Source organism: Protopterus annectens, chromosome 3.part0 (assembly GCF_019279795.1).
Source record: "Protopterus annectens isolate FY-2018-M chromosome 3.part0, PAN1.0, whole genome shotgun sequence".
Classification (NCBI taxonomy): domain Eukaryota; kingdom Metazoa; phylum Chordata; order Ceratodontiformes; family Protopteridae; genus Protopterus; species Protopterus annectens.
Window position 1 is genome coordinate 1,108,079,372 of NC_056731.1, and position 72,089 is coordinate 1,108,151,460.

At 40.1% G+C, this 72,089-nt stretch overlaps 2 non-coding genes across 2 annotated transcripts; both read right to left on the reverse strand.

Annotated features, from left to right (window-relative positions):
* Positions 1-16,805: 16,805 nt before the first annotated feature.
* On the reverse strand, positions 16,806-16,969 carry LOC122797374. Its single transcript, XR_006364096.1, has one exon. It is a non-coding gene; the product is annotated as a U1 spliceosomal RNA (small nuclear RNA).
* A 40,761-nt stretch (positions 16,970-57,730) lies between these two features.
* On the reverse strand, positions 57,731-57,895 carry LOC122797395. Its single transcript, XR_006364116.1, has one exon. It is a non-coding gene; the product is annotated as a U1 spliceosomal RNA (small nuclear RNA).
* Between the last annotated feature and the right edge of the window lie 14,194 nt (positions 57,896-72,089).

The window sequence follows — 72,089 nt, forward strand, 5'->3', positions numbered from 1 at the left end:
AATTTTTCCCGCCCAAACTTTTAAAAAGACAGTACATCTATCAAATTCCTATTCTTCTTAAAAAATATACTCCAAATTTTTTTTTTACATTGTAACACAATACTTCTTAATCATTCATTAAGCAACATACTAAATCTACTTGAATTATTAAAAATAATTTCCATTAAGTCATTTTTGAAGATTAGACATAACCAAATTGTTTGACATATCTGATTTTCAGGATTTATTTAAAAAAATCATGCAGAATATAATTTTAGTAATTTCAAGTAGATTTAGTATGTTGCTTACTGAATGATTAAGAAGTATTGTGTTACAATGTAAAAAAAAAAAATTTTGGAGTATATTTTTTAAGAAGAATAGGCATTTGATAGATGTACTGTCTTTCTAAAAGTTTGGGCGGGAAAAATTGTGGGTGAGTGCTTGTGTAGTTACAAACAGTATCTGTTACTATTTAACCTGTTTGGAGACCATGTTTAAACAACTCTGAAGATGCCTTTGGATTATCTGGCGAAAGCGCTTAGTTGTTTGAATTGCAAGTACTTTGGATTGCAATAAACGGTTAACTGCACTGGTTTCAGTAATTGTTTTTAATTTGTTTTCTAGCTTGGAACAAACTTAAAGAACAGAGTCTCTTTTGTGGTTACGTAGAGGTGTGGTTGGGGTGGATATGAGCCAGTCAACTAAATAAGGAAACACCTGGGATCCTTGTTGTCTCAGGTGAGCCACAACCACTGCCATGCATTTGGTGAACACTCTGGGGGCGATAGTAAGACCAAAGGTGTGTTCTAGACCGGTAATGGCTGATTCCCAGCCGGAAGCGCAGATATCCTCTGGAGCGTCTGTCCATTTTTATATGGTAGTACACATCCAGAAGATCTACAGAGCACATCCAATCACTGTGTTCCAGAAAAGGAAATATGGACTGCAATATGACCATTTGGAACATGCAATGCTGAACTGATTTGTTCAGTCTACTGAGATCCAGGATTGGTCTCCAGTCCTCTGTTTTCTTTGGAACCAAAAAGAACCTTGAGTAAGTTCTGAATCCTTTCTGATCTCAGGGGACCTCTTGGATGTCTCTTTTTCCAGCAGTTTTTGAACTTGAATGACTGCTCGATCCCTTTGACTGGGTGGAATATCTGGGATTTTCTTGTTGGGAGGGTTGTTGAGAAAAAGGAATTTGGTAACCCCTGGATATTATCCTCTGCATCCACAAAGCAGAGGTTATCTTTTGCCAGGCTCTTCAGTGCAAGGATAGTCAACCCCCAACTGCTTCCAGAGGTGGACAATCGGACCTCCTTTCAGGAGTGCTGAAAGGGCTTCCTGAAGAAAGACTCCCAGGACCTTTAGTTCTGTAAACCTCCTCTGCTGTGAGGGTGATGTCTTTCATTATTGTTTCCTCCTCTGCCTCTGGGGAAAAACTCTTCGTGTGGTGTCTAGGTAGGACCTTTGAGACTTTTTGAACCACATTTTTCTGCTGCCTGTCTGACCTTCAGTTTCTGAGAAGCTGAAAAACATATGCTCATGGCAGAAAGGGTCTTGCCTACCTTCTCACACCTGGATAGTGCATCTTTGACTTTGGGACCAAAAAGGGATGTGCCATCAAATGGAGCATTGATGAACGAAGACTTGAAAGGTTCTGCAAAATTGCAAAGTCACATCCAGGCATTCCTCCTCACAGAAATGTCAGAACCTGCCGCTCTGCTTGTTCCTTCGGCTGCATGCACAATGAGCCTCATGGAAGAGTTGGCTACAGAATGTAAAATGGCTAACTCAGACTCTACCTTCTCTTTATCTCCCTCAGCAACTGCTCCTTCAAGGGTATCTGAAAGCTCCTTGATCAGATCCCTTTGTAACCTGATGAAATGTGAAAGATAATTCAGCAACTGCAAGGCAAAGGTTGCTGAAGAGAACACGTTTCCCACACGTATCCATCATCCTAGAATCCTTATTAGAAGGATGAATAGTTGAATTCTTCTCGGAGAGTTCCTTCTTGGTCGCCGCTGTCACAACCATGGCATCCACTGCGACCCCTTTTGTTCAAAAGGCCTTACCAGAAGCGGCTATAATTTTATTTGGTCTCCTGGGAACAATCTTGATGGAATCCAGGGTCTTCCATGCCCTCTGAGAGATCAAACCTATGAGCTCATCCATGGGCAGAGTCACCCAGGACGTAGATGTGCAGAACCTAAGGCAGCCAGGTATACAGACTCCTCAGGTGAAGGATTGCTGGACTGCCATCCACCCCTCTGTTTCAGAATCTCTAGAATCTCCCCAAAGAAAACATCCTCAGGGGATGACCCTGGGAATCCTTCTCCCTCATCGAGATCAGTGTCTTCCATGTCTGACTCCTCCATGAAGTCTAAATGCTTCCTCTTGTCAAGCCTCTTCCTAGGGACCTTCTCAGTGCGGTAGTCTGGAGAGGTATCAGAAGAGTCTTGGTCACCTGGATGGGTATCCTGGTGCCTGAGGTCCTGCTGTCCCTGTGGAACATGATGATAAGAGGAGGAACATGGTGTATCTTGCTGGGACTGTGGATCTGAGGGGCAGGTGACTTTTTAGATGCAGTAGCCCTCTCCAAAGCCCCAGAAGCGGACTACTCCTGAATGGATGAGGACTCCAGCTCTGACAAGCCATGCTTTCGAGACAGGGTCCCCTCCAGCCCAGAAGACAGCTTAACAGGGGTTGAAGATGGAGCAAAGCTCACCTTTGCCAAAGCCCTGAGGCTCATCGACTGCTCCAAAGACCTGGGAGTTGAGTGCACTCGAGGTTCGTGAGGCTCACTATGGCTGCAGGAACTCTCCAGCTCAGAAAAGGCCCATGATCTCCAAGCAAAAGTCTGATCCATGGAAGAGGACATCTTCAGATCAGAGCTGAAAGGCACCGGGCATACCAGATCTGACAGCTCCGATGCTTGCCCTGCAGTCAGAGGAGGAGAAAGAGGGGGGAGTGGACAGTTTAGCCAGACCTGGTACCATAAGGTCGAGGAGACTTAGTGATGCCCTGTGCTCCCAAAATCTTCTGCACCATCCGTTCCACATCTTCTTCAGTAAGGCTCCTGGTAGAATGGGAAGAAGAGGCAAATAGGGATCTTGGTCTTGATAAGAAAGGAGACGGCATCCTCGATGGAACCGGATCAAAGTTTAGGAGTACTGTATCCTTGGCAAGGTCAAGACAGGTTTAAATGGACTAGTTGTTGGATATGACCCAAACAGATCTGATCTATCCTTACTAGATAGGATCCGAGCCAAAGAAGTTGGATCCAATGGTATAGTCATCATCACCAAAGGCTTCGACTGGATCACATACTCCACACACTTGGGAGATTTTTGACACTTTTGGTTTTGGCTACAAAGTATCTGTCAGTGCCAATGAAGGTCTCTTTTTTTCCTTTGTCAGATGATTTGGAAAAAATAGATGAAGTTGGGCTCAAATGAGCTGATTTCATCTTTGCGGATTCATAGGTTCATACTAGGCTATCTGCCCAGGGGCATTTATAAGCCTAGCCCATAGTTATGTGGCTTTCGCCACCCCTTTAGTTTGAATAAAAACTATGCCTATTATTTTGCTGTGCCTCTGTCAAGCAGTGACACTGAAGTAATCCCTGGGGTATATCTGCGATCTCCCATCCATTGGTCAAGATTCCTCTTGAACAAGGCCATCGAGGTGCTCTGCCTCACATGTACCGGGATTTTGTTCCACAGCATAGGGAGTCTCTGGGTGATGAATCTGTCCCTCCAGCATGTTCTATTTATAACCGTGTCGAGCTTTAAGTCTCCCGCCCTTGTGGTTTTGAGGGATCTAGATTTTTTGAGGTGAAGCATATTCATCAAATCTGGGTTTGACATGGCCTTATATGTCAGGCACAGGTCACCTCTGAGCAAGCGGTATGAGACTGAATAGAGCTGGAGTTCTTTCAGTCGGGCAGCATAAGACCTATTTTTGAGACCCTTTATCCTTTTGGTGAGGAACTTTTGGGGCCTTTCAAGCTGCAGCAGGTGTCGGGTCAGATACATTCCGAACGGGGCATTGTACTCAATCATAGGTCTAATGAGTGATGAGTACAGGGGGACGATGACCTCCCTTGATCTAGATGTGAATCCCTTCATGATCAGGTGGGCAATATAGAAGGTTTTCCTAACTACTTTAGCAACATGAGTGTCAAACGAAAGGCTACTGTCAACCTGGGTCCCCAGATCTCTGATGACTTCTGTGCTCAGTGGATTGCCACCTATATGGTAGCTAGGGGTAACCTTGTTTTTCCCGAAAGGTATGACTATGCATTTCTTGGCGTTTAACTTTAGGCCATGGCTCTGGCACCAGTTATCCGTTTCTGTGAGGCCCTTCTGAAGGATATCTGTGTCAGATGTGTTTTCGACTATGGCGCCCAGTTTGCAGTCATCTGCAAACTTTGTCAGCCATAACCCTCCTGTGTTTGCTTGTACTTCAGAAAAGTAGATGCTGAACAAAAGTGGACCCAGGACTGAGCCCTGTGGGACACCACTAGTGACAGGCTTTGAGTCTGACATGGCTCCAGCAACTCTGACCCTGTGGGTTCTGTCACTTAGCCAGTTTGCAACCCATCTTGTGATGTATGGGTTTACATTCAAGCTGATGAGTTTTTCGATGATACCTGAGTGGGGTATTGTGTCGAAGGCCTTTGCCAGGTCGAGGTAGGCTGTATGGACTGCCTTTCCCTCATCAATGGCCTTGGTGACTGTCTCGAAAAGTCAACCAAGTTTAAGAGGCAGGATCTGCCTTTGACAAAGCCAAACTGGGTTGGATCCAAAGTCTGCAAGTTCCCTATGTCTTTATTTATGAGTTCCATTATGATCCTCTCCATGACTTTGCAGATAAGGCTTGTCAAGCTAATGGGGCGGTAATTTCCAGGGTCGGTGGAGGCACCGCCCTTATGAAGTGGGACCACAGTTGCCGTGCGCCACTCCTTGGGTACGTATCCTGAGGTGAGGCTAAGATTAAACAGCTGTCCTAATTGTGGGTTTAATTCCTCGTTGAGTTCGTGAAGCACACAGCCGGGGACACCATCCGGTCCCATGGATGCTGTGTTTTTTGCCTTAGTGAGAGCAGTTCTCACCTGGGTGTTGGAGATGTTTGGGGGGCTACAATCCTCTGGTATAGATATCTCTCCTTTTGGGGGGGGGAGAAGTTTGCACTGAACCTGTCAGCCAGTATGTTGGCAATGTGTAAAGGTTCAGTAATTTTCACATCATTTTGAACTAATTCTGAGCATATCTGGGAGTTTCCTCCTAGGTTTCTAACATAGCTAAAGAAGGCCTTATGATTGTCTTTTGAGTCCTTGGCGATTTTTCTCTCAAAATTTGCCTTGGATGATTTTATGAGAGCTCTTAGTTTTTTTACTTATGATGATCAAAGGTGTCTTACCTTTCAAGGATTTTGCTCTATCTTGTAGTAGCTTCCTCCTTTTGTTGTAGGGCTTGTTTATGGCTGGGGTCCACCAGACTGGACGCTTGCCTTTGGTACAGAGAGTCTTAGTTTTGTTTGGGATAGCCTGATCCATGCAGTCCTGTAGGTGCTGGTAGAAGGCATTTGTAAGTGATTCAGCGGTTTGAGTAATGTTTACCACTATTCAGGGGCCTTAAAGGAGACCACACTAGTTTTTAGAAGTGTGAAGTCGGTTTTTGAGAAGTTTTTCACTGTGGTCTTTTTTGTTTCAGGTGGGGGCGGGATGAGGACCTCCAGCGAGATTAGTTTATGATCTGATCTCACCAGTGAGGGGTATACTTCCGGTGTTGAACATTTTGATCCCATGTTTGTGATGATGAGATAAAGTATGTTTTCTCCTCTTGTGGGGATGGTGACTAGTTGTTCCATGGCATTTGAGTTTATGAACTCCAGGAATCTTTGGGTTAGAGTGTTTGGGCTTGAGTAGTGTTCCCAGTCTATATTAGGGTAGTTGAAGTCACCTAGTATGATGGTGTTTGGAGATACATTTATCCCCTCCAATGTTTTCAGGAAGGCCATATGAGGTTCCTGAGTTTGAGAGGGTGGCCTGTAACATGCTACAAATTGCAGAGCAGTCTTGCCTATGGTTAATTGCACCTGGATGGTCTCCGATGCATCGTGCGTTGCCACCAACCTTGAGGTGTGGGTGTCCTTTATGAATATGGACACCCCCTCCTTTCTTGGTGTTGTCCGGATTTTGGGGCGGAACGCATGATATGAGGTGAAACCTGTTAGTGCTGGGGTGCTCTCAGGAGCCTTGAACCAGGTTTCTGTCACAGCACAGACATCGATGTTCTCCATATTGAGAAGGGCCTCGAGTGCGTGCATCTTGAGATTGAGACTTCTGGCATTGAGCAGCATTACCCTTAGTTTTTTTCTTTTTGGTGTTCTAGGGTGGTAGGTTTAGAATTTGTCCCTTGCCTAAAAAGGCACTATTGGGGTGGCAAGAGCCTTTGCCAATATCCGGAAGCCCAGGGGTGACAGGTGCAAGCCATCCCTTGCGAAGCAGCGTGGCTTGTCCAGCATGTCATCCCAGGCAGACAGACAATGGATCCCCTTTGAATGACACCAGAATTTAAGCCAATTATTAAAGCTGATCATCTTATCACTGTATTGTGGCATCACTCTAGGTGAAGGTAGGATACTGCTCAAGGTCAGGGTCATACCTGCCTGGGCTACATAATCAGAGAGCTCCTCGATGTCCCTTTTCATGTAGTCCAAGGAGGTACGTCTCAGGTCGTTGACACCAGCATGGACAATGACCGAGTCGTACTTGTACCTGCTGTTGAGAGACCTGAGTGCTTGCGTTAAGTGGCGGATTCTAGCGCCCGACAGGCAGCTTACTGTGACCTTCTCCTTACTCAGTCTGGTGAGCGGGACGTCAGTGTGTCTGACTATGGAGTCACCAATGACAAGTGTGTCTGGCATTGTGTTTGGCCTTAAGGGCTGTGACTGTTTGACACTCTGACTGTGTGGTCTATGTGTTGCATGTGTTGGGTCCTGAGGTGGTAGTTGTTTGGGTGTCTGCTTTGGTGGCCTCTGCTGTTTTGGTAGATTTTTGATCAGAGCCTCCGAGTATGTCTTTGTGTGATTATGTGTATGATTTGAAGTTGTGATGGTACTATGTGTGACTGGGTATGTATTGTGTGTGGTTTCCTTCTCCTCCTGTCTGGTCTTGCCAGTCCTATGTTGAGAGAGCTCAGCCTCCAGTTTGGCCGTATAGTTGCATCTCTCGCATGTATTTGTGTTTTGTGGGAGAAGGAGATGATTGTCTGTGGACATGAGGCAATTGTAACATTGCCTCAATATTCCCAGGTTCACCAGTTGAGCAGGAGAGGACACTAGCAACTGATCCCTCGACATACTAGAAGTAGTATATAAAAAGACTTTCAAAGGACTCCGGGGGAAGTGGGTTTTAGGCTGGTGGGGTACTATCTATAATAAGAGTGCTTTATCAAGGTGCAAGTACTGTAGGAGTAAGTGCTAGGCTTACAGATAGAGAATAGTCTACTTGGGAATCAAGTAGAGATGAACCTTTCAGTTATAGGATACGCTGGTTAGATCAGCAGTACAGCTCAAGGAAGGTAGTTTTAAGGGAAAATTTGAAGAGTGTAATTTAGGTGGCCCGAATAGTTTAACCTTATTTAACCGCCGCTGCTCTTGTGTGCAACAGTGGCGACTCCGCGCTAAATCGCGCAAACGCGCGTTTAGCGTGTTTTATATCAGGGGGCTGAAAAAAGCTAGGAACTGGCCCAAAACGACCAATAGACTACAAGTTACTGGCTGAAACCTCACAAAACTGGACCAACAGGCAGCTCAATGCTTCCCACTCCCACTGGTAAGCAAGGGAACTTCCTACTTCCAAATTAGGCAAAGAATCAGTAACAGGAACTGCAAATAAAGTCCAGGGATCAGCAACTCTGAATTCTCATTTTGTTACTTTTAAAATCTGTAATTGTTGCAAATTGTTTCTGTAGGCTGTGATAGCCGATTTATAGCATTTATAAGTGTCTACTGTATCTGTTTCTGCTTGTTTCTGAAAAAAAAAAAAAAAAATATCTCTTGTTTTTCCCGCCTTACTGAGCTAGAGTAGTCCAGTTTCAGAGTTGCTGATCCCTGGACTTTGTTTGCAGTTCCTGTTACTGATTCTTTGCCTAATTTGGAAGTAGGAAGTTCCCTTGCTTACCAGTGGGAGTGGGAAGTATTGAGCTGTCTGTTGGTCCAGTTTTGTGAGGTTTCAGCCAGTAACTTGTAGTCTATTGGTCGTTTTGGGCCAGTTCCTAGCTTTTTTCAGCCCCCTGATATAAAACACGCTAAACGCGCGTTTCCAGCTTGTACCTACTCAGCACAGATCCTCGTGGTGGCCAGCAGAGTAATCCAGGCTTCAGAGAGCTAAAAAAGCGACTTTACCTGATTTAAGTATATTTTTTGTGGCTTTCCACTTCTAATTACCTAGTGACTGTATTTCGCCTGCTTGCTGATACATTGTATTTGTTTTTCTGCATTTATTCTGTTATTGCACTTGAATTCTCATTTTGTTACTTTTAAAATCTGTAATTGTTGCAAATTGTTTCTGTAGGCTGTGATAGCCGATTTATAGCATTTATAAGTGTCTACTGTATCTGTTTCTGCTTGTTTCTGAAAAAAAAAAAATCTCTCTTGTTTTTCCCACCTTACTGAGCTAGAGTAGTCCAGTTTCAGAGTTGCTGAGCCAGATTTGCCTTTAGATCCAGAAACAGCCTCCCAAAGGCTGACGGCAACATGCCCTTCTTTCTTTCCACTAAACTCAATAATTAAAGGAGTGGCAGATCCCGCAATCCTCTTGTAAGTGAACGGGGTCAAGACAATAGACACACAGTGAGTAAGAGTCACTACCAGGGATCTTGTGTCCGCACTTTGTACATTTTCTGAAACGCGCAGGTTTCTCTGTCATATTGCAAGGGAAAGGAGCAAGCAAAGAATCCACTCACACAGACAAACGCATACTTAGAGAACAACAGAGAAAGAGAGATTTTTTTTTAATTAGATAAAAGCAAATGGAAGAGCTACTAACAACAGCAGTGAAAGATATACCTTTAAAGATAATGGGGAGGGAAGTAACCTATAAAAAAAGGGATGAGAAAGAAGAAGCAAAAGTAACCCAATTAAAAATGGTTACTGTATGTTACTTTAAAAGACTATAAGAGAGGGATAGTAAAAGGGTAACTACACTAAAATCATAGAGAAAAGGAGACAATAGAATGAAAATTTTCTTAATTGTATGACCAGAGACCAATAGCTAGCTGATTGGATCATGTCTACGCAAAGCGACAAATGAGATCTGAGGTAACTGGGAGAGATGCATTGTGGGTAAGGGAGGTATCTAAGAGCTTTTTGGTTACCATAAGCTTGCTAATGGCTGAGTCAGATCTGATGGATCGGATCCAGACCCATATGTGAGGATGATATGAAAAACTGACAATATCAGATACAATGTTACAGTAAATAAACAATTTAGAAACAAGTACCTTCAACAGTAAACATTTGCTGAATTCATTATAGCATCCTTGTTATCAAAACAGTATGGAAAGAAACATCAGGGTTTATAAAATGTATCAGCTTATTACCAATACATAAATCTTAAGAAACCTTCACCTCTGTGGGTATAGAACTGGTTTTGTAGCCCCTGTTTGTAGCCATCCTTCAGTGTGGTCAATTCATTCATAGAGAAAGAGAGGGAGGGTAGGGGTGGGCATGCTCAAAAATGAGCTGTGGAAAATAAACTTTTTCTGCAAATGTTAATTTCATGTGACCTTCTAGAAGTTATACAAGAAGCTGAAGCTTGTTTTTTTTTTCTTAAATTGCACTATTACTATCATTATTTTTCCCCAATTTTTCTCTGTGTTTTTCCAAGTCAAGGACTTTTGTTGATTACTGAATACTTTTTCTCAATATTGTAAAATCTCTTATTTTGTGTTTTTCTTTGGTTCATAACATGCATTCATTCAGTTTTGATTTAGCTTTGTGACTATATATTAGAGTGTCTGAAGTATCCTATATAGTATGCAGTTTTAATCTTTTTGGAATAAAACAGCATAGTGTTTAGTCTTGAACCTAAATACTTAAATCTGTTGACTTTATGACACTTTTGTCCTAGTGAGCTTTGATCTGTCAACATCAAAATGTAGAAGTGCTTCCTATTGTACTGCCCATGTAGCTCATGTTACAGCCTTCCTTGAGAAACACTTGTATTTTGAATTTCAAAGCTATTCAAGTACGTACATGTGTGTGTGTGTTTCCAACACTTACTATATTAAGCTATCTTTCTGCACCTTGTAAGAAACCATCCTTGATTAATACACTCACTTCTGTTAAAACAATTTGTAGTACTGTCTGTAGAAATTTTGGTATTTTGCTGTTTTATTAGGATATGCAACAATAACAGTAACAGTCGTTTCTGACATACTTTGATGTACCTTTTTGAAAGCTATCTTATGAAGTCTTGGCTTCTAATTTATTTCATTTGTTATGCATTTTCCATGAAGAAGTGAGTTTTTTTTTTTTTTTAGGGAGATGCTTTCTGACCTGGGCCACAAGAGTAAGCGTATATACAATTTTTATGGCCAAATCAGTGCAGTCAATTAACCAGCACGCATCTGAGAGAGAGGCAGGAACCTTGAGTAACCAAAACAAACTGACAGCACAGGAAGAATATAAAAATGCCACAACTTCTACTGGAGGTCACTGAACTTTAGACTACAGAGTTGTGAGGCAGAGATTACAGGTGAATCACTATGCTCCTTCATGGAAAATGTGAGATATAAAGAATTTAATAAGGGCACTCATCGTAATAAAGACATGTTTTAATATTTTTGGGAGTTGATTGATATTAATGTACAATATAGCTGTCTCCCAAGTAAGGGTTGATTTTTCATATCCCATCTTCTCCAATCTTACTCTCAAGGAACACCATAAGTTGTGTATCTTAGTACAGTTCCACATGACATGTAAAATATCTGCTGCTTGATCCGGACAATGAGGACATATAGGTGAAAAGTTAGGATTGAATTTATTTAAGTCAGATAAGGTATAATATAGATTGTTATTTACCATAATTTGTGTATATAACAGCTTCTTGAAAGGGATTAATTTGATTGTATTTTCAATGGCTAGTTTCTTATTTTCTTCACTCAGTGATTGATTTTTCATTTGCCAATAGTTTGAAAATAATAAAGAATTCTGATGTTTTGCACTCATTACAATTTTATAAGTCCTAGAAATTGTTTTCCTTACAATCGCAAGATTTTCAAGTATTAATTTAAATTCTTTATTACAAAGAATTGGAATGTCATGTCACCAATTACATGGGAAAATTTTGGCAATCTTGCTATCAAATATATCTCATCTCACAAATTCATTTATTCAAAAACAAAAAACAAACACTATTACCAAAAATATTGGGGTTACTTGCTAGATATAATTCTTGACAAATAAAATTTGCCTACAAATTGTCATGAAAAGCTAACCTTTAAATAAGAAATGAATGTAATATAACCAGTCTTTCATGCATCTTCTCCCTTTTCTTAGTATATGTGTAACTAGATATTTTCCCTAAACATAAAAATAAATGGTTAAATTTCTATTTTTACTTTATATATAGACTATCCCCATTCTAACTATCCCTTATGAGACCAAAATGAACATAAGAATTCTCATACTTTACATGACGATGTAGTGACTTCTTGTGTATGTATATATTTACCTTACAGGTAGCTTACATCCTTCTAAGTTGGGAACTGCTGATTGAGGGCTCAGTGTCTGTTATTCTAAAAGTGTATTAATTCTGGTTTAAGCACTTGGGCTTTCAGGCCAGTTATTTTACATTAAGAATGTTTGTGGTCTGCACTCTTGTGGGAGAAGAGGCTGGACTCTGCCCTTCTGAGCTGGGAATTTCTGGTTAAAGGGTTATAGTGCCTGAATATTTGAACTGTATCTTACTGAAATTGGTATACCTTGTTTGCTGTAGCATAGACTAGGTCCAGGCCTGCTGAATCTAGCTTTGTTTATATGCTTGTTGTTTGTATGCTTGTTATTTCCCTGGAACGCTAATTCCACCTAATACGCGGCTTCTCAGCGCTTCTGTGGATCACTAGTGATATCTGCATTGCTTACTGTACTTATTTCCTTGTTTCACTTGAAAGAAAGTTACTGTTTGTCGTTTTTGTATTTAAGTTACCTGTAACACATAGCACTTAAGTTACCTGGCACTTATCATCTCTGTGTCACTGCTGGACAGAGGCACAACAAACTAATGGGCACAGTATTTTTTCATATAAGGGGTGGCGTAAGCCACAAAAATTTGGGCTAGGCTTATAAATGCCTTAGAGCAGATAGCCTAGTATAAACCTATGAACCTATGAACCTATAAAGCAATTATATAAGTCAGCACTAAAAATTAAAAGCACTACACCCTCACTCCCCACTGGCCCTGGTTTTCAATTATTAAGGAATTCCCAATATTATTCTAGCATGTCCAAAGGTCAGTTGTCAATCTCCTCTCCAGTCCAGCTGGTGAATCTGGGAATCTTGAGGCAATGTTACAACTGCCTCATGTACACAGACAACCCTCTCCTCCTCCCAACAAATTCCAACACATGTGAGAGATGCAACCATATAGCCAAACTGGAGGCTAAGCTCTCTCAACTCAGTAGTGGCATAACCAGTCAGGAGGAGACGGAAACCACACTCACTACAATTCCAGTCTCACAAAGACCTACCACGACAGCAAACCAAACACATAATCACACAAAAACATACTCGGAGGCGCTAAATAAAAATCTGCCGAAGCAGCAGAGACCTCCAAAGCAGACACCCAAGCAGCCGCTACCCCAAAACAAAACACGTGCAACACATATCTCACAAAGCCAGTGGGCCAAACAGTCACAGCCCTTAAGACTAAACAACACACCTGCTACACTTGTAATAGGTGACTCTATCATCAGGCACACTGATGTCCCGCTCACCAGGCTGAACAAGGAGAGGGTCACGGTGAGCAGCCTGTCGGGCGCTAGGATCCGCCACATAACACAAGCACTCAGGTCACTCCAAGGCAAGTACAAATATGACTCGGTCATTGTCCATGCTGGTGTGAATGACCTGAGACGTACCTCCCTGGACTACATGAAAAGAGACATAGAGGAGCTCTCTGAGCATGTAGCCCAGGCCGGTATGACCCTGACCTTGAGTAGCATCTTACCCTTACCAAGAATGATGCCACAATATGAAGACAAGATGATCAATTTCAACAATTGGCTTAAGTACTGGTGTCATTCACAGGGGATCCAATGCCTGTCAGCTTGGGATGATATGCTCGACAAGCCACGATGCTTCGCTAGGGAGGGCTTGCACCTGTCACCCCTGGGCTTTCGGATATTGGCAAAGGCTCTTGCTACCCCTATAGTGCCTTTTTTAGGCAAGGCTCAAAAGAAAAACCCACCTCCATAGGTATCACAAGGGATAAGAAACTAAGAGTAATGCTTCTCAACGCCAGAAGTCTAAACCTCAAGATGCACGCACACGAAACTCTCCTTAGCATGGAGAACATCGATATCTGTGCAGTAACAGAAACCTGGTTCAGGGTTCCCGAGAGCACCCCAGCACTACCAGGTTATACCTCATACCATGCTTTTCGGTCCCAAAACTTGGACCGAACCACAAAAGGAGGGGGAGTATCGATATTCATCAAAGATACCCACACCTCCAGGTTGGTGGCAAAGCACGAAGCATCAGAGACTATCCATGTGCAACTAACAGTGGGTAAAACTGCCTTCCAGTTTATAGCCTGCTACAGACCACCCTCCCAAACCCAGGAACCCCACTCGGCCTTCCTGAGAACACTGGAAAATATGAAGGTCTCTCAAAACACCATTATATTGGGCGACTTCAACTACCCAAACATAGACTGGGAGCATTACTCTAGCTCCAACACCCTAGCCCAAAGGTTCCTAGAATTTATAAACTCAAATGCTATGGAACAACTTGTTACCACTCCCACAAGAGGGAAAACATACTGGTCCTGATCATCACCAACATGGGGACTCTATGCTCCAGACCAGAAGTGTATCCTCACTGGTAAGATCAGACCATAAACTAATCTCACTGGATATTCACATCCCGACCCCACCCCCTGCCCGGAAAACCACAGTGAAAAACTTCTCTAAAGCAAATTTCACACTCCTCAAAACTGAGGTGGAATCCTTCAAAGCCCCCGGGCCTGTGGAAAATACGGCCCAGACAGCAGAATCCTTTATAAACGCATTCTATGAACACCTTCAGGAATGCATGGATCATGCGATCCCAAATAAAACCAAGACCCAATCCTCCAAAGGCAGATGTCCTGTCTGGTGGACCCCAGCCATAAACAAACTATACAATAGAAGGAGGAAGCTACTAAATGACAGAGCAAAATCCCAAAAAGGGAAGGCATCACTGATCAGTATTAGCAAAAAAACTACGGGCACACATAAAATTGTCTAAGGCCAGCTTCGAGAGAAAAATTGCACAGGACACTAAGGATAATCACAAGGCTTTCTTTAGTTATGTTAGGAACCTGGGTGGTAATTCCCAGATATGCTCAGAATTAGTCCAAAATGACAAAAAATACACCGAACCCACAGACATTGCCAACATCCTAGCTGACAGGTTCAGTGCAAACTTCTCCCCACCAAAAGGGCAAATATCTATCCCAGCAGAGTGCTGCCCCTGACATCTCAGATGCTCAGGTAAGAGCCGCCCTCTCCAAAGCAAAAAACACAGCATCAATGGGACCAGATGGTGTCCCGGGCTGCGTCCTACATGAACTCCAAGAAGAGCTAAACCCAAACATAAAACTACTGTTCAATCTCAGCCTTACTACAGGATATGTGCCCAAAGAGTGGCGTACAGCAACAGTGGTCCCTCTCCATAAAGGTGGTGCCTCAACGGATCCTGGAAACTATCGCCCCATAAGCCTGACTAGCTTGGTCTGCAAAGCTATGGAAAGGATCATTATAGACCTCATAAATAAAGATATTGGGGACCTACAAACACTGGAACCTACCTAGTTCGGCTTTGTTAAGGGCAGATCCTGCCTCTTAAACCTGGTTGATTTCTTTGAAACAGTCACCAAGGCCATTGACGAGGGGAAGGTGGTCCACACAGCCTACCTGGACCTCGCAAAAGCCTTCGATACAATACCCCACTCGGGCATTATAGATAAGCTCACCAGCTTAAATATAAACCCCTATGTCACTAGATGGATTGCAAACTGGCTCAAGGACAGAACCCACATGGTTAGAATTGCTGGAGCCATGTCAGACTCCAAACCAGTTACAAGTGGTGTCCCACAAGGCTCAGTCCTGGGACCTCTCTTGTTCGGTATATATTTCTCGGAGGTACAGGCCAACACGGAAGGACTGTGGCTGACCAAGTTCACAGATGACTGCAAACTGGGCGCCATAATCGACTCTCCAGCCGACACAAGCATCCTCCAAAAGGGCCTCATAGAAACAGACAACTGGTGCCAGAGCCACGGCCTCAAGCTAAATGCCAAAAAGTGTATAGTCATCCCCTTTGGCAAAAACAAAGTGCCCACAAATTACCACATAGGTGGTAATCCATTAAGTACAGAAGAAGTAATAAGGGACCTGGGGACCCACGCTGATAGCAATCTCTCATTTGACAACCACGTGGCCAAAGTGGTTAGAAAAACATTTTATATAGCCCACCTAATCATGAAGGGATTCACATCTAGATCAGGGGAGGTCATCGTGCTTCTTTACTCATCCCTCATCAGGCCCATAATTGAGTACAATGCCCCTTTTGGGATGTACCTTACCAGACACCTGCAGCAACTGGAAAGACCCCAAAAGTACCTCACCAAGAGGATCAAAAGGCTCAAACAGATGCCATATGCTGCCCGGTTAAAGAAACTCCAGCTCTACTCAGTGGCATACCGCCTGTTCAGAGGTGATCTGTGCCTGACGTATAAAGCCATGTCCAACCTGGAATTAATGGACATGCTGCACCTCAGAAAATCCAAATCCCATCGAGCTACGCGCTCGAGAGACTTGAACCTCAGCACTGAAATAAATAGGACATGCTGGAGGGACAGATTCATAACCCAGAGGCTCCTTTCACTCTGGAATAAAATCCTAGTCCAGGTTAGGCAGAGTCCCTCATTGACTCTCTTCAAGAGGAATCTTGATGAGTGGATGGGAGATCGTAGGTTTACCCCGGGTATCACTCCTGTGTCACTGTTAGACAGAGGCACAGTATACTAACCTCAAAAAAGGGCATAGCAAAATAAATTTAAAATGGGTGGCGAAAGCCAAACACATTCTGGCTAGGCTTATAAATGCCCTAGGGCAGATGAACCTATATATATATATATATATATATATATATATATATATATATATAAAATAAAGAGATTTTGGCAAAAAAAAAGAAAATGTGAGGTATAAAAAAAAAAAAAATGAAATAAACTTCATATGGAAAACAAACTGAGGCTAGGCAAACTGCTTGTTTGATACTTACCAGAGCTTTCAACTGGTTAACTTGTCTGAGTACTAAACAGCTTCTGTAAAGTTTTTTTTTTTTTTTCTTTTTTCATCAGAAATAATGTTCTCTTTGTGTATTACCACTGAATAATGGCACTGATAAGCTTCTTTGTAATTATCACTAAAAAAATGCCATGTCCTCTTTTCTTAAAAAAAATGACTATCAACATTAAAAGCACAAAACCTATGTAATTACATACTTATTCAACTGTCTTTTAGAAGCATCTTTCTTACCAGTTAAATAAGGGAACAGCGCAAACGCAGTCCCCCACTACCATAAATTATGCAGTTGAGTTTCCTGCATTTGAGGAAATCACAGGGGTCAACCCCTCCAAAGTGCAATGGAGAAACCTCACCCTGGGAGAACCACCTTCTTGATCGTGGTCTCTCCCCTGCCAGGTAAGTATGAGCAGTTTTTTATAACATGGCAGATCTACATCTCTACCCTACATTACAAACACAGTGCTTTTTCTAATTTCATTTTTTCACAAATATTACATGATCACAGCACACATTTGTATGGCAACAAGCAGAGTTCAGAAGTCTAGTATTATCCAGTAAATAAATATATTCTGGTACACTACCATTTCCCATGGAGTAGTTTTTCTAACAGAAAAATGAACCTATGGTAGGCTGTCCTTTGTCTTGTCTTGCAGGCAAAGAGAGAGAGAGAGAGAGCTACCAGCAGACAGGCAAGCTAATAGGCATCACAGCCTATCAGGTTTTCAGTAAGAATGATTTGCATACCACATTTCAGTCCTCAGCCCTTTTGTTTGCTTTCTCAGTGAAGTGTTTTATTGGAAAGAAGAAAGGAGATCCACTGGCTAAAGCAAGGCCTTAGAGCAAGACAATATAATCAGTCAGTCATGTGTGTTCTGCTTACACATGAACTGCTTCATATGATCCACAAAGTCATTTCCAAAGTGAGGAAATGGAGACACACCCACATTGACTACACCATGTTTTTTTACCAAGATTTACTTCTTTTCCTAGCAAGATTGGTCTTTTATAGCAAAACAGTCACAGCTACACTCACTAAATACTACTACACATTAGTTAAAAACTTCTAATTTCTCAGAAAATGTATATTAATCCGGGTACTTTTTGTCCTCTCAACTTTCACTGTGAATACTGCCAGTATGACAATGTGCTTCAGATTGAAACCAATATTTAAAATGTGACCCTGATCTCCGGCATTTAAACATGGCATTTTTTTTTTACCTCAATTTGAAAGCAGTGCACCTAATCCTTGTGAACATTGCTCTAATTATCCAGCTTTGGTTGTAAAGGATATCAGCCCACTACTCTCAGGGGTTTCTTTCCAGGGAAACCCTTGAAGCATTTCCCAGTAAACTCAGTTCTGTGCCTTTTGAAAGTCTAAATAACGTAAGAGAAATCCAGGGAACTGCAATGCTTTAAAGTCTGCTTAGGAGGATTACTACATTCAAAGTTGCTATATCATGCACTAGTTCCCTTTCAGTAAAGGTACAGTGATCTTGAAATTCCTATAAAAAAAAATATTTCTATTCAATAAAAAGGAACAGGAAAATACTCCTAGTAAAGTGCACACTGTATGGCATATAGTGTGGTAACACAGATATAATATTATGATAAAATATTGTCTGCCACGGGATAATCACATATAGGAAGAAAAGTAGGAGTATATGGTTCACTGCAACGATAACAGAGAGTAATGTGCATGAGTGACAGATAAATTGTTCACTGAACTTAATGGGCTTCTCAGTAAGCCAACATTTCTACATGCCTGTGGACTAAGTTCTGAAGACAGTAATTTGTGGAAAAATAGAATGTCTAAAGTACTGAATTCCAAATATAGGTGGAGCTGTTATGCAGATTTCAGAAGTGTGGGGGAGAGACTGTAACCATGCTCATAAACAGTTTGGTTTAATGTAAGCCATACTCCAAAATCCTGGTTGCAGCCTTTTGTTTTCAAAAACAAGTTTAATTCCATGATGGGTCAGTAGCCCTGTACTGCTATCCCCTGTCTTTGATGGGGACAATGCAGGTGTGACAGCCACGCCACTCAAAAATGTGGAGTTACTGGGCAGTACAGACTTGTGGACATTTAGCTCCCTTCTGGCAATACAAGGTCAAACAAGTGGAACTGCTGTACCGGAGAATTTTGGCTGGACTTAGTGACACCTCTGAGTACTTGGGTAAATCTGGACTATGCTCAGAATAGGTAATGAAATTCTCTAACACAGAATGTCGTAGTATCTCAATACTTGCTACTGCCATAGCAGGATTCCAATCAATTCAATACATAGAAATATTTCACTGCGGTGGTGGTGCTGCGGTAGCGCTGTCGCCTCACAGTTAGACGTTGCCCAGTCTATCCTCAGTTAGAGCATCTTCTGTGTGGCGACATGCGTGAATGGGCGTTCCTTCGTGGAAGGTTGTGCGTTAGGCCCGGCAAGCCAGCACGTAAAACTCTACTGCCAATCATTAGCGGACCGGAGTTCCGCTGTGGCGACCCCTAACCGGGAAAAGCCGAAAGACACAAACAATTCTGATTGTCCATCACTATAACATTATCAGAAGGTGCTTCCAGAAGACATAGAATCAGAACTTAATGGGACAGCTGCTTATCACAGCATAAATATATTTTTTCCACATTTGATAAAATAGGTTCACTTATGTACACTGAAACCTAGATATTTTAGAACCAGAGTCTCCACTTTACATGATTAGAGCATAACGTCAGCAAAATGTGGTAAAAAATCCTTCTACTTCATCTTCAGGGATCAGTGCACTGTTTAATGACCAAACTGCAAGTTCATAGGTAGGTACTAGGCTATTAGCCCTAGCCAAAAAGTTACCCTGGCTTTCGCCACCCAAGTAAATTATTTTCCTGTGCCCCTGTCAAGCAGAGCCACAGAAGTGATCCCTTGGGTGAATTTCCTATTTCCCATCCAATCATCAAGATTTTTCTTGAAGAGTGCAATGAGGAACTCTGTTTGACATAAATCGGTAGTCTGTTCCAGAGTATGGGAAGTCTCTGGGACAGGAATCTATCCCTCCAGCATGTTCTGCTTATTGTGGTGACAAGGTTTAGGTCCCTAGGGCGTGTAGCTCGGAGGGATTGGGATTTCTTTAAGTGGAGCATGTCTAACAGCTCTGGGTTTGACATAGCTTTGTATGTTAGGCAGAGATCACCTCTGAGTAGGCGATATGCAAAGGAGTAAAGCTGGAGTTTTTTGAGACGGTCTGCGTAGGGCAACTGTTTGAGGCCAGTAATCCTCTTTGTGAGGTATTTCTGTGGCCTTTCCAGGTTGTTGTAGATGTCTTGTGAGGTACATACCAAAAGGGGCATTGTACATTATAATGGGTCTAATGAGTGATGAGTAGAGGGGAACAATGACCTCTTTTTTTCTGGATGAGAAACCTTTAGTGATAGGTGAGCCACGTAGAAGGATTTCCTGACCACTGTGGCGATGTGATTATCAAAGGAGAGACTACTGTCCACCTGTGTCCCAAAGTCTCTTATCACACTTTCGGCGTTAAGTAAACTACCACTTATGTGGTAGTTCATGGGTACAGAGTTTTTACCAAAGGGGATGACAATACACTTTTTGGCATTGAGCTTCAGGCTATGGCTTTGACACCAGGCATCTGTTTCAGTGAGGCCCGTTTGTAGTATGTCCACATCGTTAGGAGTTTCGATTATGGCTCCTAGTTTGCAGTCATCTGCAAACTTTGTTAGCCAAAGACCTTCTGTGTTAGCCTGTACTTCAGAGAAGTAGATACCAAACAGGAGAGGACCCAGGACTGAACCCTGTGGTACTCCACTTGTCATTGGTCTGAAGTCGGATTTGGAGTCTGCTACTTTCACAGAGTGGGTTCTGTCCATGAGCGAGTTGGCAACCCATCTTGTGACATAGGGATTTATACCTAGTTTATTGAGCTTATCTATAATTCCAGAGTGGGGGGTGGTGTTGAAAGCCTTGGCGAGATCTAGATAAGCTGTGTGAACCACCTTACCCTCATCTATGGCTTTGGTGACTGCTTCAAAGAAGTCAGTCAGATTTAGGAGTCATGATCTGCCTTTTACAAACCCGAACTGGGTAGGGTCCAGAGTTTGGAGATTGCTAATGTCTTTGTTTATGAGTTCCATGATGATACGTTCCATGGCCTTGCAGACCAGGCTCATCAGGCTAATGGGGCAGTAGTTCCCAGGGTCCGTCGTGGCTCCCCCTTTGTGGAGTGGGATAACTGTTGCGGTGTGCCATTCAGTGGGCAAAAAGCCTGAGGTGAGACTATGATTGAACATGGTACTTAGGCAGGGTGCCAGTTCATTCTGTAGTTCGAGTAGAATGCAGCCTGGGATATTGTCAGGTCCCATGGATGCTGTGTTCTTGGCTTTGGAGAGTGTGTTTTTTACCTGTGCAGCCGTGATTACAGGAATTTTGCATTCTTCCAATATAGAGATGGGCCCTCTAGGGGGTGAGAGGGGGGTAAAGTTAGCACTGACCCTATCTGCCAAGATGTTGGCAATATCAGTTGGTTCTGTATATTTAGTGCCATTGTGCTGTAACTCAGAGAAGATCTGAGTGTTGCCATTGAGATTCTTGACATAGCTATAGAATGTTTTGTGGTTGTCTTTGGAGTCAGTGGCAATTTTGTTTTCGTAACTAGCTTTGGAGGATTTTATGAGGAATCTCAGCTTCTTACTGAGGTTGACCAGGGAGTTCCTCCAGTCATGGGATTTTACTCTTTTCTGCAACAGTTTCTTTCTTCTGTTGTAGAGTTTGTTTATGGCAGAGGACCACCAGATTGGCTTCCTTTTTTTGGAGTATAGCATCTTGGTTCTATTAGGGATAGCATGATCCATGCACTCATTAAGTGCTTATAAAGTGCATTTGTGTAGGATTCAGCAGTCGTACTTCTATTGTCCGTCTGCATGGGTGTCATGAAGTTTGCCACTTCTGTCTTAACTGTGAAGTTGGCTTTGGAGAAGGTTTTTACAGTGGTTTCCCTAATTGGCGGTGGGGGCGGGATGTGGATAACATTATCAGAAGGTGCTTCCAGAAGACATAGAATCAGAACTTAATGGGACAGCTGCTTATCACAGCATAAATATATTTTTTCCACATTTGATAAAATAGGTTCACTTATGTAAACTGAAACCTAGATATTTTAGAACCAGAGTCTCCACTTTACATGATTAGAGCATAACGTCAGCAAAATGTGGTAAAAAATCCTTCTACTTCGTCTTCAGGGATCAGTGCACTGTTTAATGACCAAATTGCAAATTCATAGGTAGGCTTTTGCTTGTGGTCGGATCTGACCAATGAGGTATTGACCTCTTGTGTGGAGCACCGGTTGCTCATGTTGGTAATAACCAGGTCTAGGATATTGCTGCCCCTGGTAGGGGTGTGGATAAGTTGATCCAAGGCATTGGAATTTATGAATTCCAGAAAACGTTGAGCAAAAGAGTTGGTACATCAGTAGTTTTCCCAGTTAATGGTGGGGTAGTTGAAATCACCCATTATTAGGGTGTTGGGTTGTACCCTAATACTTTGCAGTGCATCAAGAAATGAGGAGTGGGAATTCTGGGGCATGGTGGGGGGTCTGTGGCAAGCTACAATTTGAATTGCGGTCTTGCCCAGAGTTAGTTGCATTTGGATAATCTTGGATGCATTATGCTGTGCAACTAGCCTGGAGGTGTGGATATCCTTAATTAATATGGACATGCCTCCACCTTTTGTGCTTCGTTCTGGGTTAGGTGGCCGAAAGGTGTGGTATGAATTATAGCCTAGTAATGCAGGGGTGCTCTCTGGAGCTTTGAACCAGGTCTCTGTCACTGCACAAATGTCAATGTTCTCCATTTTAAGGAGTGTCTCGAGTGAATGCATTTTGAGGTTTAGACTTCTAGCATTGAGTAGCATTACCCTCAGATTTTGCTTGCTTGTACTGGTTACGGTGGTGAATTTGTCATTTGAACTTTGCCTAAAAAAGGCACTACAGGGGTGGCAAGAGCCTTAGCCAGTATCCAGAATCCCAAGGGCGAAAGGTGCAGGCCATCTCTGGCAAAGCATCGTGGTCTGTCGATCATGTCGTCCCAGGCAGACAAATACTGGATCCCCTTAGAATGACACCAGGAGCTTAGCCAATTGTTGAAGTCAATCATTTTGTCCTTGTACTGTGGTATCATTCTGGGTGATGTCAGGATGCTGCTCAGGGCTAGGGTCATACCTGCCTGGTCTACAAGATCGGAGAGCTCCTCCATGTCTCTTTTCATGTAGTCCAGGGAGGTACGTCTCAGGTCAGTCACACCAACATGGACAATGACAGTGTCATATTTGTACTTGTTGTGTAGTGACCTGAGTGTGTGCATTATGTGGCGGATCCTGGCACCTGACAGTAACTTTCTCCTTGTTTAGCCTGGTGAGTGGAACATCAGTGTCTGACTAGAGAGTCACCCGAGTGACATGTCTTCACAAGATCTCACCTTTGTATAGTAGTAAGTGAAATATATTATAATGATACATGGTGGGCTATAGTCTTTGGATCTGCTACACCACCCACAAATAATCAAAATCTAAAATCAAGTGATCACAAGGGGTATAATCATGCAAGTTATGTCACTGGTAGAAACAGATTAAAAAATAAAAATGCACACAAACTTGAAAAATTAAACTTCCCAAGTGCAGTTTGGCTTCAGCAGCATGCACAAAATAAGCACCACTGCCCTGGTTATGGGCCTACACCATCTACACCCAAGAAAAAGCTTCACAGTGAACACCAAATGAATTGAGTCGTTAGTCTTGCTCCCCAGACTCCCTTCTTACCACTCCTTCTGGGATTCAGTGCCTTCCTCTGTTCACTTGGCTATAGTAACTGCGTTTTCAAACAACCCTTAAGTTCACACACATACAAATTAATTTCTAGGGAAGTCTGGTAATTTTTTTCCAACTATAGCCTTTTGTTCTGCCCCAAGGTAGTACACTACCACCACTCCAGATAACCTGACTGTGAAACTCCTATTTACTGTTTTATTCTTGTTAATACGCCCAGTTATAATAAACACTAATAGTAGCAGGTAGCAGAGCAATCTAACCAATACAAACTCAAAGGCCTACACATTATAAATTCCAAGGAAGCTCTTCTCCCATGACTGTTATTCATTCAGCTACTTAGCTTATATATTTCCCATAAAAGGAACTATAAGTACAATTAACAGGAGTTCACTTTTACCTGACATTGAGTTTATATACTTGCTCTCGGTTAGCTATTGTCTGAAAACATTTGTGTATACTTCTCTGCCTAGCCTAAAACAGCCACAGGTCTTGTGATCAGAGTAGACCAATTACATCTATTTCCCATGCCAGACATATTTTTCACATCTTAAGTACAATTTCAATATTTCTGTGCAGAATGTAGTTAGAATCTTCATATACCTATTTACACACTGCATAGGAGGTCACAAGTTCTGATATTCTCCCTGAAAAGACACACAATGCATATTCAATTACAAATTTGAAGTTTATCTGCTACAGGTTTTCATAAAGCTTAAATGCAGCTCAACCATGTGATAAAGTCTGCCTAGAAAACAGTGGTAGATATATTCTCAGATTTCACTGTGCATTTGTTTCAGTACTATACTGGAAAGCAAGAACAACTTTGCCAATCTTACTGACATCTATAATTATGTATGTAGACTGACGAAATCAATTTAAAAATTACACTTCTCAAAGATGGCTAAACTACAAGAAAACATTGAAATGATAGACAATCTTCTGACTCCTTGCACAAGTGTAACCATAACCTTCAAGATCTATTCTACAATATTTGTAATACTTCTCTGTTAAAATCCAATTTACACTTATTTATGTTTTCTGTTTCAAAGTATGCAATTTTGTACATTTTCTGACTTATTTGTTGAGTACTAAGAAATCTAACCATATTCTTACTATTCAACTTTTAATTTCTTTTACCCAGGCTGAACTTGAAAGCAATCCAAAAAGACCAATGTTCTACATTGGTATCTTTTACATAAATCATTTACTTATTTGTTTATTTTAAAGTAATAAACTGGTTTGTTTATACTTTAGTGACTTGTTTGCAGATGACATTGTGATCTGTAGTGAGAGTAGGGAACAGGTGGAGTAGACCCTGGAGAGGTGGAGATATGCTCTAGAGAGAAGAGGAATGAAGGTCAGCAGGACTAAGACAGAATATGTGTGTGTGAATGAGAGGGAGGATAGAGGAATGGAGAGGATGCAGGGAGTAGAGGTGGCAAAGGTGGATGAGTTTAAATATTTGGGATCAACAGTTCAGAGTAATGGTGAGTGTGGAAGAGAGGTGAAGAGGAGCGTACAGACAGGATGGATTGGGTGGAGAAGAGTGTCAGGGGTGATTTGTGACAGACGAGTACCAGTAAGAGTGAAAGGGAAAGTCTACAAGAGGGTAGTGAGACCAGCTAAGTTACATGGGTTGGAGACAGTGGCATTGACAAAAAGGCAGGAGTCAGAGCTGAATGTGGCAGAGTTAAAGATGTTAAGATTTGCACTGGGTGTGACGAGGGTGGACAGGATTAGGAATAAGTATATTAGAGGGTCAGCCCAGGTTGGAAGGTTTGGAGACAAAGCCAGAGAGGCACGATTACGTTGGTTTGGACATGTGCTGAGGAGGGATGCAGAGTATATTGGGAAAAAGATGCTAAGGATGAAGCTGCCAGGTAAAAGGAAAAGAGGAAGGCCTAAGATAAGGTTTATGGATGTGGTGAGAGAGGACATGCAGGTGGTTGGTGTGACAGAGCAAGCTACAGAGAACAGGAAGAAATGGAAACAGATGATCCACTGTGGCGACCCCTAATGGGAGCAGCCAAAAGAAGAAGAAGAAGATATTTTAGTGACTTGTATGCCTGCTTAAAGAGAGAGACCATTTCAATGGAGATCTGGGGAAAGAACTTCATTCTAAATAAAGAATAATAATATGGACGTAAACAGTACAGAACATAATGCAGGTAGCAAAATCAGAAGACAGCATTTAAGGACAGAAAACCTTTTTTTTTAAATCAGTTTGTTGTCTCTTACACTTTTTTCATTCCATGAACAGGGAAAGAGGATTAAAAGGGATTTGGCTGCAGTTAAAGAGAATTGACAAAATTGTGCAAAAATGATCTTTTACCATGGCAGAGTGATTTAACCCATAACTGTAGAAGGAGCATTCATTCTTCATTACTTCACCCCTTTGGATCTTTGACAGATAGTAGCAGCTGACAGTTTTAAAAGCCCATCTTCTAATCCTCCTTACTTGTTTTACTTATTTATTTAGTACACTCTGTGAACATAGTAATGTTACTTTAACAATCTACAACATTAAACTGTGATTCAGACTTTGATGCCCCACCACTGGACCAGTAATCAAGGAGCCTCAAATCCACACCACTGGCGCCAGTGGGGGATCTATGCTGGGAGGATGACAAGTACACACACAATATTTCCAAATGCAGCTCTCTGCATCAAGTGCAATTTCCCTTAAGAGCACAGAGAGACCACAGTCTCACTCTTTCTCCAGATCCCCAATAAGACTCCCCAATGGCACTGCTATAGAGCTGAGATCTCAGCTGAGTGACCAAGCCAAGACCTCCAGCACCCTCTCTGTTCCACCAGTGTTTCTTGTCCACAAGTAAGTGACGCACACACCTGGGAAAGGCTGGCACAGGTTCACTAGCTATGCCCCCTTCTGCCCAGACTACAAGGTAGTTTTTACTACCACCAGTCACTCTTGCCAGCTATCCTAAAGCCCTTAATAAAGGGTATCCAATCTTACCGTGTAATATTAATATTAACAAAAATGGTAGTTTAACCAAGAGCAAGGCTATTAGGAGTGGCCACACAGTGTCACCAAGTAAATATGCAAGTACTCTCAAAACTTAAATATCTCTGCACAGACCAGCCACAATGAAAGTTTACATATATTTAATAATAAATACTAACAGAAAAAGACAATACTAAATATATATTCACAGTGACATCAGAGTTCAAAACCACAGGAAATATTTAAAACAACATTGCAGGACAGTCTCAAATAAATAAGGAAAACTATCTAAACTAAGCTTCATTATATTCCTGACTGAATCTAAGAGAATTACTATAATCTAAGAACTTACTAATAAAGCAAGGCAGATGTGGTGAATGGATCTTCTAGTTGTTGTCAGGTCCATGACAAAATGCCCAGCCTCACTAAGTGACTTCTCATATTAATATATCAAATATTACTGCTGGGATAACTTGCAGAATGACGTCATTTATTGTCATCTGACTGCTAGTTCCCAGGCCAAACAACTATTGATAGATGCTAAATTCTGCCAGCTTCACCTGTAAAAATATACAAACAAGGGCTTCTCCTCAGATCTCTGGCAGATGCTTGAAGTCATAAAACAAGTGCATTCCTTCATACTTTCAACACTAGTAATTACTTCACCCTAAAGACACTACAGAAATTTTCCTAGTACAGACATTCTCTCTTGCTGTATTGAAAACTGAAAGATACCATCTTTTATGGCTTAGCCATAAAGTAATTTAATTTCAGTTATTTTTCTGAACTTAACCTACCGTATTACAGTTTCCACTGTTAAATATATACATTTAAACAGATACAATAGTACATGTACATTTCTGTTCTCTTCCAACAGAGCACACTGTGGCTACATTTCAAACAGCACTCTGCAAATACCCTTTTCAACACATGTGTATGTAGAAGCAGTTTGATATACATGTCATACAGTTCTAATACATTTGTAACACAAGCATCTTGTATAAATCATTCCAATATTCATCAATGACATACAATTATTTACAAAATTCCAGCTAGCTGGGCTAGCAGTATCTCCTTTCATCACACAGACCACAGCATGCAATTTACTATCATACCCATAACATCACTAAAACAAAATAATGTTACAGTAAATAAGAAATTATTAAGAAACAGATGTACCTTCAACAGTAAACATTTGCCGAGAAAAATTCATTATGCTGCGATCCCTGTTATCAACAATATGGAGAGACTTCCAAGTTGGCTGCGCATTAACTAACAGGTTAACTCTAGCTCTCCCAATGTGTAAACAGAAAGTCAGCAAAGAAGACCAGTAGACTTTAGTGTTTGTGTGTAAATTTTAGTAACTGGTTACTGCCTGCATGCCAAGAAAAAATAAATAAAAAGCAGATGGAAATAATCAGCTACAAAAAGTGAGGATGAAACACTGACTGGGGAAAGTTCTGTATCTGCTCAGCAAAAAGCAATGCAACCTCCAGACACGATTTCCAGTAACCTACATGAAGATAAACAACAAATGTACACAGACCTGGTTAAAATAAATGAAACACTGATGGAGTATATCACCACAAACAACAAAAGGCTGGAAAAATGGAAGAAGCTTTAAACAGATGGGGTGATAAAGCTGCAAAAAACAGAGGCTGACATTAAGAAAAAGCTGGCTGAATATGTGACTGCTCAGGAAGAGATGTTTAAAAAAAATAATAGAATCAGAGGACAGAGCATATAAGAAAAACCTGAGATTTTCAGCTATACAAGAGAAGCTGGAATGAACAGACTATTAGTTTAATGAAACCACAAATAAGTAACTGGACTAGTACACCACAGCAGAAGTTGGTAGTTGAAAGGGCACATCATGTCTATGCTCCAAACCTGACTATGAGAAAGCAGCCTAGACCTTTAATAGTAAAGATTCAATCCTACCAGCAAAAGGAGTTGATTCTGATAAAACTGTCACTGGGGCAAAATATTAAAACTGAGAAAGAGCAAAGTGTTTATGGTACACCAGTCAGAAAAGGAGTAAATTCATTCCACTATTCAGGGAATATCAAGACACAGATGTGAGATTCAAATTGCTGTACCCAGCTGTCTTCAAGGTATTCTTCACTGGAGGGACAAAGTACATGCTGAGGTGGACATACAACAAGTTTCTCCAACAAAAATTAAGCTATGAAATGAGATGATTCCACTTCTTCTTGTTCTAGTAAAAGACCACAGAGAGCGTTAACCTGTGATACCTTTTTCACTGTTTCAATGGAAAATGTTGGAGAGAAGGAAGCAACCATGAGCACTGACTATAAGAATCAAGAGTACATTGGAAATGAAGCAGAGACAGGATTTGTGAGATGGGGATGAACAGTAATAAAACCAGTAACTTAATGTGGAATTACAATGTAATAATTATATTTGTGAAATATGACAGATCAAGAAACTCTGGAAATATTGGATGTTTTCAGAATTTGTTGAATTTGGTTGGGGCTCTAATGAATATACCCTACTTCATGTCATTAATGTTCAGAAAAATGCTTTGGGGAGGTGAAGAAAGGGGAGAAAGTTAACTGAAAGTAAATAATACTTTTTTTTCTTAATACTACTGTTTTTGTGGTAAATAACTTTCTTTTTATGTTATAAAGAAAAGCTTTCTCAGTTATATCTAAGTATAATGGGGATTGTAAATAGATGCTGCTGTTCTTTTTTCCTTCTTCTTGTTCAGTTTTAAAAAATGTAGGCACTGCAATGTAAAAAGGAAAAGAAAAGCCTGGTTAAAAGCGCATGACAAAAGAAACATTAATGTGCTTCTTCTCCAGCTTGCATGGGGAATGACTACATTAAGGACCTTAGATGCATTTGGTAACAAGTTTTAAGAGAAAGCAAGTAAATGAATACTGCATATTACAATGCTTTTTTCTAGCAACTGAATGTATGCTTAGTAACAATTCTGTATCTGGCTCTCATGTGCCCATGGAAATGATCTGATAAAGAGAAATTAACTATTTCTCATGTCTCCATGCAGATTATTTGATAATGAGAAATTGGCTATCTGGTTCTCATGTCTCCAAGGAGACAATCTGATAAAGAGAAACTGGTTACAATCTGGTCCAGAGTGATTGGCTGGGAAAAAAAAGAGAAACTGGCTAGGAGATAATGTTCTCTGAAAGCATGCAGGGGTTTTCCCAGCTGTGAGAAATATAAAGATGAGACAAAACCAGTCAGAACTTAGTAGAAGCACAGGTTATACCATGCATCCTACCATGGATAATTTTTATTTTAGGTTAATTCAAATTTGTGAGTGTGACTGTCAGTTTGGGACATGTGTTCCTATTAGAAGGTGTAAAATTTCAATATCTGAAGATGCATACAGTTTTGTGTTTTAGTATTAAATTAATAGGCTTTAGGGTGTACTGGGGGGTTTTTTGCTTTTTGTCGGAGGGCTTTCAATAAAACAAAAAAGTTTTGTAAGATGTGATATAGGCTCAAATGGATATGAGAAGAAACAACTATATAAAAAATCAACCTGCCAAACAGTGTATGCATGTAACACAAGCTGGAACTAGACATTTAACAAAAAAGGTGTTATACATAAAAGGTGGGAATAACTTTTTAATACAATGATGCTTTCTGTAATGTCTTTAAATGTCAAGAATCTCAATGGCAACACTCAGGTCTGCTCTGAGTTACAGCACAATGACACTAAATATACAGAACCAACTGATATTGCCAACATCCTGGCAGATAGGTTCAGTGCTAACTTTACCCCCCCTCACCCCCTAAAAGGCCCATCTTTATACCGGAAGAATGCAAAGTTCCTGTAATTATGGCTGCACAGGTAAAAACCTCACTCTCCAAAGCCAAGAACACAGCATCCATTGGACCTGACAACATCCCAGGCTGCCTTCTACACAAACTACAGAATTAACTGGCATCCCACCTAAGGTACCATGTTCAATCATAGCCTCACCTCAGGCTTAGTGCCCATTGAATGGCACACTGCGGTTATCCCACTCCACAAACGGGGGAGGCCAGAACAGACCTCAGGAACAACCACCTCATTAGCCTGACTAGCCTGGTCTGCAAGGCCATGGAACATATCATCATGGAACTCATAAACAAAGACATTGGAGATTTCCAGATCATGTCTCTTAAACCTGACAGACTTCTTTGAAGTAGTCACCACAGCCATAGATGAAGGTAAGGTGGTTCACACAGCCTATCTAGATCTCGCCAAGGCGTTCAACACCATCCCCCACTCTGGAATTATAGATAAACTCACTAAACTAGGTATAAATCACCATGTCACAAGATGGTTTGCCAACTGGCTTACTGACAGAACCCACAGTGTGAAAGTAGCAGACTCCAAATTAGACTTCAGACCAGTGACAAGTGGAGTACCACAGGGTTCAGTCCTGGGTCCTCTCCTGTTTGGTATCTACCTCTCTGAAGTACAGGCTAACAAAGAAGGTCTTTGGCTAACTAAATTTGCAGATGACTACAAAGTAGGAGCCATAATTAAAACTCCTAATGATGTGGACATCCTACAAAAGGGCCTCACAGACAGATGCCTGGTGTCAAAGCCATGGTCTCAAGTTCAATGCCAAAAAGTGCACTGTCATCCCCTTTGGTAAAATTTCTGTACCCATGAACTACCACATAGGCGGTAGTCTACTTAACACCGAAAGTGTGATAAGAGACCTTGGGACACAGGTGGACAGTAGTCTCTCCTTTGATAATGACATCACCACAGTGGTCAAGAAATGCTTCTACGTGGCACACCTCATCACAAAAGGTTTCTCATCCAGAAAAAGAGGTCATTGTTCCCCTCTACTCATCCCTCATTAGACCCATTATAGAGTACAACACCCTTTTTGGTATGTACCTCACAAGACATCTACAACAACTGAAAAGGCTGCAAAAATACCTCACAAAGAGGATTACTGGCCTGAAACAGATGCTCTACGCAGACCGTCTCAAAAAACTCCAGCTTTACTCTGTCGCATATCGCCTACTCAGAGGCGATCTCTGCTTAACATACAAAGCTATGTCAAACCCAGAGCTGTTGGACATGCTCCACTAAAAGAAATAACAATCCCTCCGAGCTACACACTCTAGGGACTTAAACCTTGTCACCACAATAAACAGAACATGGTAGAGGGATAGATTCCTGTCCCAGAGACTTCCCATACTCTGGAACAGACTACCTATCTATGTCAAACAGAGCTCCTCATTAGCACTCTTCAAGAAAAATCTTGATGATTGGATGGGTGATAGAAAATTCACCCCAAGGATCACTTCTGTGGTTCTGCTTGATAGGGGCACAGGAAAATAATTTTCTTGGGTGGTGAAAGCCAGGGTACCTTTTTGGCTAGGCTTGTATAGGCCCTAGGGCCAATAGCCTAGTACCTACCTATGTACCTAAGATAAATACAAAAAAAGAAAGAACAGTAAAGTATATTAAAAATGTAGACTGCAAATAGCTATGTTACAGGATATATACTTGGAAAGAACAAAATGTGAATTTGATAAAGAGAGGTTCTGAGGATGATTCTTCAGAATATCTGGGACAAAGGAAAACAAGAATACTTATATTAATTGCAAGAGGAGCTCCCATGGAGATAGAAGAGGATAAAAAAGATAACAGCAGATTTGTAGTGCTAAGGTCCTACTCACAAGGGAGGAGGATTACACTGGCATGTATTTACATTCCACCTAAAACTGCAATAATGGAGCTTAAGAAAATTCTGGGAGAAATGGTCAGTTTTCAGCAAGGAATATTACTTCTAGGTGGGACTGGAATTTGATTTGCAGCAGTGAAGATGTGTCTGGGAGGTCCAGAAGGAAAGTATAACAAAGGAAGGTAGATTTGTAAAGAAATTTATGAAATATTAGGCAAATTCAGTAATAGGAGTTCAGAGTGGCATTACCTATTATTCCCCAAGGTACAAACTGGGTTAGGCTAAACAGAATTTACACTTCACAGTAGCATGTCCATTTAATTGAATGTCTTGATACTCAAACAATAACTACTTCAGATTTTGCTCTAATAATAAATGAAATAAAAATGAGACACTGGCACTTTCCCACATATCTGCTGAAAAGAGAGGAATTTAAGGAATGGGTATTGGAGATAATTCAGGAGCTACTGGAGAGCATAGAAATTACTTCTGAAACTATAGCTAGTGAGTGGGACAAAATTAAAGTGGAGTTTAAAAATACGGTGTGAATAAAAGAAAGGAAGCTACAAGTAGCAGTAACTATTTAAAGGGACTGACAAATGCAGAAATATTGCAGAATGGTGAAAATCTCATAGAAGAAGAGCAGGAATAATTGCAGAATGCCAAGCAGAAAATAAGGGATTACATCTATAATATAAGCGAGTTTAGAAAGATTGCTGTTAACTGTTTTTGACAACACTAGAGCACAAAAACTTTTAACACAACTACTCAGGCAACAGAAAGTAGAAAGGGTTGTCTCCAAGTTTAGGGAGCCTATACCAAGGAATGTAACAAGAGACCATGTTGAGGTATTATAAATATTTCGGAAATTCTACAAAAGTCTGTATAAAGCAGAGATGTACAGAAAGCAAGAAAAGGTACAAATGGAAATGTTTAGAGAATAATGAAATATGTCAAGGTTAGAGGTAGATGAGTCTCAATTACTAACAGTTATGACAGGAGGAGATGAGATAAAAATTGTGATGTATAACCAATCTACAGGAAAGTTTCCTGGAATACATGGTATTCCTGTGGAAGTATGGAAGCTAGGAGGAAAAAATTATAAAGATCTGAAAGGTTTTAACAGTATTTTAAGAGAAGGAGAAGCACCAACGTCATGAAAGAAAGCAGTGGTAGCTGTAATACCTAAAGAGGGTAAAGATCCAGTAGATCCTACTTCAAACAGGCCCATTACAATGTTAAAGCATGATTATAAAGTGTTCATGTCTATAATGGCTAAAGACTGACAAAACTAATGCCAAAACTGATAGATATGGATCAATGTGGCTTTGTGGAGGGCAGGCAAACATTTGACAGAACAGTGATGATACAGAGGGAAGCAAAATGTAAGAAAATACCATTGCTGTTGGTGGGTCTTGATGCAGAGAAAGTATGTGACAGAGTAAGCTGGGACATTATAAGCAGGGCAATGGACACATTTGCATTTTCTGAAAAAATTACAGGGTTGATTAGGAGGATAAATGAGGGAATGGGGGTGAAAGTTAAAGTGGGTGGGGTCCTCTCTGATAATTTCTGCTTGAGCAGAGGAACCAGGCAGGGTGTCCGCTTTCCCCTTTATTGTTTGCATTACATTTAGAACCATTAGCAAAGGAAATAAGGGACTCAGAAATTCAGGGATATAATTGGTATAGTAGTCAAGAAAAGCTGGCTTTATTTGCAGATTATATTAATTTATAGCTGACAAAACCAGAAAGAGATATTACAGCGTTGTGAAACATTTTGAGAGAGTTTCACATCTTTTTGGGATACAAAATTAATTAAGCCAAAATAAAGGCAACAGATGTAAATTAGGTATCCACATACAAATTGGTTCAGGAATATCCATATTTATGGGGACATGGTAAAATGAAGTATTTAGGAGTATGGATTAAAAATGATTCTAGTGTGGCAGCTAAGGAAAAGTGGGAAGAGACTAAACAAAAAATGGTACTTACAATATTATCGCAACCAGATTTTCAAGCTAAAAGTATCCGCTTGCATTTTCCTTAATAAATGGAATTAACAGTATGAAAACTAAATGACGTCTTTTCTATAAAATTTTTAATTTATAGTACTATTTAAACTAGAAAACACAGAGAAAAAGAACATTTTAAAATAGCTTGACCCTTTTTTACCGCTATTTACACGTCAGTAAAGCATCTCTGTATGTGTTCCATTTCTCATGCTATACAAAAGTTGTCAAAGCTCTAGTCAACAGATTATTGAAAAGGCATATAGTTATTAACCGTCTACGTAGATTGCTGTACACAACTATCACATTCAAAAGACTGCTTTGAAGAACTATTAAAAGCCATCGCTAACAACTTTCCTCCCCAAAAAAACAGAAAATCCATACCAAGTACCACACCAATTAACCAACCAACTACTTCTAAGCTCTCAACAGTAAAAAACAAAACAACACCCAGTAAACAATCCACATCTTCTGAACTATCTACACCGACAACCAATATAACAACAACTGAAGAATCCACAATTAACAATATTAAACAGTACAGCCCTAACAGCTATGAAAATTAATGACATTCGAATATACATTACAACCAAGAAAGAAGCAAAGCAGTACTCTGAATTTACTTATTAAATTGCATATGTACCATTTAATAAATACAGTTTAACCATTAAATACTTTTCCTCAATCACTTACCTTGTCTCCATTTTCTTCTTTTTTTTTTTTTTTTTTTTTTTTTTAAGTAATCCAAGAACTGAATAAAGGAAAATACAGCTGAAAAATAAATCTTCACATGTGTAACACATCTAACGATAAATCCCAAACCAAAAGCTCCTTCGATTGCCCCAACGATAGCTCCAAAAGTCCTTTGCAACCAAACTAAGTTCCAATAATAGCTCCCAAAGTCCTTCGATAAGTCCAAATTAAAAAATACCATTACTGCCCCAACAATAAATCCAAAAGTCCTTTTTAACCAAACGATAGCTCCCAAAGTCCAAAAACACCGATTGCCCCAACAATATATCCAAAAAACCACAAACGAAGTTCCAGCGATAGTTTCCCAACTCCTTCGATAGCTCCAAAACGAACACCACCTTCCAACGATACATCCAAAAGGAAAAGCACCTTGAATGATCCCCAAATCCTTCAATAACTCCTTCCCATACGAACACCTTCCAATGATACATCCAAAAGGAAAAGCACCTTGAACGATCCCCAAATCCTTCGATAACTCCTTCCGATACGAACACCTTCCAATGACAGCCAAAATCGCTAAAATCCTTCGATAGGTCCTATGCGACCATCTCCTTCTGATGACAGCTCTGAAATGGAAAGCACCTTCAACGTTCATGTACAAATATACATACCAACGTAACGCTCAACGTTTTCAGCACACTACGCACCTATCCAAAAATTTTACCCATAAAAACATTAAAAAAAACCCCACCAATATCCCAGCATACTTTTAAACACACTACCCTTCCCTAATGCACTGTATTTTCTAAAATTTAAACAAAAGGCGGAAAGTACACTGCATCACAAAATCTGGTTGCGATAATACGCAAGTACCCAAAAAATACAAAAATTGAGAAAATGGAAGCTTTGTTATATGGATATGGATAACAACATACAAATAGTTAAAATGTTTTTAGTCCCTTTAGTCTTATACACAGGTCAGGCATATTTTTATCAACCAGAGGCGAATTTGTGGATAGCAATTAATAAAGAACTGAATGACTTTACCTGGGAGGAGAAGACAGCAAGAGTCAAGTGGGAGAAGCTGATTCTTCCAGTAGAACAGGGTGGATTGGGTTTACCGAATTTGAAGTGGCATTTCAGAGCTACACAGTTAAGACTCCTATACATAGTACAAGCAGAAAACTATATTTCAAAGTGGAAAGGAATGATGATGAATCGGGACGAAGCTCAAGAAACAAGGAGAGACTGGGATTTTGGATGCAGGCCTTTAAGGAGAATAACAATAATCATATAGAATATTATATCCATAAAGTAGCAGAAAGTATTCTAAGGACTAAGCTAACACAGGACTGGAGAAAGGAGATTCTGCCAATAGGGATGACTGCAATTAGGGATATGGACAATAGGTAAGAGGGGGTTGGAATTTATTGGAGAAAACTGGCAAAGGAACCAATGTATTGAAAGCAAGTAACTAGAGAGGGAAAGGTGATAGAATGGGAAGATGCCAAGAATTTATTTGGACTGCAGTTTTGAGACTGCCTTCCTTATCAGGGATTTATATCATGGTATAGCCAAACAGAAAGAAACAAGGGGGTCTTAAATGAAACACCAGCACTGGTAGAGGTTTTAATAGAATCTAGAACAGAAGCTACAGGAATAATTAGTACAGCATATAAAATACTGCATGACAACTATAAGAATCAATCTGACAAGGTTAGAAAGGATTGGGAAGACAAACTGGATAAGCAATTCAGAAAAAAAGGGATTATTTTTGCCTGGAAATGTTTGCATATATATTTGTATAATGCAAGCAGACTCAAAAGAATTTTTCCTCAGGCAGACAGTAAATGTTGGAGGTGTGACGAGGAAGAAAGAGGTAACTGGCAACATATCTTCTGGGAGTGCGGTGAATTGGCAGGCTTTAAGGATTCCCAGTGAGATGCACTGTTGGAGATGCTGGGTGGGGAGATTAGTCTGATGATAGAGATTATTTTTCTGAGCTATGATACAGAATCGAAATTGTCTAGACATGGTAACGCCTTGCTGTGTCTAATTATGGTGGTTGCCAATAAATCAATTACTAGAAAATTGAAATCAAAATCTAAACCAAATATACTAGAAATAGGTAATATTGTAACAGAGATAAAACAACTGGCATTGAGATCTTTAGAAAACGGTAGGAGCAAACTACATAGGTAATAATGGGAATTGTGGGAACAATCCATACAGGGAAGGAATGAGATTTAACAGAAGGTAGGACATAAATGAGCTATGATAATGCTTGACTAAAAATGATTGGGTGATGTATATTTGCAACTGGGAGTGTGTCAGTATGGTTTGTGATATAAAATGCTTGCAACTAAGATTGTGTTGATGTGGATTGTTTTTTACATATATAAAGATATGCTTGCCCATGTCTTAAGTGATAATTCAATAAAGAGGTTTCTTGTTTAAAAAAAGGGTTGGAATTGAATAATTTGTGTAATGTTGCTTATGTTATATGATATATATAGCAATATATGTGAACGGGTTGGAGACAGTGGCATTGACAAAAAGGCAGGAGTCAGAGTTTGACGTGGCAGAGTTGAAGATGTTAAGATTTGCACTGGGTGTGACGAGGATGGACAGGATTAGGAATAAGTATATTAGAGGGTCAGCCCAGGTTGGAAGGTTTGGAGACAAAGCCAGAGAGGCAAGATTACGTTGGTTTTGGACATGTGCTGAGGAGGGATGCTGAGTATATTGGGGAAAAAGATGGTAAGGATGATTCTGCCAGGTAACAGGAAAAGAAGAAGGCCTAAGATAAGGTTTATGGATGTGGTGAGAGAGGACATGCAGGCGGTTGGTGTAACAGAGCAAGATGCAGAGGACAGGAAGAAATGGAAACAGTTGATCTGCTGTGGCGACCCCTAATGGGAGCAGCCGAAAGAAGAAGAAGATGTGAAGTATAATGTTTGTAAGCATGAACTTGTTGATAGATTTGCCTATGTGACAAGTGATAATTCAATAAAGGTATTTAAAAAAAACAGTATGGAAAGAAACAGCACTGTTTATAAAATGTATAATTACATTACCAATACATAACTCCTAAGAAAACGTCTCTCTGTAGCTATCAAAACAGCAGAATTTTAACAAAATAGTCACTGAGAACTGTAATTGTCACTATATGTTAAAACTACCTCAGGATATGGGACACAAAATGCACTCATTCTCATAGAACTGGTTCTGTAGCCCTGTTTCTAGCCATCCACCAGAGAGGTTAATTCATTCTGCGAGACAGAACATACTCAAAAGTGAGCTGTGGAAAATAAACTAGTATTTCTGCAAATGATAATTTCTTCTGACCTTCTAGAAATTATGCAAGAAGATGAAACTTGATATTTTTCTTAAATTGTACTACCAGTATCATTAATTTTTTCCCATATTTTTTTCAGTCATTTGCATGTTAAGGACTTCTGCTGATTATTTAATCCTTTTCTTCAGGATTGTAAAATCTCTTATTTTGTGTTTTTCTTGGATTCAGATCATGATTCATTCAGTTTTCATTTAGCTTTGTGATTATGTATTCCTCTGTGTCTGAAGTACCTTGTATAGTATGCAGTTTTAGACCTTTTGGAATAAAACTGCATTGTATTTAGCCTTGAACCTATTGTAATACTTAAATCTGTTATGCATTTCTCTTTACAACACTTTGGTCCTAGTGATCTTTGAACTGTCAATGTCAAAACATAGAAGTGCTTCCAACTGTACTGCCACTGCGCAGCTGATGTTACACCTTTCCTTGACAAAAATTTTCTTTTTTGTGTTTTAAAGTTACCTGAGTACACAGAGGGGTGTGTCTGTGAACCAAACTAGGCTGGAAACAACCACACAGGAAACAGGATGAACCAGATTTTAATGTCAGTTTTAGCGCTTTCATCTGTATGTAGCACAAGACTTCTTCAGAAACATTATACTAATACAAAAAAATCCATTAAGTACCATAATTTCCCCTCCCCTAAAAAAGCACATGTACTGCTAGAACCAATGAAATGCACACTCCAATTAAAATACCTTACAAATTCTTAACAATTAAAGACTTGGTACCAAGCATTAAAATCACACATTCTTAAAAACACATGTTCTTTGAAAAACACACATTTGATATATACAAGAACTTCATACTATATAGGACTGAAGCTTCAAAATGCTGGCAATAGATACAGTTCCACTGAGTCCAGGTGGAAAACAAGCAGTTAACCTAACTTGCCACCTTAACTCTTTATATTCAGCCCAAGGACCACCTCTTACATTTTTATTAATCACCTCAAGACACAAAAATCCAAGCTGATGACCAGGGTTTTCAACCACATGCTTAGAAAGTGCATTGTTGGGGTTCCCTTTCTTAATAGCATTGATGTGCTCATACATACAACCTTTAAACCTTCTTTGGGGCTTTCATATATAAAACCCCTTACAGTCAGCCAGGCAGACAATCCCAACAGTATTACAGTTGCAGAAAATAATTTTTAGTTGGATGTAAATACCATTGACAGTGATCTAATCACCTTCTACGATGTATTTACATAGGCCACAAAAGCCACATTTATAGGTACCAGTTCTCCCATAGATCTTATTTGAAACACCACCCCCTCCATTTTCTAAGATTTCCTTAATATTCCTCCCCCTTTTGTAAACAATTTTGACACTCCCAATCAACTTTTGAATTTCATGAAAACATGAAAAAAAATTCCAGTTCTTTTTCAAAATTTCATAAATATGATCACTATCGGGGGAACAGGTGGTGACAAAAGTTAGTTTATAACCAGAATTGTCTCCATCATCAGGTCTGCTGTTTAGGACAAAAGTATCACTATCACCATTTAATAAAGGGGAGAAAAAACTTTTCTTCTTTTCTTATCTACCTCATCTCTTATGTTTTATACCAGTTCCTGGGGGTAACCTCTAGCCAAAAACATACTGGCCAAAAATTCACATTCATGGAAATAGGGTTTTTTTCTTCAGAAACTATCCTTGTCAGATGTACAAACTGCCCCTTTACAATGCCACGTTTTTGGTGTCCCGGGTGGTAACTGTCATAATGTGGGAGGCAATTTGAAAAGGTGGGTTTCCTATAAATCCTGCTGACCAACCTTTTATTCACTGTGTCTTTGGTGATTTTTACATCTAAGTACGAGATGTCTTGTTCACTCCATTGGGAGGTAAAAACAAGAAAATCTCTGTTTGATTAATAAAGTCAAGGAAGACCTTCAATTCATCTAGACTTTCTTTCCAAACAATAAAGATGTCATCCAAAAACCGTAAATAGAGGGCCGATGGTGGGGCCTCTCCATACTTCTCAAAAATAAACCTTTTCGCCCACTGCAGTATAACTACATGCGCAAATACGGGGGCACAAGCCGCCCCCATTGCCACTCCTTTTTTCTGCAAAACGTAGTACCCATTAATGTAAACATAGTTATGGTTTCAACACCATCTCCATTAACACATCTAAAGTGTTGATCTCCTTATTAAAAAAGGTGGCTTTCAGTTAGAAAATCATAATACCAATCTAAACCCTCTTCATGGGGTATCACAATGAATAGATTAACAACATCTACAGTGCACAAAATTAAGTCATTTTTGAATTCAATTTTAGACAATTTAGTAAGGAAGTCCCAGGAGTCCCTATAAATGTGCTGTACGCCTTCCACAACTTTTTTTAATATCTCCATATTTGGCCAAAGGGTGGGTTTTAGATTTAGATGTGTTCACAACTGACCTCATTGGTGGACCCCTCAAGTTCTTGTGGATTTTGGGCAATCCAAATATCGTAGGTATTATTGGGTACTTCACAGCAAAAAAAGTCCATTCATCTAAACTGATCTGTTCTTGATCAAGCATGTCTTGTAGTTGCCAGTCAATTCTGGCATAAGCAATATGTTCCATGTTAAGAGAGGTTTCCTCATAAAAATCACCATCAAGTAAAAAAGCCAGCATTTTGTTAAAATAATCACTTGAACTCATTAATACTACCCCCTGCCCTTGTCAGGCTTCATGACCCTTATGGTTTTGTCATTGCACAATTGCTCCAGCAATTTTCTCTATCTTTACAGTGGTTTTTCCACAACACTCAAATTCACAGTCTTTCAAAAATTACTAACAGCCACATTAAAGGGGGGGGGGGGTTAGAACGCTACTCCTTTTCAGAGCATTACTGTTAAATTCAACTTCTTTCCCATTAAACAGCAACTTTAAGTTCAATTTACATAAAAATACCTTAAGGTCAAGAATTAAATCAACAATATTCATTTTGGCAATAGGAATAAAATTAAAGCCTTCACATAGTAATTCAACAACCTGTTCATCAAATGACTTGTCGTAGTTATACAAGTAAGTGTCACCTTTTCTGCTGCTCATAATACTGGGACCAACGCCCTCATGTTCGTCCAAGTCTGGTCTGAATAACTCCTCATTGCTTAATAATCCCAATCAGGGGTGTAGCCAGGATTTTCAGATTTGTACTCACAGCTCCTAGACTGCTGCCCCCAACAAGCTACACCCACATCTACACATTGCTGTCCGTACACTTCCTTAAACTGCTGACCAGGCCACGCCCCTTTCACAATGCTGCTCCCTGAATGATCATTTCATAGGTTCATAGGTTCATACTAGGCTATCTGCCCGAGGGCATTTACAAGCCTAGCCCATAGTTTTGTGGCTTACGCCACCCCTTTAGTATGGGGAACTATACCCATTATTTTGCTGTGCCTCTGTCGAGCAGTGACACTGAGGTGATCCCTGGGGTATATCTGCGATCTCCCATCCATTGGTCAAGATTTTTCTTGAACAAGGCCAGCGAGGTGCTCTGCCTCACATATACCGGGATTTTGTTCCACAGCATAGGGAGTCTTTGGGTGATGAATCTATCCCTCCAACATGTCCTATTAATAGCCGTGTCCAGGTTTAAGTCTCCCGCCCTTGTGGCTCTGATGGATCTAGATTTTTTGAGGTGAAGCATATTCATCAAATCTGGGTTTGACATGGCCTTGTATGTTAGGCAAAGGTCACCTCTGAGCAGGCGGTAAGCGACTGAGTAGAGCTGGAGTTCTTTCAGTCAGGCAGCATAGGACAGATGTTTGAGACCCTTTATCCTTTTGGTGAGGAACTTTTGTGGCCTCTCAAGCTGCTGCAAGTGTCGGGTCAGATACATTCCGAATGGGGCATTATACTCAATCATTGGTCTGATGAGTGATGAGTACAGGGAGACTATGACCTCCCTTGATCTAGACGAGAAACCCTTCATGATAAGGTGGGCAATGTAGAAGGTCTTCCTAACTAATTTGGCTACATGGGTGTCGAATGACAGACTACTATCAACCTGTGTCCCTAGGTCCCTGATAACTTCTTCTGTGCTCAGTGGATTGCCACCTATTTGGTAGCTAGGGGTAACCTTGTTTTTCCCGAAGGGTATGACTATGCATTTTTTGGCATTTAACTTTAGGCCATGGCTCTGGCACCAGTTATCCGTTTCTGTGAGACCCTTCTGTAGGATATCTGTGTCAGATGTGTTTTCTACTATGGCGCCCAGTTTGCAGTCATCTGCAAACTTTGTCAGCCATAACCCTCCTGTGTTTGCTTGTACTTCGGAAAAGTAGATGCCAAACAAGAGTGAGACCAGGACTGAGCCCTGTGGTACACCACTTGTGACAGGCTTTGAGTCTGACATGGCGCCAGCAACTCTGACCCTGTGGGTTCTGTCACTCAGCCAGTTTGCAACCCATCTTGTGATGTATGGGTTAACGTTTAAGCTGATGAGTTTTTCAATGATACCCGAGTGGGGTATTGTATCGAAGGCCTTCGCCAGATCTAGGTAGGCTGTATGGACTGCCTTTCCCTCATCAATGGCTTTGGTGACTGTTTCGAAAAAGTCAACCAAGTTTAGAAGGCATGATCTGCCTTTGACAAAGCCAAACTGGGATGGATCCAAAGTCTGCAAATTCCCTATGTCTTTATTTATGAGGTCCATTATGATCCTCTCCATGGCTTTGCAGATAAGGCTTGTCAAGCTAATGGGCGGTAATTTCCAGGGTCGGTGGAGGCACCGCCTTTGTGAAGTGGGACCACAGTTGCAGTGCGCCACTCCTGGGCACGTATCCAGAGGTAAGACTATGATTAAACAGCTGTCCTAGCTGTGGGTTCAATTCATCGTTTAGTTCGTGGAGCACACAGCCGGGGACACCATCAGGTCCCATGGATGCTGTGTTTTTTGCTTTGGCGAGCAGTGTTCACTTGGCTGTTGGAGGTGTTTGGCGGACTGCAATCGCTTGGTATAGATATGTCTCGTTTTGGGGGGAAGGGGAGGCGTTTGCACTGAACCTGTCAGCCAGTATGTTAGCAATGTCTGTAGGATCAGTAATCTTCACATTATTTTGAACTAGTTCTGAACATATCTGGGAGTTTCCTCCCAGGTTTCTGACATAGCTAAAGAAGGCCTTATGATTGTCTTTTGAGTCTTTAGCTATTTTTCTCTCAAAATTTGCTTTGGATGATTTTATGAGAGCTCTTAGTTTTTTACTTATAGTGATCAAGGGTGTCTTACCTTTTAAGGATTTTGCTCTATCTTGTAGTAGCTTCCTCCTTTTGTTGTAGAGTTTGTTTATGGCTGGGGTCCACCAGGCTGGATGCTTGCCTTTGGTACAAACAGTCTTTGTTTTGCTTGGGATTGCCTTATCCATGCAGTCCTGCAGGTGCTGGTAGAAGGCATTTGTAAGTGATTCAGCGGCTTGAATACTATTTTCCGCCGGCTCGGGGGCCTTAAAGGAGACCACACTAGTCTTTAGAAGTGTGAAGTCGGCTTTCGAGAAATTCTTAACTGTGGTCTTTTTTATTTCAGGTGGGGGTGGGATGAGGACCTCCAGCGAGATTAGTTTGTGATCTGATCTCACCAGTGAGGGGTATACTTCCGGCGTTGAACATAGTGCTCCCATGTTCGTGATGATGAGATCAAGTATGTTTTCTCCTCTTGTGGGGATGGTGACTAGCTGTTCCATGGCATTTGAGTTTATGAATTCCAGGAACTTTTGGGCTAGGGTGTTTGGGCTTGAGTAGTGTACCCAGTCTATATTAGGGTAATTGAAGTCACCTAGTATGATGGTGTTTGGTGATACATTTATCCCCTCTAGTGTTTTCAGGAAAGCCATGTGGGGTTCCAGAGTTTGTGAGGGTGGCCTGTAACATGCTACAATTTGCAGAGCAGTCTTGCCTATGGTTAATTGCACCTGGATGGTCTCCGATGCATTGTGCGTTGCCACCAGTCTTGAGGTGTGGGTGTCCTTGATGAATATGGATACCCCCCCTCCTTTCTTGGTATTGTCCAGATTTTGGGGCCGGAACGCATGATATGAGGTATAACCTGATAGTGCTGGGGTGCTCTCAGGAGCCTTGAACCAGGTTTCTGTCACCGCACAGACATCGATGTTCTCCATACTGAGAAGGGCCTCGAGTGCGTGCATTTTGAGATTAAGACTTCTTGCATTGAGCAGCATTAGTTTTTTTCCTTTTTTGTGTTCTAGGGTGGTAGGTTTAGAATATGAGCCTTGCCTAAAAAAGGCACTATGGGGGTGGCAAGAGCCTTTGCCAATATCCGGAATCCCAGGGGTGACAGGTGCAAGCCGTCCCTTGCGAAGCAGCGTGGCTTGTCCAGCATGTCATCCCAGGCAGACAGACATTGGATCCCCTTTGAATGACACCAGATTTTAAGCCAATTGTTAAAGCTGATCATCTTATCTCTGTATTGTGGCATCATTCTTGGTGAAGGTAGGATACTGCTCAAGGTCAGGGTCATACCTGCCTGGGCTACATAATCAGAGAGCTCTTCAATGTCTCTTTTCATGTAGTCCAAGGAGGTACGTCTCAGGTCGTTTACACCAGCGTGGACAATGACTGAGTCGTATTTGTACCTGCTGTTGAGTGACCTGAGTGCTTGCGTTATGTGGCGGATTCTAGCGCCCGACAGGCAGCTTACTGTGACCTTCTCCTTACTCAGTCTGGTGAGCGGGACGTCAGTGTGTCTGACAATGGAGTCACCAATGACTAGTGTGTCTGGCATTGTGTTTGGCCTTAGGGGCTGTGACTGTTTGACACTCTGACTGTGAGGTCTATGTGTTTCAGGTGTTGTGTTCTGAGGTGGTGGTTGTTTGGGTGTCTGCTTTGGTGGCCTCTGCTGTTTTGGTAGATTTTTGATCAGAGCCTCCAAGTATGTCTTTGTGTGTTTATGTGTATGATTTGAGGTTGTGATGGTACTATGTGAGACTGGGTCTATGGTGTGTGTGGTAACCTTTTCCTCCTGACTGGTCTTGCCAGTCCTATGTTGAGAGAGCTCAGCCTCCAGTTTGGCCGTATAGTTGCATCTCTCGCATGTATTTGTGTTTTGTGGGAGGAGGAGAGGGTTGTCTGTGTACATGAGGCAATTGTAACATTGCCTCAGTATTCCCAGGTTCACCAGCTGAGCAGGAGAGGACACTAGCAACTGATCCCTCGACATGCTAGAAGGACTAGACAAAAAAACTTTAAACTAGATTCCGTGGGACGTGGGTGACCGAGAAATGGGGGTTTGCCTTTTTTCGGGTGCTATCTATAAGAGTGTCGTATCACGGTAATAAGTACTGTAGGATCAAGTGCTAGGTTAAACAGATAGAAAATAATCTACTTGGAGTCAAGTAGAGATGATCTCTTTAGTTATAGGATACGCTGATTAGATCAGTAGTATAGTTTGAGGAAGGTAGTTTTAAGGGAAAATTTGAAGAGTGGACTTTAGGTAGCCTGAATAGTTTAATCCTGCTTAACCGGCGCTGCCCTAGTGTGCAACAGTAACCAGCGCTGCCCTAGTGTGCAACAGTGGCAACTCCGCGCTAACGCGCGTATAGCGCGTTTTATACCAGGGGGCTGGAAAAAGCTGGAAAACTGGCCCAAAACGACCAATAAACTCCTAGTTTCTGGCTGAAACCTCACAGATCTGGACCAAAGGCAGCTCAATGCTTCCCACTCTCACTGGTAAGCAAGGTAACTTCCCTATCCCCAAATAAGGCAAGGAAACAGTACTCAGGAACTAACAAACAAGCCCAGGAATCAGCAACTCTGAAGCTGGACAATCTAACTTAGTAAAGTAGGAAAAACAAGAGAATATATTTTTTTTCTTTTTTTTTTCTTTTTTAGAGACAGGCAGAAACAATTTACAGCAACACTTATAAATGCTATTAACCAGCTATTACAGCTAACACAGAGGAAATGCTACAATACAGATAACAAGTAACAAACGACGATTACAAGTGCAGATTTAAGTTAAATGCAATAAAAAACAGTTGCAAAGTAACAGAACAGCAGGCGAAATGCAGTCGCTAATTTTTCAGAAGTGTAAGGCAACAGAAAAAATACTTATTATCCAGAAAAATCGCTTTTTCTGCTCTCTGTAGCTCGTATAACTCTGCTGGCCCACGTGGAGTCTGTGCTGAGTAGGTACAAGCTAGAAAACGCGCGTATAGCGCGTTTTATACCAGGGGGCTGGAAAAAGCTGGAAAACTGGCCCAAAACGACCAATAAACTCCTAGTTTCTGGCTGAAACCTCACAGATCTGGACCAAAGGCAGCTCAATGCTTCCCACTCTCACTGGTAAGCAAGGTAACTTCCCTATCCCCAAATAAGGCAAGGAAACAGTACTCAGGAACTAACAAACAAGCCCAGGAATCAGCAACTCTGAAGCTGGACAATCTAACTTAGTAAAGTAGGAAAAACAAGAGAATATATTTTTTTTTTTTTTTCTTTTTTAGAGACAGGCAGAAACAATTTACAGCAACACTTATAAATGCTATTAACCAGCTATTACAGCTAACACAGAGGAAATGCTACAATACAGATAACAAGTAACAAACGACGATTACAAGTGCAGATTTAAGTTAAATGCAATAAAAAACAGTTGCAAAGTAACTGAACAGCAGGCGAAATGCAGTCGCTAATTTTTCAGAAGTGTAAGGCAACAGAAAAAATACTTATTATCCAGAAAAATCGCTTTTTCTGCTCTCTGTAGCTCGTATAACTCTGCTGGCCCACGTGGAGTCTGTGCTGAGTAGGTACAAGCTAGAAAACGCGCGTATAGCGTGTTTTATACCAGGGGGCTGGAAAAAGCTGGAAAACTGGCCCAAAACGACCAATAAACTCCTAGTTTCTGGCTGAAACCTCACAGATCTGGACCAAAGGCAGCTCAATGCTTCCCACTCTCACTGGTAAGCAAGGTAACTTCCCTATCCCCAAATAAGGCAAGGAAACAGTACTCAGGAACTACAAACAAGCCCAGGAATCAGCAACTCTGAAGCTGGACAATCTAACTTAGTAAAGTAGGAAAAACAAGAGAATATATTTTTTTCTTTTTTTTTCTTTTTAGAGACAGGCAGAAACAATTTACAGCAACACTTATAAATGCTATTAACCAGCTATTACAGCTAACACAGAGGAAATGCTACAACACAGATAACAAACGACGATTACAAGTGCAGATTTAAGTTAAATGCAATAAAAAACAGTTGCAAAGTAACAGAACAGCAGGCGAAATGCAGTCGCTAATTTTTCAGAAGTGTAAGGCAACAGAAAAAATACTTATTATCCAGAAAAATCGCTTTTTCTGCTCTCTGTAGCTCGTATAACTCTGCTGGCCCACGTGGAGTCTGTGCTGAGTAGGTACAAGCTAGAAAACGCGCGTATAGCGCGTTTTATACCAGGGGGCTGGAAAAAGCTGGAAAACTGGCCCAAAACGACCAATAAACTCCTAGTTTCTGGCTGAAACCTCACAGATCTGGCTTTAGGGCCATTTTAAGCCTAGCCAATTACCCCATGTGAGAATCAAACCCTGCACCTTGTGCATGTAAGGTAACTGCCTTAACCATTATGCCACCCTCCCACCCTATGCCAGGATGGTAATTACTTGCATGATGAAGCAGCTTGAGCATTTCATATCTTCATGGGTCAAAAACAAAATACCTTCTCATTTAAAATTTTGCAGACTTCATTCCAATGAAGTTGTACCTCACACACACCCAAACACACACGTATACCAGTTAAATAGAAATACCAAGGCATTATCAAATAGTTCCAAGACAAGTTGCCAGTAAGCACCACATGGCAGCATTGAAATAAGAAAAAACAATGCATAATCATAATAATCTTTTTTAATGGTTTTATAACTAGGAATGCAGACAGTAGTTTAGTCTGTGATGCTCTGCTTATTAACAACAGAAAACAGCTACTTCGACATACAGTAGTCAGGCATGTTTTTGTATAGTGGAACAAAAAATTGTAAAGCTTTTTAGTAATAAATGGAGTGCAGTACGGGTTTAAAAGAAAAAGTAGTCACAGAATCAATGGAATAAAAGCGAAGCAGGTATCTTTAAAACGGAATTTATTGTCAAAAGACAGACAATATATATATTTTGGTCAGATTAGCGCTTTCACTTATAGAGCTTCTTCAGATCATGAATAAACAGACCAAATATATTGCATAATATATATGCTACCCTGTTCAACTTGTGAGCCTATCACATTCATTCACTAATCAAGCCTTAAAGTAAAAGATATATATAAACACATATTAATATATTACATTAAAAACTAACTAAAATCCTTCTTCAAAAATCTACTATCTGCATAAATATCTAGTTCTTTCATATTACAGGATACATATAAAATACATATGAAATGCTTCTAAGTATATTCTGAACACTCATAAAAAAGGGGAAAAAACGTGACTATGTAGACATCTAAATAACTAAAAAATATATATATGTATGTTTCTGATACTCTTCTAGACATGTTCAAAGGCAACATTATTGACCAGGATTTATTTGAATATCTATTAATTAAAACACCACTGGTTCCAGTAATACATGGACTTCCGAAAATTCATAAAGATGTTAATAACCCCCCAATGAGACCAATAGTCTCAGGACAAGGTTGGGTTACAGAACATATGTCAGTTTATGTTGAGAAGCATCTTCGACCAGTTCTCAACAAGAATAGCTTTGTGTTAAAGGACTCTAAACAGTTCTTACTTGAGTTTTATGAGTGTTTGAAACTATACGATAACATAGGTGGAAGTCTACTGGTCACACTAGATGTGCAGTATTTATTTACAGTGTTGCCAAATGAGCTGGGAGTCCAGTACGTCTCCAACTATTTGGTTAAACATAGTGACTATTCACCCATGGATGTTGATTTGATAGCACATTTTTTAGAATTAACATTAGAAAACAACATCTTTATGTTTCAAGACACTCTATATAAACAACAGGATGGTGTGGCAATGGGGACCCCATGTGCCAACAGCTATGCCAACATGTTTTTGGCACATTGGGAGGAAGAAGTCCTATTCAAAAAAGACGAGTTTAAACAGCACGTGATCTTCTACCGCCGTTTTGTAGATGACCTCTTTATCCTTTGGAGTGGAGTAGAAGGACTCCTCGCCCCATTGCTTACCATGATGAATAATCTAACAGGTTTCCTTAAATTTACAATGAACTACTCTCAGTATAGGATAGAATTTTTGGATTTATATATAGAGAAGTTAGAGTGTGGTCTAATAAACACAGGTATATATCGTAAACCCTGTTACCGTAACACCCTTTTGATGCAGTCAAGTATGCATCCACCGCATATTTTCAGGAATATCATCAAAGGCCAAGGGATGAGGGCCTCTAGACTAAATGCTACAGAAATAGGGTTTGAGACAGAGATAGACAATCTGAAGTTGAGACTCCTTGAAAGAGGCTATAGCCATCAGGAAGTAGAGGTGAACCTAATGGACGTTCCAAGTCTAAGATCGAATGTAGCGGCCCCATATTTTGGACCCCTGAAGACATATGATAAGAAAGGGACCAATAAGGAGTCATCATGTGTTAAAATTTCCACCCCTTATACATCAGACCATTCAGCAATTAGGGATATAATCACTAAGCATTGGTCCATCTTATGTGTAGATAATGACATTAAGCAGGTAGTAGGTGAGAAACCTCAGTTTTTATTTAGGAATAAATATAATTTAAAAAGGATGTTATGCTACCCCAGACATATGCCTCAAGAGGTTCGTGATGGGTATACCAAACCTTGTGGGCAATGCCGCTACTGTTGCTATAGAGACACTAGCACAGAGTTTTTTCACCCAGATCTACATAGAGTATTTAACACACAAGTTGATGCAGACTGTAAGACGTCGAATTTAGTGTACCTGGCTGTCTGTCAAGTCTGTAACTGTTTTTATGTTGGGAAAACCAATCGCCTGTTCAAGGAGAGAATTAGAGAACATGTATATCATATGAGAAAGAAATCTCTACATAATGCCATAGCGAAACATGTCACCCAACAAGGGGACCAACATACATTTTTATTTAAAGTCTTGGAGGTTATTAGACCCAATACACGGGGTGGTGACATCAGGAATCACACAGAGAGTAAAGAGAGTAATTGGATAATCAGGCTGAGGGCAGATAGAGGCTCAGGACTTAACGAAAGAGCCTCAATAAAACCTGTGCTTAGGAAACGTAGAAATATAAAATGAATGAAATAAAAGGTATGAATATTAATATGATGAACATATATATTTTAATTAAGGTCACATTATTATTGTTCCTTCAAGATATAGTATAACTGAACATACACACATATATATTTTTTAGTTATTTAGATGTCTACATAGTCACGTTTTTTCCCCTTTTTTATGAGTGTTCAGAATATACTTAGAAGCATTTTATATGTATTCTGTAATATGAGAGAACTAGATATTTATGCAGATAGTAGATTTTTGAAGAAGGATTTTAGTTGGTTTTTAATGTAATATATTAATATGTGTTTATATATATCTTTTACTTTAAGGCTTGATTAGTGAATGAATGTGATAGGCTCACAAGTTGAACAGGGTAGCATATATATTATGCAATGTATTTGGTCTGTTTATTCATGATCTGAAGAAGCTCTATGAGTGAAAGCGCTAATCTGACCAAAATATATATATTGTCTGTCTTTTGACAATAAATTCCGTTTTAAAGATACCTGCTTCGCTTTTATTCCATTGATTCTGTGACTGCTTTAATTACAATTTATACTGGAATTTGAGCGTTTATCTGGTGTTTTGGCAGGGACATTTGTTCTATTTTTAAAAGAAAAAGTAGTTAGAAAATAATTACTGAAGAAAGTATCTAAATGTAGTTGAAAATCAGTCTTGGGGGGGGGGGTTCATAAACCAGGGATGCAAGTACTGCTTTAAGCCATTTGATTGATGCTCTGCTCTTGGTTAACTAACATCGTGAAAAACATAGCATCTCCCTACTTTTTTATGCATCCCCCATATTTACTAACCTCAACACCAGCATAAAATTCAAACTAAAAATGTTACAATGAAATAGCTAAGTTTTCTTGAAATCTTCCTTCATACTCCCGCCACTGCCATGCCCAAAAAGAAATGAAATAGCTAGAACATCCAAACCCATTCATTTACTCACAATTAAGCACAGCCTATACTATACTCTACCAACCTGACAACTGTCCTTACCTTAAGAATGTTCTCCAGTACTGTCCCACTCCCACAACAAGAGCTTTAGCATCCAGTACTCAATCTCTGCTTACACATCACATACATAAGTAAAAAAATATATAAATTGAATTGTATCTGCTACTTATTTTCTCATGTCCCAGATTGTATGAGATCCTCTTAAAGGCTGGTGGCCTTCTACTGTCATGCCCCCCCCCCCCATCTTTGTACCGTTTGCAAACAGATGGATTTTGCTCTAGTTCTTTATAACATCTTACATGGATATGAAAAATCAAGCAGTATTAACACCAAACACCATAGAACTCCTCTACCAATAATGCATTTGCTAAAGTGTCTCTACCTTTTACAACTTCTTTCATCGGGTTTCAGTCTTTCACCACACTCCTTAGAAACCTGATAGCCCTAACCCTGGTCTCATACGTTGCTGCTTTTCAAGTATCAGCCTCTGAGAAATGATGTCACAAATGTTACTAAACTCCAGACTCACCTCTTTCACTAGATGCCCCTTCCTTACTTTAGGGAGACTAAGTTTTAGAACTAGATCAGGTGGGCAAGCAAGACCTAGGCGGAGATTCCAGACAGCCAAACTATACTAAATTCCTTCCATGCCGTAGGCTGTCGGCAGTTCTTATGTCAGTGAGCACGAGATGAGCCCATGCCTGGTTTCAAAACCAGAGAAAGGACTCAAGATGTACTGGCCGGGCTATCACAATTGAGAATAACAGCGGTGGATCCAAGAATTTGCAAAGGGGGGGGGGGGTGCAGTCTTGTCAGTTAACTACCGGGTTGGAAGTGAGAAAGTGGGACACTAGGTTTGGTGGTTGTGGAAAGATCACCTTAAGAAGCTCTAACATGTTTGGAAAGACATCAATTTACATTCAGTTGCACATGATTTTGCTGTGACTACAGGTAATTCCTGTGCAGCACACAGCACATGTACAGATAGTACAAGTATTTTCAATGCATGCCTGGAAAAGATGATTGGTTGCCCATATCCTGTTACAACCTATGAACTGTAGCATCCTTTGCAGGTACCCTGTTAGTCTCATGGCATGCAGCAGACTGCCTCAGTTCTTCAGCTTTCTGCAGGTCTGCACTTTTGAAAAATATTATTAAAGTACATGAATCAATAGTGTAAATGTCATTTTATTATTGTTTCATATATGTAATAATAAATCCAGGTTTAATGCTCTCAAACTATTTTTTTATTTTGTACATACTTTTCAAAGTTTGAAAAACATCTTTAGAAATTATGTAAAATCAAAACATGAAGTGATAGACAGTTTGAGATCAAGACTCCACTTCCAACTCTTGACAGCTTCTGTCTTTAATAGCAGGCTTTGAGAGCATAATAAGTTCAAAAGAAAAAATTCCTTTTAAAACAAACCTTTTGTGTTCTGTTTCATTGATTTACAAATAATTTGTAGGAAAAGCATAAGGTATTTTATTAAATGAAGACTTTAAAAGCAAGTTGGACAAAGGTTTAAAGCTGTGGAAATGTGGTTTATAAGAAAAGGTTGAAGAGTCAGACATATGAATGAGAAAGTAAATGAATTTTAGTTTAAGAGTTATACATTCACGTTATTATCTTCTACGAGAAGGAATAAATGAGATATACCTGAGATGTGTGTTTTCAACTTTTTTAAAAAATTGTGAGTATATAATCACTCTCATGAAGCAGGAGCAAGCCTGCAAATAGATCTTTGTGCAAACAGCTAGTGAGAACTGGGTCTAGGCAATTCTTTCAGAAAAATCCTTAAAAAAATCCTTAAATATTTTCCTTAACTTAAATAAAAATGACTAGTCTCCATCTCATTTTGGTAGTACACATGTGGTTAATCTACTTAAGCACTGCAGAAATAAACACAAGGTTTGCTTTCAGCTTTTAGTGAACTTTACAGCACTGCAGAAGTTCCACCCGTAGGTGGGACTAGTAGTAGCTAATGGTAAACCAGATGGCCTGCAGTCCCGAATTTCAGCTCCACATGTAGGTAGAGCTGTACTGCTGGTATCAAGACTCGTAATGGGCTTCATGCCTGCATTAACCAACTCTGCCCTACAGATGGAGCGCCTGTGCAGCATCAGTATGTCAGACCTAGTATTGCAGGAAAGCTGTCTGCCTGCAATACCAGATTTGATATACAGATGGAGCTGCTGCATCAGAGAACTTCAGTTATATATGACAACTCCAATGAGTCCTCAGGTAAATTCAGGTAAACTCTGAAATCTGAATATTGTTGTAACCCAACTCCGATGGCTTAGATGGATATATCCTTAACTACAAACTGGATAATCCACATCTGAATGGTATTTTAACTGGTTTGTAATGTACTGACATTATTTTAAGGGATCATTAGTCTGACTGTGGAAGCAGCTTTGCAAGGTTAATCGACTGCAGATATTTCTAAACTGTTACAATAACGCAAGACCTGAAGCAAATTAATGGGGCAGTGTCTATGTGAAAGGTATAGTGAAATAACTCTGAAATCTGAATATTGTTGTAACCCAACTCCGATGGCTTAGATGGATATATCCTTAACTACAAACTGGATAATCCACATCTGAATGGTATTTTAACTGGTTTGTAATGTACTGACATTATTTTCAGGGATCATGTCTGACTGTGGAAGCAGCTTTGCAAGGTTAATCGACTGCAGATATTTCTAAACTGTTACAATAACGCAAGACCTGAAGCAAATTAATGGGGCAGTGTCTATGTGAAAGGTATAGTGAAATCAGTACTTGCACTGTGCTTTCTCTCATTGTACTGAAGCTGAAGGGTAGAAAAATGCCCCCAGAACTGTAAGACTGGCCACAGGATGTATTACAGCAAAAACTCCAAATACTTCTCTACTGCACTTCGTCACTGCGCACAGCCTATCACTTATTTTGTTTTTCCATTTCAAAAGTGGTTTGTCTTCTACTCTGTCTCTCTCTCTCTCTCTCTGAATGGTGGTATTGTAGCATAAAGGCTTCTAAGCGTTAATGCTTTCCTTTACATGAAAGATGCAGATTAGTGACAGATGTCTCTCTTACCTTCATGAAGTTCTAATTTAGTACTTCTGCAACCGTGCAGTAGATGGCACTACAGTACAGCTCATGATAGTTTTATCAGAAATCTCACACTGGAGCAGCCGTTGGGGTTCGACGTATTAAGGAGAAGCAGGTATAGAATACAAATTTAGCAAAACTTTGTATATTTTCAATTTGTTCTATATAACAATACATAAAGTCTACACAAGCAGATCATGGTACAAGAGTTGCATAAGTATTAACTGACTAAATCAGGTCTAAGATGTTACAGCAGCTGACGATTCAAGGTTATCATATTTTCTGATGCCAAGAGTTGGTATTTCTTGCCAAAGAGTGAAAACTTTGCAGAGAATTTAATATCACATTACAAATTTATTCTCCTTGTGTTTTCAGTTGCTGCTGCGCTGCGGTATCTTAACATCATCGGATAAGCTGTCACTTTTACGCTTAGTTACTGAGAGCCAAAAAAGGGGTTAGAATGAAAAAATTAAATAAAAAAAAAGTTTCTAGTAACAAAAGGGACCATGTGTTATTTTTACTGAAAACAGTTGCCCAAATCAGGACAGCTAATTAACAGCACGCTTATTAGCCTGTCAACTGAAAGGATTAGCTGATATTTACCTGGCTGTGAGGTAATGCAAAAGCTCTGCGTGTATGTGTATCAGACAGACAGTAGGGGTACACAAACCAGTTTGAAACCTCAGCTAACCTATGCGAGTCTCTCTATTCGCGGTACTAGTAGGCCTTTCACCCTTCCTGCCCTCCTGATGCCTTGCGTGCCATCTTCTAAAAGCTAATGTTAATACATTACAGACTCCAACAGATTCAGAGTCTCAGAGAGTGCACTATTTTTCACTCTGAATTTCTATATATTAGGTTAGTGTTCATATAAATTTACTTGATCATCACAGATTCACAGGAACAGGGGTGAGGGTATATATGCTCAACTGTCAATGCTTTTTCTTTGTGCACGCATTTGTTCTTTGGTGGGTTTTACTAACTATACACTCACTGCATTGCTCGTGAGTCATGACTGCTCAGTCGGTAGTCTGTAATTATTTTCATGGGATTGGAAAACAAAACAACTACACATACTTATTATATTAGTAATAGTACTGATAATTACTGGGCAGTTGATCGGTGTGTGTGCCACAGCCTTAATCTTCTCAATCTCGTCTGCAACCGCCAGTACACTCAAAAATATTACTCTAGGGAGTTGGGACTAGGGCTAGGCGCACTTAAATGTGATAAACAAACTAAGAAAGCTGTTTGGCCAAGGAAAATAATAAAAACAGCAATACTAACATAGCATCATGCATGTGGCGAGTAATCCAAAAAAGCTCTTTCTTACGAAACTAAAGGAGGAAACCTGTTATGACCATAATAAATGACACATACCAAGGCTTTTTATGCACTGGTCTGGCACTAACAGTGTAGCATCCATTAAGGCTAGCTTCTTCTTTTTTTTTTTTTTTCTAAGAAGACTCATGGTCACCATTATCTTTCACTTGCTCAGTAAAAGATTCTGAGTGACGGCAAGCTTTTTTTATAACAAAAAAAAAATCATCAGTGGAAATGGACTAGCTATCTATGCAGCATTTACTACCATGATAGTTCATTTATTTCACTTCATTCATTGATTAGTAGTCTGCATCTTTGTTCTGCGTCTTATATTTTATAAATAAACCTTAAATAACTTACATAAATGATTCAGCCAGCCAGGTACAAATCTATGCAGCAACAGCAAAGCAATAAAAAGTATAAAGATAAGCCGCCGACCCGAAGCAAGTAGGTCAAGTGGAACTGGGTCTGGAAGTTGACGTACTCTTAATATATTAATATTTGCTGTCTCACGCTCTCTCTCACAACTAAAGCGGGAGTCTCTGGACCAATCAGCACAGCCATTGGTTTGTAGCTAACAGGCTGCTGGGTCCTACAGCCATTCAGATTCTACCCCCCCCCCCCACTCCAGATAAACTGTACTGAAATGCGTACAGTCAGTATGCCCCTGATGTCCCTGATCCCAATGTGGGTTGTTGTTCCTCCATGATTGTCGCTGAAATCCCCCATTCGGCCCCCCTTGAGGGTAATTCTGATTCTGTTTGTTTTACTGTCAATTCCTTATCCTCTCCGAGCATCTCTGAAGCTCCCGCCCTAAAGGGGCAGCACCCTGCTGATTGACATTTTGATCTTCTTGCACTTCATTCAGGTGTGTGTGTGTGTTTCCAGCACTTACTATATTAGGATACTGTGTTTCTTCACCTTGTAAGAAACCATCCTTGGTTAATACAAATGCATCTGTAGTACTGTCTGTCAGAATTTTGATAATTTGCTGTTTCATAAGGATATGCAATAACAACAGTAATAATTGTTTTTGACATACTTTGATGTACCTGTCTAAAAGTTATCTTATTAAGTCCTGCCTTCTAATTTAGTTTACTTAAGTATTTACCATGAAGAAGGGAGTTATTTTTTATGTGGGTGCTTTCGGACCTGGGGTACAAAATTAAGGGTGTATACACAATTTATATGGTAAATACTTACAGACTAATCAGTGAAGTCAACCAGCATGCATTTGAGAAAGGACAGAAAACTTTAGTAACCAAAGCAAACTGACAGCACAGGAAGAATATAAAAATGAAACAAGACTTCTACTGGAGGTCACTGAACCTTATGACTACTGAGTTATTAGGCACAGTACAAGTAAGTCACTACACTAAAAAAGTATTTTGTTTTTTCAAGGTTAGGGGTCGCCACAGCGGTCACTGGTCCGCTCTTGATTGGCAGTAGATTTTTACGGTGTCGAGTTGCCAGCCAGGTGCCCAACCTTCAGAGAAGGCACACGCACATTCACGCACCTACCTGCATGTCTTTAAAGTTTACTCAATCGCAGGGAGGACATGCACACTCCACACAGAAGGCGTTCCAGCCGAGAATCGAACTGGAGAACCTCTTGCTGTGAGGTGACAACACTAACTGCTGCACCACCGCGGCCCAAGTCACTATGCTACTTCATGGAAAATGTGAGGTATAAAAAAATAATAAAATACACTTCATACAGAAAGCATGCTGAGGCTACGCAAACTTCTTATTTGATATTTACCAGAATTTTCAACATATTAACTTGTCGGAGAACTAAATGGCTTCTGTAAAGTTTTTATTTCTTCTTTTTTTTCATCAGAAATAATGTTCTCCTTTTGCATCACCACTGAATAATAGCACTGATAAAAATTAGAAATAGGCATTAAAACAAGCTTATCACTGAAAAATGACAGGTCTTCACTTCTTAAAAGAAATATAACTTTAATAACATTAATAACACAAGACCTATGTGATTCAATGATTATACAACTGCCTTTCATAAGTCTTTCTTAACCAGTTAAATTAGGGGACATAACCAATGCAGTCCCCCCACTACCATAAATTATGCAGTTGAGTTCCCCACATTTGGGGAAATCAGAGGGGTCAACCCCTCCTAAGTGCAATGGAGGAGCCTCACCCTGGGAGAACTACCCTCTTGATTGTGGTCTCTCCCCTGCCAGGTAAGTTTGAGTTGGTCATTTATATCATGGCAGATCTACATCTGTACCTTACTTTACAGACACGGTGCTACTTCTAATTTTTTCATAAATATTACACGATCACAGCACACATTTGTATGGCTACAAGCAGAGTTCAAAAGTCTAGTACTATCCAGTAATTAAACTCTGGTACATTACCATTTCCCGTGGAGCAGTTCTTTCTTAAAATCTACACTGCTTGAGTCACATCCTAACAGAAACATAAGCCTACAGTTGGTGGGCGGCCACAGTGGTGCAGCGGTTAGCGTTGCCGCCTCACAGCAAGAGGTTCTCCAGTTCAGTCCTCAGCTAGGGTGCCTTCTGTGCGGAGTCTGCATGTCCTCCCGGTGGTCACGTTGGTTTCCTCTGGGTGGTCCGGTTTCCTCTCACATCCCAAAGACATGCTGCAGGTGGATTGGACACACTAACTTGGCCCTAAGTGTGTGTGTGTGTGTGTGTGTCTTCTGTGGAAGGTTGGGTGCCGGGCTGGCAACTCGACACCATAAACCTCCACTGCCAATCATGAGCGGACAGGTGATCCGCTGTGGCGACCCCTAACTGGATTATAGAGCATAAATCTGACATAAGAAGGAGTGTTATAACAAATGCATTAAGTAAACATATTCAAGATAAGGGAGAGCAGCATACTTTTAAATTTAGGATATTGGATATAGTACGAACAGGTCTAAGAAAAGGGGATATGAATAATTTATTAGAACTTAAAGAGTTTGAATGGATAGTTAGATTGCAGGCAGACTGTTTTCCTGGTTTGAATAATGCCATTAGTTTAAAGCCAGTTTTGATTAAAAGACGTAGAGAGAAGTTGTGAATTGTTATAAAATATAAATATAATATTTATTTTGCTGTACAAGTGAATTGATATTAGAAATGTTTAATAAGTGAATACTTCATTTTGTATTTTTAAATGTGTTTTAAAAGTTTTTTATGTATGTCTTTTTAAGAATTGATTGCTGAATGAGTGAAGGGGTGGGCTGAAGCAGGTGGTTTGATTTTAATCTCCTATTTAAATGCTGAATGTGCTCATTTTATTTGTACTGATGAAGGGTGTGAGACCCGAAAGCTTTATAATAAACTTTTTGGTGTGTTTATAATAAGTTTGCAATATTCTGACAGTGACACCATTATTGTCTATTTAGTTTCAGTCATTAGGCAGTCCTTAAGAGGTGGGTTGCATATTTCCATAACCATGACCTGATTCTACACTGGTCTAAGCCAGCACGACAGTTTGTGCAGTCCTCCAGTACTGACCGGAAACAGAGTGTGGAAGCTTTGCACTATGGGAAAGTTTTTATACCTAGCAGTCTTGATGCCAGATACCTAGTCCTGTTGTTATGAAAATTACTCCATCTTATCAGATCTAGCATGCCATCAGGCATTCTAAATATGCCTGTGTGTACCTTACAGTTCCTTACATAACCCATTCATGAAATAAACAAAAATGAAGAAGAGAACAAATAGCATTCAGCATCATTAAATAAGCCAAGTACATCCAAAAATACAAGCACAGCTACAAATTCACACAGTAAACAAATGTACATTTTATCATGTAAAATTATGTTAACTTATGATGCATTTCTCCCTTGACTTTTACTTATTGGAAAGATTTCAATATGGCTGGTTATCATGCAACAGATACATGAATATATCTCTCAACCTCTTAGCACAAGAAATCCTGACAAAGCTGAAAAAGAATGGGGACAAAGTCCTAAAAATATGAACAGATTTTAAAGTATTAATCTTATAAAATTAGAAATTTGTGAGAATAAAAGGTTTTGTGCTAGAGTGCATTTCTGATTAATACGCAGTCTGAAATCAAAAACTCTGTCATCGTTACGTGGCATCAATTCTCAATGATATGCAAGAAAACCACACATTTTAGGAAGAACACCTCAAAAAATATGGGTAAAACATCTGGACATTCTGCGAAAATCTGAGTTTTTTTTCTGTTTCACTATTGCTCTGATAGGGTAATTTCCATTGGTCTGTTCTCCTTTTTTCAGAGGTGAACTAAGGAGCCATGAAGTATCTACATTACATGTAAGCAAACGAAGTCTACAGCTGCCAGTGTATATGAGCATTTCAGTCCTAGGAAAATATATGTAGCTACTTGTGCAACAGTACATTTATCTGTTACTCATCACCAGTATAGCCCACAACCAGTAATTAAAGGCAGCTACTAAGTATCTATGGAGCACTGACCTCACAAGACTTAATTCTCAGTGTTAATCGCATGTGGTGGACACCAGAAAAACAAAGAAGCAAAACGTGTACGCCTCCCACCCCAAGACCAACTGCAGATTAACGGGTAATGGCTACCTCCTTCTGCATACAGCACCAGTTTCCTGTAATAATCGAATACACTAAAAGACACAGCATGACCAATTTTTTAGTGTACATTGGGTTCGACATGGGTCTGATGCTCATTATTTATATGTGTACGTGTAAATACTAGACGAAGAGTTAAACAGCAGTGTTTATAACTTTTGAAAAGCTTACTTGACGTCTACACTCCATTTTATCTAAGTTGTTAGTATATTAACTTTGATTTGCAGTGATTAAATTAACAAGTGAAAGTCACAGTTGGCACAATTCATTTTTCCTCAAATACCTAAAAACAGTCTACAAAAGGCCAGCCAGCATGCCTACGATCCACCAAAAACAAATCACAGTTAGGAATAACAGCAATTTAACAAGCAGGGTTTACGAACAATTTTTTACAATTTCCAATTACGACAGATGATATTTAGGTATATATTACTTTCATTCACACCAGAGACTAAAGTGTTCTACAATAATGTGTTCATGTTAAAACATGTAATCTCACCATTTACATTTGTACAACTTTCTGAGTGATGCAGTGAGGAACCAACGACAAAAAGTATGTTTCATGTATATGTCAGGTACACTCATGCCATGTGCTTTTCTGCATTTACCTTTTGAATAAAAAAAGTGTAAAAAGCAATTAAAAAACGTGGATTGTAGCACATGGTAAGCACAAACTTAGGTCTCAACCATTTAGAGAAGTAAATCATGATAAAACCATTCATAGTGAGGGAGACACACTAAATAACAGACTGACTAAATACTGATCGTGCAAACTCAGAGCCATGATTGAATAACATTTTTGCATTCGCATGACACCACAGATCTCCTTGATGTGCGGGAAAAAACAGTTGGCAATTCTCAAACCTCTGTCCTTAATGATTAGCCAATATTCCCACTAAAACACTAAACTTCGTCAAAAAAACTGCTCAACTGATAGTAGCACCAAGCAAAGTATATAGATGGCACAAGAGAACTTGCAAACTCCTTTTCCTCAATTTTATGAAGACTTATTACAGCAGACTTTGCAGTGAGAGAAAGCACACTTTTATATATACCAGGTCTACTTGTACCATGTGCTTTGCCACTTCTTTCACACATAAATATTCATAAGCAATTGCGAAAAGGGGATTGCAGTACATGGTGATAGCAGACCCAGAACACCAGGAAACAGGCTCTCTTTCATGCCATAAGGATGTATATCATAAAACTTTCTAAGAAAGTGCAGTGGTACACATCACTATACCAAATGCCTACTAATACAAAAGAGCAAAGGTTTCAATAATATGCTAGTGGGTGCACTGGCAAAGAAACTGAGCAGCTACACAAATTTAACGGTACAGAGAGTCAGTAAACTTGCTTGATGAAAAACACATGGTATCAGTGTCATCAGAAAGATTTAAAAAGTTATTTCTGCCTTTAGGATGAGAGAGAAAGCGTGCTACCTAAGGCAGATGCCAGTCGTAACATGTGCTTTGTGTTTTTACTGTAAAACTTAATGCCCAAACTAACTGTGAAACAATAAGCGAAGCACATGGTACGAGTGGGACCATCAAAAAAAGGAAGTATGCTCTCTAAGAAAAAAAAATATAATTGTAAGTGGCTAAGTAAAGAATTCATGGTGAAGATATGCATGAAAGCATGGGCAACATGTTGAATGCAAACATACAAGAAGAGTTCTATAACTCACCTAATCAACCAAATATGCAGAATGCAGGAGGAGTTCCAGGCTGAATCTATCAAGTGTTCCATAGGTTCATAGGTAGGTACTAGGCTATCAGCCCAAGGGCCTACATAAGCCTAGCCAACAAGGTTCCCTGGCTTACACCACCCAAGAAAGTTATTTTCCTGTGCCACTGTCGAGCAGACACACAGAAGTAATCCCCGGGGTGTATTTCCTATTTCCCATCCACTCATCAAGATTTTTCTTGAAGAGTGCTAATAAAGAACTTTGCTTGACATAGATGGGTAGCCTGTTCCAGAGTATGGGAAGTCTCTGGGACAGGAATCTATCCCTCCAGCATGTCCTGTTTATTGTGGTGACATGGTTTAGGTCCCTAGAGCATGTAACTCGGAGGGACTGGGATTTCTTTAGGTGTAGCATGTCCAACAGCTCTGGGTTTGACATAGATTTATATGTTAGGCAGAGATCACCTCGGAGTAGGCGATATGCTACGGAGTAAGGCTGGAGTTTTTTGAGGTGGTCAGTGAAGGGCATTTGTTTGAGGTCAGTAATCCTCTTTGTGAAGTACTTCTGTGGCCTTTCCAGCTGCTGCAGATGTCTTGTGAGGTACATTCCAAAAGGGGCATTGTACTCTATAATGGGTCTAATGAGTGTCGAGCAGAGGGGAACAATAACCTCTTTTTTCCTGGATGAGAACCCTTTTATGATGAGGTATGCCATGTAGAAGGACTTCCTGACTACTGTGGCGATGTGACTATCAAAGGAGAGACTACTGTCCACCTGGGTCCCAAGGTCTCTTATCACACATTTGGTGTTAAGTAGATTGCTGCCCATATGATAGTTCATGGGTACAGAGTTTTTACCAAAGGGGATGACACTGCACTTTTTGGCATTGAGCTTGAGGCCATGGCTCCGACACCAGGCATCTGTCTCAGCGAGGCCCTTCTGTAGGATGTCCACATCATTTGGGGACTTGAGTATGGCTCCTAGTTTGCAGTCTTCTGCGAACTTCGTTAGCCAAAGGCCTTCTGCGTTAGCCTGTACTTCAGAGAAGTAGATACCAAACAGGAGAGGTCCCAGGACGGAACCCTGTGGTACTCCACTTGTCACGGCTTTGAGGTCAGATTTGGAGTCTGCAACTTTTACAGTGTGGGTTCTGTCAGTGAGCCAGTTGGCAACCCATCTTGTGACGTAGGGATTTATACCTAGTTTAGTGAGTTTAGCTATAATTCCAGAATGGGGGATGGTGTCGAAAGCCTTGGCGAGGCCAAGATAGGCTGTGTGAACCACCTTACCCTCATCTACGGCTTTGGTGACTGCCTCAAAGAAGTCAATCAGGTTCAGGAGGCATGATCTGCCTTTCACAAACCCGAACTGGGTGGGATCCAGAGTTTGGAGGTTACCAATGTCTTTGTTTATGAGTTCCATGATGATACATTCCATGGCCTTGCAGACCAAGCTCGTCAGGCTAATAGGTCGATAGTTCCCAGGATCAGTGAGGGCTACCCCTTTGTGGAGTGGGATAACTGATGCTGTGCGCCATTCAGTGGGCACAAAGCCTGATGCGAGGCTATTACTGAACATGGTGCTTAAGTGGGGAGCCAGTTCGTTCTGAAGTTCATGTAAAACGCAGCCTGGGATGTTGTCCGGTCCCATGGATGCTGTGTTTTTGGCATTAGAAAGTGCAGCTTTTACCTGTGTAGTTGTGATTACACGGACTCTGCATTCTTCCTGTATAGATATGGGCCCTTTAGGGTGTGTGTGTGGGGGGGTTAAAGTTAGCACTGAAGATATCTGCCAGGATGTTGGCAATATCAGTTGGTTCTGTAATTTTTGTGCCTTTGTGCTGTAACTCAGAGCAGATCTGGGTGTTGCCATCGAGATTCTTGACATAGCTATGGAATGCATTGTGGCTGTCCTTAGAATTAGTGGAGATTTTGTTTTCATAGCTAGCTTTGGAGGATCTTATAAGGGATCTCAGCTTCTTACTGAGGCTGACCAGGGAGCTCCTCCACTCATGGGATTTTACTCTCTTTTGCAACAGTTTCTTCCTTCTGTTGTGCAGTTTATTTATGGCAGGGGACCACCAGATTGGCTTCCTTTTTTTGGAGGATAGCATCTTGGTTCTGTTTGGGATAGCACGATCTATGCACTAGTGCAAGTGCTTATAGAGTGCATTTGTGTAGGATTCAGCAGTTGTAACTGTATTGTCCATCTGCATGGGTGTCATGAAGTTCACCACTTCTGTCTTAAGAAGCATGAAGTTGGCTTTGGAGAAATTTTGTACCGTGGTTCCTTAATGGGGGGTGGGGGTGGGATGTGGATATCAAAGGTGATTAGCTTATGTTCGGATCGGACCAATGAGGAGTTGACTTCAGGTGTGGAACACCGGTCACTCATGTTGGTAATGACTAGGTCTAGGATATTGTTGCCCCTGGGGGGTGTGTGGATAAATTGATCCAGGGCATTGGAGTTTATGAATTCCAGAAAGCGTTGAGCTAAGGAGTTGGTACACGAGACATTTTCCCAGTTAATGGTGGGGTAGTTGAAGTCGCCCATTATTAGGGTGTTTGGTTGAAACCTAATATTTTCCAGTACATCAAGAAAAGAGGAGTGGGAATCCTGGGGCATGGTGGGGGATCTGTAGCAAGCTAAAATTTGGATTGTAGTTTTGCCCAGAGTTAGTTGCACTTGGAAAACCTCGGATACATTATGCTGAGCAACTAGCCTGGAGGTGTGGATATCCTTAATGAATATGGACACACCTCTGCCTTTGGTGTTTCTGTCCAGGTTACATGGCTGAAAAGTGTGGTATGAGTTATAGCTTGGTAGTGCAGGGCTGCTCTCTGGAGCCTTGAACCAGGTCTCAGTCACTGCACAGATATCGATGTTCTCCATTTTAAGGAGTGCCTCAAGTGAGTGCATTTTGAGATTTAGACTTCTAGCATTGAGTAGCATTACCCTCAGTTTTTGCTTGCCTGTTCCTGTTACTGTGGTGAATTTGTTATTTGAACCTTGCCTAAAAAAGGCACTATAGGGGTAGCAAGAGCCTTAGCCAGTATCCGGAATCACAGGGGTGACAGGTGCAGGCCATCTGTGGCAAGGCATCGTGATTTGTCGACCATGTCATCCCAAGCAGAAAGATACTGGATCCCCTTAGAATGACACCAGGAGCTTAACCAATTGTTGAAGCCAATCATTTTGTCCTTGTACTGTGGTATCATTCGGGGTGATGGCAGAATGCTACTCAGGGCTAGGGTCATACCTGCCTGGGCTACAAGATCGGAGAGCTCTTCCATGTCTCTTTTCATGTAGTCAGGGAGGTATGTCTCAGGTCTTTCACACCAACATGGACAATGACAGAGTCATATTTGTACTTGTTGTGGAGTGACCTGAGTGTGTGGGTTATGTGGCAGATCCCGGCACCTGACAGGCAGCTGACAGTAACCTTCTCCTTGTTTAGCCTGGTGAGTGGGACATCAGTGTGCCTGACTATAGAGTCACCTATGACTAGTGTGCTGGGTACGTTGTTTTGCCTTATTTGCTGTGGTTGAGTGGCACACTGAGTCTGTGGGCTATGTGTCATTTGGGTTGTGTTGGGGGTTGCTTGCATTTCTGCTTTGGAGGTCTCTGTTGCTTAGACAGATTATTATTGATAGCCTCCGCAAATGTTTTTGCGTTACTACGTGTGGATTTTGGTGGTGTAGAGACTATGTGATGAGTGTGGTGTGGTGCAAATGTTTACCTTATCCTCATGACTGTCAAGTTCAGTCTTGGTTGGAGAGAGCTTTACCTCCAGTTTGGCTAGATAAGTGCATCTCTCACAGGTTGTAGTGTTGGGTGGTAGGAGGAGAGGGTTGCCTGTGTACACGAGGCAATTTCTACATTGCCTCAAGATGCCCAGATTCATCAGACAGACAGGAGAGAACACTGGGAGCTGACCCTTGGACATGCCTGAATAAAAAACTATTTTCCTCTAGATAAGTGAGGAAAATGAGTACAAGAGCTGTTTTTCTCTAAGCAAGTGAGAAAAGTAAGTACAAAAATTGTTTTCCTCTAGGTAATGAGGAAGATGGAGTGCTATAGTAATTAGTAGCTTATTTAGTGCTTACAAGTTCTGAACAAGGGCTGAGCATGAATAAGCAAATTTAAGTGCCAAAACTAAGAATCTGTATCTGCACTAGACAAGTTACAGGACAGAAACAAGTGCAAATGCAGGCTTTCAAATCAGAAAGTTGAGAGAGATGGAAGAGATTGCCCAAAAGGCCAATAACTACAATTTCTGGGCCAGAACCACTCCTTATGTGGTAGACAGGTTACCTAGTGCTTACCACTCCCACTGATAAGCTAGAAGGCTTCCCTTCAACACAGAAAGGCTTCGGGGGCTCAGATGCTTGCATACAGTCCTGGATACAGCAAATCTGTATCTGGAACACTAGTTACAGAAAAGGTAGGAAACAGGCTTACAGTTTTTTTTTTTTTTACAGAAAATAGCAAAAACAGTAGTAAAAACAATAAACATGCAGTGCAAGCTAGCACACTTGAGTATGTAGCAATATTAGACCAAACACAGTTTAAAAACTGTAATTAAATTAAAAAGGACTAAAAGCAAGTGCAGAAAGAGTTTATTAGGTAGAATGTGGTAAAGAGATGGGACTGGCGGAGTGTTCCCGATCAAATCTACAGTGGGGCGGACAACTGCAAAAGCCACCAAATTTAAACTACAAACCAAAAATAGGGAGGGTGGGACAAAACAGTTTCAACAGAGATCTAAGTAACAACTAACAGTACAAACTCTAAAACCAAAAAATATACTCAGCTCTGTATATTTGCAGATCAGTCTCTCAGAACAGGGAGACAACAGTTTCAGCAGAGATCTAAGCAAAAATTAAACTCTATAACCAAAAAAATATACTCAGCTCTGTATATTTGCAGATAGTCTGGAAGGCAGTCTCTCAGTACACAGGTTCCAGCAATTAAAAATAGTCCATCAATCCAACCCAGTCTGCCAGGAAAAACTTCCAAGGAAAAGGAGTTCTACACAACGGCTGCTGGTTTTTAACAGCATAATGGAGTGGGATGAACAGCAGCTCTGACATCACAACATGGGTGTTGCACTGTTTATTTTTCAAGAGCATGTAAATATAGAACTGCTGGTGTCAGTTTAGGGGAGGTAATTTCCCCATAACTACTACTGATTTGTAGCAGTCCTGATGTCAGCATTTAAGAGAGAGCAGGAAGCTTTTCAATGGCGTGATAGCTTGTTTTTAAAAGTGAAACCAAAATAGTACAGAAAAGTAGCATGCTTTGGAGGAAAAACAGTAGGCTGCAGAATTTTTTAAAGCTGCAATGCACATTTCTTTAGGCAGGATCACATAACAGGGAGGAAAAAAGCTCGCAAGTTGAGCATCTAAAATAGATATCCCATTGTTAGCCTTTAACTACCAAGCAGAAAATGACATGTTTTCATGCGATCTCACCTTTGTATAGCAGTAAGTGAAATATACTATAACAATACATGGTGGGCTACAGACTTTAGATCAGCTCCCTACCCACAAACAATCTAAATCTAAAATCAGGTGACCGTAAGGGATTTAATCATTCAAGTCATGTCACTGGTAAAAACAGATTAAAGAATAAAAATGCACACAAACATGAAAAACGAAACAACTTCCCAAGTGCAGCTTGGTGTCAGCAGCATGCACAAGATAAGCACCACTGCCCTGGGTATGGGCCCACACCATCTACATCGAAGAAAAAGCTTCACAGTGAACACCAAATTAGCCTTGCTCCCCAGACTCCCTTATTACCACTCTTTCTAGGATTCAGTGCCTTCCTCTGCTCAATTGGCTACAGTAACTGCATTTTCAAACAACCCTCATGGTCAAACACATACAAATTAATTTCTATGGAAGTCTGGTAATTTTCTCTAACTACAGCCTTTTGTTCTGACCCAAGGTAGTACGTCACCACCACTCCAGATCACCTGACTGTGAAACTCCTACTTACTCTTCTACTCTAGTTAATAAGTCCAGTTATAATAAACACTAATGCTAGCAGGTAGCAGAGTACTCTAGCCAGTTTCTGCCAGTAGTTTGTATTGAACAAACTCAAAGGTCTACCCATTATAAATTCCAAGGAAGCTCCTCACCCATGGCGTTGTTGTTCATTCAGCTACTTAGCTTGTATCTTTTCTATAAAAGGAACCATAGATACAAATAACAGGGGTTCACTTTTACGTGCTAACAAGTTTATACATTTGCTCTTGGTTACCTATTGTCTGAAAAGTTTTGTGTACTTAGCTCCCTAGCTTAGGACATTCACAGGTCTTGAGATCACAGGCTAGACCAATTACATCTCTTTTCCAAGCCAAACATATTTTTCACAGCTGAAGTATAATTGCTACATTTCTGAGCAAAATGCAGTTAGAATCTTCATATACCTATTTACACACTTCAAAGGAGGTCACACGTTCTGATATTCTCCCACGAAAAGACACACAATGCATATTCAATTACAAAGTCAAAGTTTATCCACTACAGGCTTTTATAAGGCTTAAATGCACCTCACCCATCTGATAAAGTCTACTTAGAAAACAGTGGTAGATATATTCTCAGATTTTACTGACATATCTATAATTATGTACGTAGACTGATGAAATGAATTCAAAAATTTCAGTTCTCATTTTCTAAGATGGCTAAACAACAAGAAAATATTGAAATGATAGACGAGTTTCTGACTCCTTGTACAAGTGAATCATAACCCTCAATATCTATTGAACAATATTTCTAATACTTCTGTCTTAAAATCCAGTTTGCATGTGTTCATGTTTTCTACTTCAAAAAATGTTGTATGTTTTCTGACTTATTTGTAAACTACTAAGAAATCTATTTTTTTATTTCGTTTACCCAGGCTGAACTTGAAGGCAATCCAAAAAGACCAGGGTTCTACCTTGGTTAACTTTTACATAATTAATTAATTTATTTATTTTACGGAAATAAATTGGTTTGTTTATACTTTGGTGACTAGGGTGCCTGCTTAGAGAAACCATTTCAATGGAGATCTGGGGAAAGAACTTCATTCAAGATAAAGAATAATAATATGGACGTAAATTGTTAACATAATGCAGGTAGCAAAATCAGAAAACAGCATTTAAGGACAGATAATCTTTTTTTTTTTTTTTTAATCAGTTTGTTGTCTCACACACTTTTTTCATACCATGAACAGGGAAACAAGAGTAAAAGGGATTTGGCTGCAGTTCGAGTGTGTTGAAGAGATCATGCAAAAACGGCAGACTGATTTAACAAATTAACTGTGGAAGGAACTTCCATTGTTCATTAATTCACTCCTTTGGATTTTTGACAGACCAGTAGGGGTTGACAGTTTTAAAAGCTCATTTTCTAAGCCTCATTACTTGTTTTATTTTCTAATTATTTAGTACGCTCTGTGAATTTAGTAATGTTACTTTAAGAAGCTAAAACATTAAACTATGTTTCATACCATGACATGTGAATTACTATCATGCCCATAACATCACTAAGACAAAAATGTATAGTAAACAAGAAACGATTTAGAAACAGATGTACCTTCAACAGTAAACATTTGCTGGGAAAAATTCATTATGCTGGCATCCCTGTTATCAACAGTATATAGAGACTTCCAAGATGGCTGCACAATGAGTAACAGGTTAACACTAGCTTTCTCAGTGTGAAAACAAAAGTCAACAGAGAAGGCCAGTAGACCTTTGTGTTTATGGGTGCCAAGAAAAAGAAATACAGAGCACCTGGAAAAAAATCAGGTACAAAAAGTAAGGAAGAAACACTGACTGGGGGAAGTTCTGCAGCTGTTCCAACAAAAAGCAATGCAACATCCAGACAAGACTTCCAGTAACCTACAGAAAGATATAAGCCAACTGAACACAGACCTGGTTAAAATAAAGACACTGATGGAGTACATCACTACAAACAAGAAAGGCTGGAAAAAATGGAAGAACCTTTAAACAGATATTCAGATGGGGTGATAATGCTGCAAAAATCAAAGGTTAAAATTAAGAAAAAGCTGGCTGAATATGAGGCTGCTCAGGAAGAGTGTTTCAAAAAAATAATAGAATTAGGGAAGACAGCACGTAGGGAATACCTGAGATTTTCAGCTATACCAGAGAAGCTGGAATGAACAGACTGCCTTAATTTAATGATACCACAAATAAGTAACTGGACTGGTATTCCACAGCAGGAGTTGTTAGTTGAAAGGGCACCATGTCTCTATGCTCCAAACCTGGCTATGAGAAGGCAACCTAGACCTTTAATAGTAAAAATGCAATCCTACCAGCAGAAGGAGTTGATTCTTACAAAACTGTCAGAAGGGCAAAACACTAAGTGAGAGACAGCAGTGTGTTTATGCTACACCAGAAGAGGAGTAAAATTCATTCCACTGTTCAGGAAATATCAAGACACAGGTGTGCGATTCAAAATGCTGTACCCAGCTGTCTTCAAGATATTCTTCTCTGGAGGAACAAAATCATTTTTGATTAAGTACATGCTAAGCAGGAAATACAAAAGTTTGTCCAACAAAGTGAGCTGTGAAACAGAAGGAGATTCTGCTTCTTGTTCTTTTGGTAATAAAGACCATAGAGAGACTGAACCTGTAAAACCTTTTCCACTGCTTCAATGGAAAACATTGGAGAAAAGGTAGGGACCATGAGAACTGACTAGAAGAATCAAGAGTACATTAGAAATGAAGCAGAGACAGGATCTGGGAGATAGAGATGAACAGTAATAAAACCAGTAACTTAATGTTGGATTACAATGCAATAATTATATTTGTGAAATATGACAGAACATGAAACTCTGGAAATATTGGATATTTTCAGAATCTGTTGGACTTATGGGAGAACCTAAAGTATATGCCCTACTTCATGTCATTAATGCTCAGAAAAATGCTTTGGGAGGGGAAGAGAGGAGAGAAAGCTAACTGTAAGTAAAGAAAACATTTTCTTAATAGTAAAGAAAACACTTTTTCTTAATAGTACAGTTTTTGTGGTGAATGGATTTCTTTGCATGGTATAAAGTAAAATTTTTCTCAGTTATTTCCAAGTGTAATGGGAATTGTAAATGGGTGCTACTGCTCTCCCCCACCCCTTCTTTGTCAGTTGTAAGAAATGTAGGCACTGCAATGTAAAAAGAAAAAAAGTATGGTTAAAAGAGCACGACAAAATAAAAATTAATGTGCTTTTTCTCCTTCTTGCATAGGGCGATGACTACATTAAGGACCTTAGATCAATTTAGTAACAGGTTTAAGAGAAAGCAAGTAAATGAAAAAGAATATTGAATATTATGAGGCTTTTTTCTAACAATGAAAGTATGCTTAGCATCAATTCTGTATCTGGCATTCATGTCTCCACAGAAACAATCTGATAAACAGAAATTAACTGTCTGGTTCTCATGTCTCCATGCAGACAATCTGATAATAAGAAATTAGCTATCTGGTTCTCATGTCTCCATGGAGACAATATGATAAAGAGAAATTGATTACAGTCTGATGGAGGGTGATTTGCTGAGGAAAAAAAAGAGAAACTGGCTAGGAGATAATGTTCTCTGAAAGTATTCAGGGGTTTTCCCAGCTGGGAGAGCTATAACGATAAGACAAAACAAGCTGGCACGTAGAAGAAGCACAGGCTGCACCATACATCTTACCATGGATAACTTTTATTTTAGGTTAACTCAAGTCTATGAGTGTGGCTGGGACACATGTTCCTATAAAGAAAGTAAAACTTCAATATTTGAAGATTTACATAGTTTTGTGTATTAGTATTACATTAATAGGCTTTAGGGGGTATTGGGGTTTGATTGTTTTTTTGTTTGAGGGCTTTCAATAAAACAAAGTTTTTAAGATGTGACATATGCTCAAATGAATTAGACAAGAAACCGCTATATAAAAGTTCAACCTGCCAAACAATGTATGCATGTAACATATAAGTTGGAACTAGACATTTAAGAAAAAAGGTGTTATACATAAAAGGTAGGAATAATAACTTTTTAATACAATGAGACTTTCAGTATTGTCTTTAAATGTCAATGGTCTCAAAGATAAATACAAAAAAAGAAAGAACAGTAAACTATATTAAAAATGTAGAGTGCAAATAGCTATGTTACAGGAGA